This window comes from Gossypium arboreum, chromosome 10 (genome assembly GCF_025698485.1).
Source record: "Gossypium arboreum isolate Shixiya-1 chromosome 10, ASM2569848v2, whole genome shotgun sequence".
Taxonomy (NCBI): domain Eukaryota; kingdom Viridiplantae; phylum Streptophyta; class Magnoliopsida; order Malvales; family Malvaceae; genus Gossypium; species Gossypium arboreum.
The window spans coordinates 20,772,512-20,842,725 of record NC_069079.1 but is presented as its reverse complement, the minus strand read 5'-3'; the positions used below and the strand labels follow the sequence as shown (position 1 = coordinate 20,842,725).

General features: G+C 35.1%; 2 protein-coding genes and 1 non-coding gene across 4 annotated transcripts; 1 reads left to right on the top strand and 2 right to left on the bottom strand.

The window, feature by feature from the left end:
- The first annotated feature begins 10,848 nt into the window (after positions 1-10,848).
- On the top strand, positions 10,849-10,955 carry LOC128282971 (small nucleolar RNA R71). Its single transcript, XR_008273318.1, has one exon. It is a non-coding gene; the product is annotated as a small nucleolar RNA R71 (small nucleolar RNA).
- A 14,777-nt stretch (positions 10,956-25,732) lies between these two features.
- Positions 25,733-29,048, bottom strand: LOC108489553 (mitogen-activated protein kinase 7-like). Its single transcript, XM_017794193.2, has 3 exons — positions 28,312-29,048; positions 27,776-28,211; positions 25,733-26,683 (listed from the first exon to the last, which is right to left on the bottom strand). The coding sequence occupies exons 2-3, from the start codon at positions 28,196-28,198 to the stop codon at positions 26,000-26,002; spliced, it is 1,107 nt and encodes a 368-aa protein (XP_017649682.1). The 5' UTR covers positions 28,199-28,211; positions 28,312-29,048; the 3' UTR covers positions 25,733-25,999.
- A 16,439-nt stretch (positions 29,049-45,487) lies between these two features.
- On the bottom strand, positions 45,488-49,546 carry LOC108488526 (phosphatidylinositol/phosphatidylcholine transfer protein SFH12-like). 2 transcript variants are annotated; one of them, XM_017792806.2, is made up of 13 exons: positions 49,296-49,546; positions 48,838-48,937; positions 48,449-48,715; positions 48,135-48,212; positions 47,918-48,019; positions 47,777-47,826; positions 47,455-47,554; positions 47,243-47,338; positions 47,044-47,151; positions 46,757-46,871; positions 46,196-46,596; positions 45,992-46,072; positions 45,488-45,894 (listed from the first exon to the last, which is right to left on the bottom strand). In XM_017792806.2, exons 1-13 carry the CDS (start codon positions 49,520-49,522, stop codon positions 45,886-45,888), a joined length of 1,734 nt encoding a protein of 577 aa, XP_017648295.2. In that variant the 5' UTR covers positions 49,523-49,546; the 3' UTR covers positions 45,488-45,885. The 2 variants fall into 2 exon arrangements, with proteins under 2 accessions (XP_017648295.2, XP_052876545.1); XM_053020585.1 differs by having other exon boundaries at positions 46,757-46,865.
- Between the last annotated feature and the right edge of the window lie 20,668 nt (positions 49,547-70,214).

The window sequence follows — 70,214 nt, the reverse complement described above, 5'->3', positions numbered from 1 at the left end:
ACTGTACTTCCACAAACTGTTCCTCAAGGTGGCCGGCCAAGAGAGTAATTTCTCAAGGATTTTTTGGCTAAGGGAAATATGGATGTTAATGTGTGGAAAGAAAGAAAGTTAATGGGAAAATGAAATGAGAGTGAGGGATGAATGATGTTTGAGAAATAGGGAATGATTAAGGGATGATTGTTAAGGGGTGTAGAGGGTAGTATTTATAGTGGATGAATGGCTAGTATGTTTTCTAAAAATAGCTTAAAATCCCTTAAGTTTCTCACTCCCATGGCCGACCATAATTTATGGAGATAGGGGGTTATTTAGTTGCTTGATTCATGCATGAAATCATGCTTGAATCAAGAAAGGGGTGGATGGTTTCAAGAGTAAATTTTGTGTGCTTATTTCAATTGATTTGTAATTGTAGGGACCTCCATTAAATCTCCCAACAATGAATTTTGAGCTTCCCAAACGTCCTTGCTGAATTAGGCTTCATTCTCCCTTATTTAGACGGGTTGATAACCCAAATGCTTGCCAGACTTGTTCATTAATTACACCAACTTCAATTAGATCAAATTAGTTTCTTCATGACTCAATTTTTGTTGCCTTTGCTGTCTATGTAGAGTGAAATTAGCTCATGTCCATGTAACTTTATTAAATAAGTTATGCATAAGTTTTTGGTCCAACTACAACTGTAACACCCCTCGCCCGTATCCAATGCCAGGATAGGGCTTGAGGTGCTACCGAACTTAAACTCAACCAATAATTGAAAATCGGGCCATAAAATTTTGATCAATTTAAAACTTTTCATTTCATATACAAACTGTCCCTTATTTGGGCCTACAAGGCCCAAAACATACATTCGAGGTGGTTCGGGACTAAACCAGGGCTCAAGAAAAACTTAGAAAATTTTTTGCTTTAAGGTTCCACACGCCTGTGTTAGTATAGGGCACACGTCCGTGTGCTTGAGACACGCCCATGTCCTGTACCCGTGTGGCCAATTTAATTTTTACAATTTTTCATAAAACAACTGCAAACTTCACACAGCCTGGACACACGCCCGTGTCCTTTGACCGTGTCCTTTCACACGGCCACAACACGCCCGTGGCGCAGCCCGTGTACAAAAACCTAGGTATTTTATTTCTGACGTCAGCATTACACGACCATGGTACACGCCCATGTACTAGGCCGTGCCCTCCACATGGCTAAGACACACGACCATGTCTCTTCCCGTGTGACCTTTACCATGCATTCTGACTTGAAATTTCTAGGTCAGGGGACACACGGCCTTCTCACATGTCCATGGGGCTGACCGTGTGTCACACACGGCTTAGACACACCCCCATATGTCTACCCGTGTGGACAATATGAGGCTATCTACTAAGCCTCTTTGCCACCCTAGTGTACCTATTTTCATGTCAATACCAACCAATACCAAAACAAGCATAATAAACATTCATTCAACCGTGAAGATGCATCTTTTATAGACTCAAAATGAAAGTCCTCATTCAAGGCTCAATGTAAAGAGTAGAATCTATTCTAGACCAACACATTTGATCAATTCTCAAAGACACAAAATAATAAGGTCTAGCCCTATACATACCATAATAAAAAATATAAATCCAACTATACCGAGTATTACAGCTGATAGTGTTATTGATATCTCTGACTTTAAGGGATCCTTGAGCAAATAAATCGGCACTGAAAGAAAAGGGAAAAGAAAGAGAGTAAGCATAAAGCTTAGTAAGTTGCATATAAATAAATATACCACAACGATTTCACCTCTAGTCATCATACTAATAGCACAAAGATAGGCATAAGCTTGACTTGCTCATTACCATCTACTCTAGTCACATTTTCTATTTTGTGCTCAAACTCATGCATACCAAATAGGTACCTATACCACTCACAACATTATTATAATTTCCTTACTAACTCACTTCCATAACTTTTAAAGTTGATCCTTTCGGAATACTACTGGATATTCTATAAGCCTTAAACATGGGTTAAGTTGCCGATGCCATGTCCCAGACATGGTCTTACACTGGCTATCCTCATCGAAGCCGATGCCATGTCCCAGACATGGTCTTACACTAGCTCTCATACTTATGTGATGATTCCATGTCCTAGACGTGGTCTTACACTAGCTCTTGCATATCCATGTTTATGCCATGTCCCAGACATGATCTTACACTGACATGTCTCGTAGCCGATGCATGTCCCAGACATGTCTTACACTAGCTTACATCTCAAGGCCGATGCATGTCCCGGACATATCTTACACTGGCACTCGTCTCAATGCCGATGCCATGTCCCAGACATGGTCTTACACTGGCACACAAATTACCCAAATGTCATGGCATGAATATCCGGTTTGTTTCCTAGGATTTCAACGGGTCTTTCTACTATCTCAATTATTACTAAGCATTCTCAATTCACAATTTAGCAATTCATGCTATATCAATACAATGAAAATTCAAATACATGTATTAACAATGTAGTTATATTATTTACATACAACTTACCTCATATTACAAAATATAGTCGACTAGTCGGTTTAATCGATTTGCTTAGCTTTCCCCCGGTCTAGGTTCGGATTCGATGAATCTTGATCTATAATAGAAAAATGCACTCATTTAGTCATTAAACACAATTAGGCAATCTAAAATTTACATCTTAGTTAAAATGACCATTTTGCCCCTATGCTCGAAAATCAATTTTTATCAAATTTTATCTTATTCTAGGCCTAGCCAAACCCTTTTTACTCTTATAGAAACCCCAAAATTCTCACTATTTCATGCACTTACCACCTATTTTGCAACTTATGCAAAGTAGTCCCTTTAGGTGTTTTCATGCTAACACCTTTCACAAAAGTTGTTTAGAGCTTTTCTAAGATTCATTTTCTTCCATAAAATTTCAAGAAACAACATAAACTCTCTCATGGAAAATCCCTATACTTTTCACCATTTTTCAAAAAAGTCCTCTCATTTGAAAGCCCATGATACAAGCATGCCGAAAATGTAAAAATCATCAAGAAAATCATCAAGATCACTTACATTATGAGAGGAATAAGTTTTTCCCTAGGTTGATTATTTGAAATCTCTTTCTAATTAAAACCCCTTGTGTTGCATTAACTCGATCTATGGATTCCTTTATTAGGTTTTACCCTAATCTGGCAAAATTATGTCACCCTATGTCTAGGCGTCCAATCAACTCCGCTCAATTATGCTAGATCTACACTTAGACAGTGACTTTTGCTCCTCTGAATAAGCACATCAATACTTGAATCAATATCCTGGAATATTAAAACAAGAATTAAGAACGCATAATTAAGAACAAGTCAAATATTTATCATACAATTTAGAAAATAATAACAAGATCCGTCTTAGGTTTCATTCCCCTTAGGTATTTACGGGATTTAGTTCATAAGTGTAAAAGAAAACATCTCAGAAGAATAATAATAATAAAACATAAAGAAACCAAAAAATCCCAAAGGAAATTGAAGGGAGATATTCAATTTTGAAGGATAATCCGACTTCTAAGATGGATCAATCGGCTTTCTTCGAGTAATTCCTTGCCTCCTACTCCGTGAGTTCCTTCTAGGTACCTCCTAGGGTGTTTATATAGGCTTTAGAATGCTTCAAAACCCTCAAGAGTGGCCTTTTCTGAATAGAACTAGGCTTGGGCTCGACAGGGACACTCTCGTGTGCAAGTGCTTCAAGCCGTGTTCGAGTATGTTGAATAGACACGGGCGTCTGGTCTACCCGTGTAGGGAAGTCCAGGCCGTGCTGATTTCCCATGTTGGCTTATTTTCTCCATTTTTGGCCCATTTCTCGCTTACTCTCTTATGCTCACCTAAGTATAAAACATGAAATTAAAGGATTAGGAGCATCAAATTCCACAAATATGATGATAATTCATCCAAAAAATATGCTAAGCATGGGATAAAAATATGTATAAATTATGACTTATCAAATACCCTCACACTTAAGCGTTTGCTTGTCCTCAAGCAAAATCCTCAACTCACAATCAAAATAAATTCTTCTCAACTTATAATTCTCATCAATAGTATTTCAAAATAATCCATAAGTAATCATATATTGAAAATTCAACTCGAAGAACATCAAAGTTTCAAACATTCCAAGTTGAGCATTTTATCACGAAAACATAGGTGTCTCCCATCATCTAAGTAATCACCTTTGATTCAAAATATCACAGAGTTTTACATCCTTACTAAACATTCACTCAAATCACTCGAGGTGTTTAAGGAAAAGAAATTTAGCACTCAACAGTCAATATGAAAAGTTATTACCATAGGCTTGCGTGAAAATCAAATCTCCACCACTATATATTGAGATGAAACATCAATCAAAAGGTCTTTAGAGGGTTGTAACGTGGCTTTGGTTAGGGGGTGTGATTATAAGCTAAAAAAGAAGGTTAGAATTGAGATTGAATTGAAAAATTACCTAACTAGAAAAATACTACAATTGACAATTTACATTCCTAATTGAACTTTTCTTCATGGATAACATCGTTTTAATCTAAGCATAATTTTTTTTAAGAACAAATCAAATATTTTAGGACTTTGCTCAAAATAAAACATAGTTAAACAATTTATTCAAATCAAATCTCGACAAAAATAGGGGTCAAATTATTTGAGGAGATTTCAACAATAATGGGTTATGGGTTAATATTGAGGGTAAATCAATGAATGGCTGGTTAGGCTCAAGGGAGTCACTAAGGGTTAATTATGGAGGTAGGCTTTTATGGAGTGAGTGGGTTAAACCTAAGTGCCTTTATCATCTCTACATATCAATTCAAAGGGTGTGGTCTTAACATACATAATCAAGCAAGTTCTAGAATAACAATTCGATATTGACGCACCCAAAGCAACAATAAAAGTGAGCATGAAAAAAATAATATATGCTCTAAAGGCTCAAGTTCTCACAAAAATTATGGCTTTTTGATGTTTAACCTGTGAATTTCAACTCAAGATAATACTTAAACTTGGGGAAACAACCTAAAAATTTTTAATTTTCAAAAATCAACTTATCATGCTTGATTCTGTAATTCCTTAAAGTCTAACAATCATGCATAAATGCCTATGTTTTAATTCAAGATATATCAATAAAAATCATAAATTAATGATATGGGAAGATTATTTGAGAACAATACAAAATTCAGGGATTTTTCTGATAATGATATAAATAACCCCCTCACACTTAAGATGTACATTGTCCTCTATGTACAAAGATATATAATAGCGATATAATATCGAAAGAGAGGAAGATGAGTGAAACTGCCCTGAGATTGTGGATGTAATCCTTGGATTAGCTAGAGCGAGAACTGAAGATAAAGCTGAAGGAAAGGCATGATTCTGAGGGATAAATGGGAAGACACTATTGTGAAGGAGAATAAGGGAATAATTCGATGATTACCAAAAAGATATGTAGAGTTTAAAAACTATAAAACATGAGTCTTCAAAAATAAATAGAAATAAAAGTAAAGAAAATAAAAATAAAATGAGTTTAAAAAGAGGCACAGTCGTGTCGCCCAACACTGGTCTCACACGGCCATGTCACACGCCCGTGTGGCTCGGGTCTAGCCCGTGTTAATCACGAAATGAGGAATCACCACACAAGCTGATGATATGCCCGTGTGTATAGGTCGTGTGGTCACATGGTCGTATCGCACGACCGTGCGCGATGTGGTTCGCTTCTCCAATGCCCGTGTATATATGCGCACGCCCGTGTTCTTTTGACAGTTTCAACCACGGATGGTGACACGGGCATGTCACACGCTCGTGTTAATTTGGCAGTTTCGAGCACGGTTAATAGACACGGGAGTGTCCTACGCCCGTGTTGATTTGACAGAATTTCCCACGTCCACGTCGCACGGCCGTGGCAATGTATCGAATCCCATATTTTGGGTAAAATTTTCCTCTATTTTCACACAGCCATATCCACAGCCGTGTCGCAGCCCGTGGTATGAGCACAGCCTAAATCACACCCGTGGGCTAGGCTGTGTTTGCCCCTATCAAAAGTCAAAATTTCCTGCAGTTAAACTATGAATAATTAAAGAAAAATTAAACCCTATTTGGTGAGGTTAGTGCTTGGGTTGCCTCCCAAGAAGCACTTATTTAGAGTCTAAGCTCGACTCTACCTTGTGGGTATATTTAGGGAAGTTCGTGGACCTGTAGCTCCTCTCTATCGTCTTTGAAATTCTCACAGTTGTAGAGTTTGAGGCGACGTCCATTTACCTTGAAAGTGCCTTGTAATGGTGACTTACCTTTACTGTGCCATATGGAAAGACAGTTTGGACTACGAAAGGACCTAACCATCGTGATTTAAGCTTCCCAGGGAACAATTTGAGCCTCGAGTTATACAACAAGACAAGATCTCCAACTTTAAATTGCTTGCGTTGTCTTAAACGAGTGTCGTGGCGGTGCTTCGTTGCTTCCTTATATAGGCGTGAATTTTCATATGCATTGGTTCGCCACTCATCTAACTCGTTCAACTGCATCAACCTATTTTCACCTATAAGTTTGGGATCAAGGTTTAGAAATTTTATAGCCCAGAATGCCTTGTGTTCTAACTCAAATGATAGATGACAACTTTTTCCATAAACAAGTCTGTAAGGTGATGTTCCTATGGGGGGTCTTAAAAGCAGTTCTATAAGCCTATAAAGCATCATCTACTTTCACCGCCCAATTCTTCCTATTCGATTCTACTGTCTTTTCTAGGATACGTTGAAGCTTTCTGTTTGCCACTTCGACTTGGCCACTAGTTTGAGGGTGGTAAGGGGTAGCTGTTCTGTGGTGAATTCCGTATTTCTTAAGGATCTTGTCAAATTGGACATTACAAAATAAGTACCCCTATCACTGATGATTGCTCTAGGTGTTCCAAATCGAGAGAAAAGTTTCTTAAGGAAACGTACTACTATCCTAGCATCGTTAGTAGGTAAAGCATGGGCTTCAACCCATTTGGACATATAATCAACAGCTACTAAGATGTATTTATTCCCAAATGAACTAGGGAATAGACCCATGAAGTCGATACCCCAAACGTCAAATATTTCACATGAAAGTATATATGTCTGAAGCATTTCATCACGTTTGGAGATATTACCTGTCCTTTGGCATTTGTCACAAGAAGTAACATACCTGTTGGCATCTTTAAATAAAGTGGGCCAATAAAAACCTGATTTGAGTATTTTATGTGTGGTCTTATTCCCACTGTAATGTCCTCCAGTCGGTCTTGAGTGGCAATGTTCCAAGATCTTCAATGCTTTTGTCATTGTAATGCATCTCCTAATGACTTGGTCTGCGCATATACGGAAAAGGAAAGGGTCTTCCCCAAATTAGTTTTTCACATTAGTAAAGAATCACTTCTTTTGCTAATGTGTCAACCCTTTTGGGATAATGTTAGCGGCTAAAAAATTTGCAATGGATGCAAACCAAGTTACCTCGGAATCAGATATGGCAAAGAATTGTTCTTCAGGGAATGAATCATTTATTTCAACTTCATCTAGCTCTTTGGTACTTAAATTTTGAAGCCTGGAAAGATGATCAACCGCGAGATTTTCAGTTCCTTTCTTATCCTTAATCTCCAAGTCAAATTCCTACAATAATAAAATCCATTGAATGAGTCGAGGTTTTGCATCAGTCTTAGTTAAAAGGTAGCGAAGAGCAGAATGGTCAGTATAAACAACAACTCTAGACAATATTAGAAATGACCTAAATTTATCGAATGCAAAAACCACAGCCAGTAGCTCTTTCTCCATGGTGGTGTAGTTTTCTTATGCGGCTATTAAAGTTTTGCTAGCATAGTAGATATGTTGAAAATGCTTATCTCTTCGCCATCCCAAAACTGCACCTACTGCAAAATCACTCGCATCGCACATTAGTTCAAAAGGTGAATTCTAATCAGGTGAAATTATAATTGGAGCTTTAGTTAATTTATCCTTTAAAGTATTGAATGCTTCTAATTATTCTTGATCGAAATTAAAAGGCACATCTTTTTCTAGTAATTTAGTCAAAGGCTTAGCTATTTTAGAAAAATATTTAATAAATCTTCTATAAAACCCAGCATGTCCTAAAAAGCTTCTAATAGCCTTAACCGATTTAGGGGGAGGTAGTTTCTCAATGGCTTCAATTTTAGATTTATCGACCTTAATCCCTTTACTAGAAATTTTATGTTCAATTTTAGATTTATCGACCTTAATCCCTTTACTAGAAATTTTATGTCCTAACACAATACCTTTTTGAACCATAAAATGACATTTTTCCCAATTGAGCACCAGATTTGTTTCCTCGCATCTTATAAGACTCGTTTTAAATTTTTAAGGCAAAGATGGAAAGAGTTATCGAAAATCGAGAAATCATCCATAAATACCTCCATGATGTCTTCTACGAGTTCGTCGAAAATGGCCATTATGCAACGCTAAAAAGTAGTAGGAGCATTACATAATCCAAAAGACATTCTACGATAAGAAAACGTACCGTATGGACATGTGAATGTCGTCTTTTCTTGATCTTTAGGAGCTATTTGGATTTGAAAATAGCCAGAGATTCCATCTAAGAAATAATAGTACATGTGCCTTGATAATCTTTCCAACATTTGGTCAATGAATGGAAAGGGGAAGTGATCTTTTCTCATGGCATCATTCAGCTTCCTATAGTCAATGCAAACTCTCCAACCTGTGACTGTCCTTGTTGGGATTAATTCATTCTTCTCATTGGCTACAACAGTCATGCATCCTTTCTGAGGAACAACTTGCACTGGACTTACCCAAGAACTGTTAGAAGTAGGATAAATAATTCCAGCATCTAGGAGTTTAATTACCTCAGCTTTAACAACTTCCTTCATGTTGGGGTTTAGTCTTCTCTGGGCTTGCACACATGGCTTATATTCATCTTCCATTAAAATTTTGTAGGTGCAAAAAGAAGGGCTGATCCCTTTAATGTTAGAAATTTTCCAAGCTATGGCCCTTTTATGCTCTCTTAATACTTGGAGTAATTCCTCTTTCTCCTTGGGTTGCAAGTTAGATGCAATAATTACCGGTAATGTAGAATTATTTCCAAGGAATGCATATTCCAAGTGATTCGGTAATTGTTTAAGTTCCAATTTGGGAGGTTCTTCAATAGAAGGCTTTTGCTTAAGTTCATCGTTTACCTTAATACCCTCATATTCTACTGGTCTTGGGGGGTTTCATTGGAATTTAGTTCGGTTCCTATCTCAGAATCATCATCCAACCCCTCTCCTTGGGTAAGGCACAGTTCCATCGTGTCCTTATGTATGATTTCCTGAAAAGAATCTTGAGTAGCATGATCAATAGAATCAATGAAATAGCATGAGTCATCCCGTTCCTTAGAAAATCTCATGGCACCATAAATTTTAAAAATAATCTTTTCGTCACCTATTTTAAGTACCAATTTACCATCACCCACATCAATAACAGCCTTAGCAGTGGCTAAAAATAGACGACCTAAGATTAAAGGTACTTCAACATCCTCATCCATGTCAAGCACAATAAAATCAACAAGGAATATAAATTTATCTACTTTTACAAGTACGTCCTCTATAATTCCTTTAGGATATTTAACAGATCTATCAGCTAATTGAATACTCATCCTAGTGGGTTTAGGTTCCCCAAGACCAAGTTGTTTAAACATTTTATATGGCATTAAATTAATGCTAGCGCTTAAATCAGCTACTGCCTTATCGACATTCAAACTACCAATTAAGCAAGGAATAGTAAAACTTCCTGGATCTTTCAGATTGGTTGGCAGTTTATTTTGGAGTATGGCTAAGCACTCCTCATTAAGTTCCACTGTAGGTAGGTCTTCAAACTTTCTTTTGTTTGTTAGAAGCTTCTTTAAAAATTTTGCATATGAAGGCATCTGTGATATAGCTTCAACAAAAGGTAAGGTAATATACAGTTGTTTAAAAAGTTCAAGAAATTTACCGAATTGTGCATCCATGCGATCTTTCTTCAACTTTGCTGGGTATGGGATTGGTGGTTTATATTCCTTTGGCATTGGATTGTCATTGTTTTCGAGTGTTACCTCCTCTCCTTTTTTTCTGTCAACTTCTTATGGTGGCTTCTTTTCAGATTCAGCTAACACTTTCCCACTCCTTACTGTAATTGCTTTTACATGCTCTTTTGGATTGGGTTCGGTGTTACTAGGTATAATTGCTGGTGGTCTTTCTGAAATCATCTTAGCCAGCTGCCCAATTTGATTCTCGAGTCCTTGGATCGATGCTTGTTGATTTTTAAGTGCAGTTTCAGTGTTCTGAAAACGGGTTTCTGCTATTGAAATAAATTTTGACATCATCTCCTCAAGGTTTGGCTTTTTCTCTTGCTGGTAAGGTTGTTGTTGGAAGCCTGGAGGGGGTGGTGGTCTCTGATTCCCTTGGCCTCCCCATGAGAAATTTGGGTAGCTCTTCCACCATGTATTGTAAGTGTTACAATAAGGATTATTTTGAGATCGAGGATTATTACCTATATAATTTAATTGCTCGTTTTCCATGTTGTGGCCTTAAGGTTGGTCCTCCTCCATTTGTATTGCATTGCATTATTGGGTGAACCTGTGAAAAACCAAGTAAACCATTAATTTTTCTATTTAAAAGTTCTACCTGATTAGAGAGCATGGTGACCGAATCGATGTTAAAAGTGTCGGCTGCTTTTGTTGGCTTTGTCCTCATGACTTGTCACTGATAATTATTCAGTGACATCTCTTCTATAAATTCATAAGCCTCCTTAAGTGTCTTATTATTTATAGTCCCACCAGCAGCTGCATCAATCATCTGTCTATTAGAAGGATTCAGGCCATTGTGAAAAGTTTGAACCTGTAGCAAGAGTGGTAATCCATGGTGAGGGCACATTCTCAAAAGATCCTTGTATCTCTCACATGCATCATAGAGTGTTTCTAGGTCCATCTGCACAAAAGAAGAGATATCATTCCTCAATTTAGCCATTTTAGCCGGCGAAAAATATTTAAGTAAAAACTTTTCGGTCATTTGTTCCCAAGTAGTGATTGACCCTCGTGGTAACGAGTTCAACCACTATTTAGCTTTGTTCCTCAACAAAAAGGGAAACAACCGGAGGCGAATGGCATCATCAGAAACGCCATTAATCTTAAAAGTGTCGCAAAACTTTAGGAAATTCGCCAAATGAGCGTTTGGATCCTCGTCCTGCAAACCATCAAACTGAACAAACTGTTGTATCATTTGAATTGTGTTAGGTTTCAGTTCAAAATTATTTGCAGCAATAGAAGGTCTAACTATACTCAATTCGGCTCCTGTTAAAGTAGGTTTACCATAATCATACATAGTGCATAGAGTAGGATTCTGATTTACTGGATTAACAGCAATCGCAGGAGGTAGCGGATTTTCCTGATTTTTAGCCATCTCCTCAGTTGTAGTTGGAATATCGTCCTCTTGCCCTTCCTCTATGTATCTTAGGCTTCGCCTTATTTCTCTTTGGTTTCTACGAGCTATGTGTTCGATATCACTATAAAAAAGTAATGGTCCTGATGGGTTTCTTCTATTCATAAACTATAAAATCTGCCAGAAGAAAATAAAACAAATTTTAGTAATATAAACAAAAATAAAATTTAAATTGCAATAGAATAAATGGCTAAAGTAATAAAAATTAAGTGTTCCTAATATCTTATTTCCCCAGCAATGGCGCCAAAAACTTGATGTGAACAAATCGCGATAAGTTTTATAATTTATAAATATCCATTCCTGAAAACTAACTATTATCACGACAAAGGCAAGCACACCTTATCGAACAGTAGTATAGCTTATGGCAAGATCAGGATGTCGAATCCAAAGGAACTAAAAGTACTAGTATTAACTCTCTTTTTATTATCTAGACTAAAAATAAAGGGGTCTGTTTTATCTAAATTAATTAACTAAACTAAGAATGCATAGGAGGAAAATTGGGGAAATACTTTTGAGAAAAACTAATTGATTTGGACAATACCCAAGGGAAAAATCCACCTAGACTTCACTTGTTATTTAACTCTGAATCAGATGATTTATTCACTTGACTTGATCCGTAGAAACCCCTAAGTTATATTATTATCTCTCTCGAGACTATCAACATCTAACCCTAGGTTGATTAATTGAAATCTCTTTCTAATTAAAACCCCTATTATTGCATTAACTCGATCTATGGATTCCTTTATTAGGTTTCACCCTAATCCAGCAAAATTATGTCACCCTATGTCTAGGCGTGCAATCAACTCCGCTCAATTATGCTAGATCTACTCTTAGACAGGGACTTTTTCTCCTCTGAATAAGCACATCACTACTTGAATCAATATCCTGGAATATTAAAACAAGAATTAAGAACTCATAATTAAGAACAAGTTAAATATTTATCATACAATTTAGAAAATAATAACAAGATCCGTCTTAGGTTTCATTCCCCTTAGGTATTTACGGGATTTAGTTCATAAGTGTAAAAGAAAACATCTCAGAAGAATAATAATAATAAAACATAAAGAAACCCAAAAATCCCAAAGGAAATTGAAGGGAGATCTTCAGTTTTGAAGGATAATCCAGCTTCTGAGATGGACCAATCAGCTTTCTTCGAGTAATTCCTTGCCTCCTACTCCGTGTGTTCCTTCTAGGTACCTCCTAGGGTGTTAATATAGGCTTTAGAATGCTTCAAAACCCTCAAGAGTGGCCTTTTCTGAATAGAACTAGGCTTGGGCTCGACAGGGACACGCCCGTGTGCAAATGCTTCAACCCGTGTTCGAGTTTGTTGAATAGACACGGGCTTGTGGTCTACCCGTGTAGGAAAGTCCAAGCTGTGCTGATTTCCCACGTTGGCCCATTTTCTCCGTTTTTGGCCCGTTTCTCGCTCATTTTACTCTCCTATGCTCACCTAAGTATAAAACATGAAATTAAAGGATTAGGAGTACCAAATTTCACAAATCTGATGATAATTCATCCTAGACATGTTCATTTACATTACCACACTACTTCGCTTTTTACTAGAGAAGAGGCATTGAGCATAATTTTTTCATGTTTTCAAATTATTCAATTGATTTTATGCAAAAAAACAAAATATTCCTAAGTAAAAATATCCTAAAAATAATACCAAGAAAAAGAAATAAAAGAAATTCCTCCCCTTTTTATTAATTTGTTTCATCCCATTTATTTTTTTCCAAGATTGTTGCAGAGTGGGGAAGTGATGTTGTGACGAAGGGAAGGGGTAATGAGTGTTGGATATTTTTCTCCTCATCATTGTTTTAAGCATCGAGCCCAAAACTGCAAAAAATTTATTACCTGTACTGAAATAAAATTTTGACAGAAATAAACTGATTAAACCTTGGGACAACTTGACCTCTTATTAAACATAAAACTAAAAAATTAAAATAAACTTGAAATTGAAAATAAAAATAAAAAATAAAATTCCTTTTAGGCTACATAGAAAATTTTTCTCAGAAAATTAGATTAAATTAACTTCCCAGTAAAGGTTGGAAGGGTCACAAATAGTCCCACTTAAGTTTCAATCTCCTTAGACAGAATTAATTAATGTACTAATTCAAGAAAATTTTTATAATCATGCCATTTATTCAAATGAGAGAAAAAAATAAATTACCGATAGAGAGAGTGAAGAGAACTCCTTCAATGTTATTAATGATTGTCACTGACAAAGGTGATGTCAAACCGTCATTTATCATACCAATCGTATCCATCTAAAAAGAAGAGATAATGTTGCTTAGCAAATATATTCAATATTTGATCAAAGAATAGTAATGAGAGATGATCTTTCTACTTTGCTTTGCTCGACTTTCTGTCATTCATGCAAATCTGCCTACCCATGATGATCCTTAACGAAATCAACTCATTTTCTATTATAACTTCTTTCTTTGGTACAAGTCCCACCCACTGAATGTCATAGATGGGATCCATGATCCTTGTTTTTAACAATTGAGAATCGAGTTTCCCAGGATCAAATATGCCAAATTGGATCAATCTCTTCTGACCCTTGATAGACCTCTTTTTAGTATCTAATGACCTTTTCAGAATCGTTCAGTCTAACTTGAGTGACTTTTTTCTTGATAAATTGGGTTTCTTGTACTTATGTGATAATAGGTCTAATGATTCGAACTGAGCTTTTGAACTGAATCCTTCTGAGTTTACTTCCAAACATGTTTTATCCTCATCTTGATTTTGAGAGTTAGATGAAATACCTTCTAATGAATCATTGTATTCTAATTTTTTAGGAACTAGCAGATCTTCCTTGGAGACAACAGAACAATCTTCAACCTCATTAGGAGATCTTACGGCCTTAAGTATATTAAAGGTCACCTGTTCATCTTGAACTCGTATAGTGAGTTCACCTTTTTATACATCGATTATCATCCTGTCGGTTGCCAAGAAAGGCCTTCCTATGATGATTGGTACTTTTTTATTTACTTAAAAATTTAAGATAATAAAGTCGGCAGGGAATATGAATTTATCAACATGTGGAAGGAATCCACCGATGAAAGGGAACGAAATGAAAGCGAAAAAAAGACCACTAGAGTAGTGGTTGTTGAAGCTAGCAGGGCAAATAGGTGATGACCTAGTATGGATCAGTCACTGGAGTTAACGCACTAGTGGTGCCTGGTGTATAGGTGATCAAAATTTGGATTAACCGAGGATTGTTAATAAGGATCCACCATTAAGAAATGCCAAAGGATGCTCAGAGAAACCTTATATGCTATTGGTTTATAATAATTATACATGTTAGTCCATAAGGAAATGAGGGAAAAGTTAGAACCCATTTACAAAGAAGGATACACGGGAAGGCAACTATATCTATCAAGACTATTCTTATTCAAAGGGAAACCATTTAGTAAGGACCAGCCAAATAGCTAGTTCTATAGGGGACCAATATGAGAGAGAGATCGTGAACACAAATAACCAGTGATGGGTGCAACTTTTGTCAGCTTGTCTGACCAGTTCTGGGCACACAATCATCAGTATAACCGACTAGCACTGGGTGTTAACATCATTGGTTTATCCAACTAGAGCTGAGCTCACTATGGATTTTGTCGATATATTTGGCTAGCACTGGGCGCAACTTTTTTCAGCTTGTCTATCTAGTGCTGCGCACACAGTCATCGGTATAACCGACTAGCACTGGGTGCAAACATCGTTAGTTTATCCAACTTGAGTTGGGCTCACATTCAACATCGTTGGCTAATCCGACTAATGCTGGGCACAAACTTCTCTACAGTTTATCCGCTAGGCACCGGGTGTCATGTAGCTAATAGACCACACGACAAGGTTACATGATTTATAGAAAGAGTTGGTTATAGGTATCATTAAAGAATAATTGAAATTTTTATTTGGTTTAGATATAAACTCATATGATTTGGTTATTCTTGTGGTTATATATATATATATATATATATATATATATATATATATATAAATGAAACCTATTAAATGGAAATTGATTTTAATGTTTGCAGGTTAGATAAATAGTAGACTTGGACTCGACATCCTACAAGAATCCAGTACTTAACGTTGGTGATGTTTTCTTTTGTGTTATTGGCATGAACCTAAAGGGTGAATATGTCCTAGAAGTTAAATCGTTTGAAAATGTGATTATATGTTTGTTTATATTTAGACATATGTTCATGTAGCATGTTTTGGTGATGATTGGTTTTGCTTGTACATATGTTTCATGTGACAAGCTTAATGCAAATAGTTATTTTGAGAATGAGTAGTATAGATTATGCATTTACCATATTCAATTATTTGATTGCTTGAATTTTATTTAAGGTACCTATGAATGGTGTATTGGTTGTGGATGGATGATTTAAATATGGTGTCAATAAGGGCACATTGGTTAGTACTTAAGATTTTCTTTAGATATGTTTTTTAACATGTTTATTATGTATTGATATTGTTTAAGATTCCTTTTAAAGTGTACTTAGGTAGTTTGAATGGTTATACTTGTATTGGTTTGGAAATGGCTTGTTTTTAAATGATTTTTAGACCACACGGCCTAAGACACGGATGTGTGTCTCAGCCGTGTGTTACACACTGCCTGGTGATACAGTCATGTGTCTCCTGTAGGTTCCTTTGCTTGTAAGTTAGGCAGTTACACGGTCTAGCACACGGGTGTGTGAGACCATTTTGAAGGTTACACAACCTAGCACACGAACGTGTGGTTTGGCCGTGTGACTCTACTCAGAAGGTCACATGGGCAAGGACACGGCCGTGTGTCCCCAGTTCGAAGGTTACACGGCCTAGCCACACGGCCGTGTGACCCCTGTAGTTAAAATTTTACACCTTTTTCTTAAACTTTCAAAATGTTTTCAAATTGGTCCCAAATTGTTTTTAAGGTATTTTTAGGGCCACGAAGGCTCGATTTAGGGACGTTATATATGTAAATGAATGGATTATAATATGAATATGTTTATATATGAAATGTATGTTAAATGTTTCGATAGTATAATAACCCTCTATAACCTTAATCTGGCGACAGATATGGGTTAGGAGTATTACATTTAGTGGTATCAGAGCTTACAGGTTTAGCCAATTCTCAGACTAAATCGAGCTCAAAATTGAGTCTAGAGGAATATGCCAAAGTTGAATTGAGTTTGAGTCAAGATTGGATGTTGATTTATACTATTTTTATTTATAGTTTAACGATGTCAAATGATACTAATAATGTAGTTGATCAAGAAGTAAATATTGGTGATGAATTTACTAGGGAATTTGATAAATTTGAATCGGTACCATTGAATGTTCACGCTGATGGTATTCAACAACCAAATGTTAATTGTGGCCTAATTGAAGGGCAATCTAAAACTTATGCATTACGAGTCATAGTGAAAGCTCTTCAGAGGGTGGAGGGAGTCACTCCACCCTCGACGACAGCACATGTGGTTAAATGAGCTCCTATTAAGGAACTAAGAAGATATGGCGCTACTGAACTTGCTGGAATAAAAGGAGTTGACCCATCAACGGTGGAATCTTGGTTAGAGTCAATGACTAAAATTTTACAACAGTTAGAATGTACTCCCCGATAGGGCATTATTTGTGCAGTTTAACTATTACAATGGGAAACTTATACATGGTGGAAAATAGTTACAAGGCACGTTCCTACAGAAGTAGCTGCTTGGGAATTCTTTTAAGTTGAATTTCAAAAGAAGTACGTTGGTGAGCTCTATCTTGAAGACATGAAATAAGAATTTCTCATGTTAAAGTAAAAAGATACATCGATAGTAGATTATGTAACACCCCCACGCCCGAAACCATCACCGGAGTCAAGCTTGAGGTGTTACTAAACTTATCTTACCTTTTAAACAACTCTAAATCACTTATTTTAATTTTCAGAATAAACTGTTTTTCTGCGTCATGGTTACTTAAAAATTCATTTCTCGAGTTTCAAAACTCGAAATTAAGATCCGTAAATTTTTCATGAAACTAGACTCATATATATATCTACTAATTTTTTTCTAGAATTTTTGACTTAGCCAATTAGTACAGTTTATTAGTTAAAGTTTCCCCTATTTCAAAACTCGACTGCACTAACCTCTTGTTACTACGAACCATGTTTCTTCCTGTAAAAAAAATTCATATCACTAAGCCATTTGTTTCTTTTAAAACTAGACTCAACAAGGATTATAACCATATAAAGTATACCTTCTAATTAGTTTTGTACAATTTATGGTGAATTTCCAAAGTTGAAACAGGGGTTCTAGAAATCGCTCTGACCTTGTTTCACTAAAACTCAAATATATCATGAAATATAATACCTTTACCTATTTTTCTTATTCCATAAGAAAATAGACATAATAAGCTTTAATTTCATATATTATTCATCTTCAAACTATCTTTATACAATTTTTAGTGATTTTTCAAAGTTACGTCATTGCTGTTACTTGAATCTATTTTTAGGTTACTTTCACATTTTTCATAATTTTCATGTGATAATCACCATTCAATCATACATATTAATAAACATGCATATCATCGGCCATTTTTATTAGCTAATCACTAGCAAGTATTTACACATCATTCATTGTTCATATTATACCAAAAGTGGCTAAGTTTCTATACATGCCATACACAAAACAAAACGCCTAATTATACCGAGTTATTTCTTTGATAGTGTGATCGGCCTCCGACATTTCCTTCGATCCCGAGTGACTAGATAAGTACTATAAGAAGAAGAAAATAAAGAGATTAAGCACTAGGCTTAGTAAGCTTACAAGCAAATAAATCACAACATTCAACATAATGGATAATTATGCATAATATCATCTAACATCATAAATTTCTTTACTTCTCAATTTCTATCTTCTTCTTTATTCCCTTACCTTCTTTCTTACCCGACCTTTCCTTTTCATAAGTATAATCTACTTTTCCTTTGCTGTTAATTCACTGTAATTTAACTCGTATCCTGACCCGTTGAACCACTCGGAATACTAAGGATACTAGGGTCGCTCTCGTCTATCAATATCTCGCCAATGCCATGTCTTTGACATGGACTTACATGAATTATTCTGTCTCCAATGCCATATATAATATGGACTTACATGGCTCAATCCTGTCTCCAAAGCCATATTTCTAATATGGACTTACATGGCTCATTTCGTTTCGTCTGTCAACCCTAATATCCTAACATTCCTAGGGTTCAACCGGCTTTCTAACACTTTTCCTCCGCACTTCACCTTAAATTCGACTTTAAATATTTTCATAACATAAATATATAAATGCTGAAATTGACAATAATAATGTAAAATAAAAGAATATTGCATTTATTTACTGTAGACTTACCTCGATACAAAATGTGACTAAACTTTACAATTTAGTCCTTTACTTTTCTTTTCCCGATCTACTCTCGAATTTCGCTCTTCTTGATTATGAAGCTTGAAAGTTGAAGAAACCCCAGCTATGGAGAGAGGTAAGGTTCTGCTGGTAACTTGAAGAAGATGATACAATTTTATCATCTTTTTACCTTTTATTAATGTTAATAACCAAATGACCAAAATGCCCTCCTTACTAAACTTTCAAAAATTCCTTCCATGTCCTAATTTTGTCCATGAACTTAAAATTGGTCAAATTACCATTTAAGATCTCCTAATTAATATTCCAAAATAATTTCATACTAAAACTTCTAGAATGCAAGTTTTGCAAATTATTCGATTTAGTCCTTAACCTCAATTTAAGCACTTTATGCATAGAATTTTATCACGAAATTTTCACACAATCATGTAATCATACCATGAACCTCAAAATAATAATAAAATATTTTTTATTTTATTTTTTTTTACCCTGAATTTGTGGTTTCGCAACCACTGTTCCGTTTAGGCCCTATTTCGGAATGTTACAGATTATGAACAAGAATATTTGTGACTTAGCAAGTATGCAAAGGAATTGATTCCTACGGAAGAAGAAAATAACAAATGTTTTCTATGGGGCATGCGGGATGAAACTTGAACTCAACTAGTAGCATTGAGAATTAACGAGTTTGCAGACTTATCAGAACAAACAAAAATGGTCGAACAATCTCTGGGTTTATACAAGAAATTTGAACATCCTTGTGCTAGAGGTAAACGATTTGGGAACTTTAATACTTCTTCTACATAAAAAAGAAGTAAGGAATCACGAGAATTTGAGAAATTAACTACAAGATTGAATACGCCAACTAAAGTGCGAGATCGTCAACCTACGATTTCAGTGGGTAGTTTAAAGGGACCGAATTGAGTTTCAAAGATGTAGAATTACAAAAATTGTGGAAAGAAGCACTGGGGAAAATGTTGGAAATTGAAAAAAGGTTGTTTCCATTGTGGGTCATTGGAACATTACGCTAGATAATGTCTGAAGAACGAAAATGATACACCGATGATTCTCAGAGAGTCGCTTCTGTAGTGAGGGGCCGAGGGAAGAGTAGAAGTGGATCAGTTTCGAGGGGAGGATCAAGAAAAAGGAATGAAATAGTTACTCATCAGTCTGAGGCTAGAGCATCAGCACGTGCTTATGTAGTGTAGACTCGTAATGAGGGAGATGCTACCAATGTTGTAATAAGTATTTTTCTGTTATTCTCCACACTTGTTTATACTTTAATAGATCTTGGTTCCTCTCATTCATATGTCAATTATGATATGGCTGAATCTCAGAGTATGAACTATGAAATATCTAAAGTAGCTATGTCAGTATCAAGTCCCTTGGCTCAAATAGTATTAGTAGATCAAGTCAGTAAATGTTGTTCTCTAGATATTCAAAATCTAGTGTTTCCTGTAGACTTATTGATTATGCCCTTTGGTGATTTTGATATAATCATTTGTATGGATTGGTTGACCGAACACGGAGTGGTTTTGGATTGTCGTAAGAAAAAGTTCTCAGTTCAAGATTCAAAAAGGAAAGTCATAGAAGTTAGCAATGTTAAAGTAAGTGGGGAAGATTTGGATTATGTCTTCGATGCAAGTTGATAAGTTACTGAAGCAAGGCTGTGAATCTTTCTTAGCATATATTATTAACTCGAAAACTTGAATTAATGAAATTTGTAACATTCAGACTGTTTGTGGGTTTCTTGATGTATTTCTTGAAGAATTACTGGGATCACCACCGAATAGAGAAGTTGAATTTGCAATCAAAGTGTTCCCTGGTACAACTCCAGTATCTATAGCTCCATATCGGATGACGCAAACTAAGTTGAAATAATTGAAAGTTCAACTACAGGATTTGTTGGAACGTGGTTTTATTTGCCCTAGCATATCACATTGAGGAACTCTGGTGTTATTTGTTAAAAAGAAAGATGATTCGATGCGACTCTGCATTAATTATCGTAAATTAAACTAGTTGGAAATTAAGAATCGATACCCCCTCTACGTATCGATGACTTGTTTGATCAACTTAAATGAGCTTCTGTCTTTTCTAAAATTGATCTAAGGTCGAGATATTACCAGTTGAAGGTAAAAGATAGTGGTGTACCAAAACCAGCTTTCTGAACACGTTATGGTCACCATGAATTTTTGGTGATGCCCGTTGGACTGACAAATGCTCTAATAGTGTTTATGGATCTAATGAACCGTATTTTTCAATGTATCTTGATCGGTTCGTAGCTGTTTTCATTGATGATATTTTGATTTATTCAAAATCAGAAGTTGAACATGAACAACACTTATGATTTGTGTATGCGAGAGAAGCAGTTGTTTGGGAAATTCAAAAAATGTAAATTTTGGTTAATCGAAGTGGTATTCTTGGGACACGTGATATCAACTGATGGAATTTGAGTAGATCCAACAAAGATTGAAGCAATAATTCAGTAGAAAGCACCGAAGAATGTGTCAAAAATTCATAGTTTGTTTAGTCTAACTAGTTATTATCGAAGATTTGTGAATGGATTCTCGAAAATAGCTATGCTAATGACAAAAATTCTTCAGAAAGATGTACATTTTGTTTGGAATGGGAAGTGTCAAGAGATTTTTGATAAGTTAGAACAGTTGTTAACAGAAGCACCTATTTTAGCTCTACCTGAGTTAGGAAGGGAATTCGTGATTTATAGTGATGCTTCGCTAAGTGGATTGGGGTTGCGTTCTGATACAATAAGGAAAAGCGATTGTGTACGTGTCTTAACAGCTGAAAACTCACGAACGTAATTACCCGATGGATGATTTGGAGTTAGCTGCAGTAGTCTTTGCTTTGAAAATTTGGATACATTACCTACATGGTGAGAAATGTCGTTTATACATTGATCATAAAAGTCTTAAATATCTCCTAAAAAGTGTTGAATTTAAGACAACTTCATTGGATCGAGCTTTTGAAAGATTATAACTGTGTTATAGATTACCATCCTGGTAAAGCTAATGTTGTCATAGATGCGTTGAGCAAGAAAGTGGTAGCTTATTTACGAGCAATGTTCACTTAACTCATTGTTAACAATGATGGAAGTTTATTAGTTGAGTTGAAAATTAAACCTGTATTATTTGATCATAGTAGAGAAGCACAATTATTAGACGTTAAATTTTTAGAGAAGAGAAAAATGGTTCAAGATGATTCAATTGAAAATTTCAGCATCGATGACTAGGATTGTTTAAGATTTCATAATCAAATATGCGTTCCTAATGTTGTTGAATTAAAAGAATTGATTTTATGTAAAGCTCACGATAGTCTTTTTGCTCTACACCCTGGTGGAACAAAATGTATCATAACCTGTAAGAGTTGTATTGGTGGTCGGGCATGAAAAGAGAAATAATTGAATTCGTGGCTAAATGCCTAACCTGTCGACGGGTCAAAGCGGAACATCAAATCCCCAACAGATTGCTTCAATATATTTCTATTCCTTAATGGAAATAGGAATCTATAACGATGGGTTTCGTCGCGAGATTACTGTTATCTTCAAATAAGAGAAATGTTGTTTGGGTGATTGTCGATCATTTCACAAAGTCGGCTCATTTTATTGCAGTCAGAATGGGTTGGCATCTACAAAAGCTAGCTGAAGTTTATATTTGAGAAATCGTCAAATTACATGGTGTACCTATGTCAATTATTTCTGATCGAGATCCCTGATTCACTTCAAGGTTTTGGAAGCAATTGCATGAGTTACTTGGTACGATGCTAAATTTTAGCACGGCTTTTCACCCTCAGACGGACGGATAATTTGAACGTGTTATTCAGATTCTAGAAGATATATTTTGAGCCTATGTGATTGACTTTGAAACTGGTTAGGAACATTTTTTAAGAAGAGAGACAATTTATTTTTGAAGACTAATTGGTTATGGACCTATTGTACACTTATAAAATAAGATCCACTCTCAAAGTTTGCTATTAATAGATTCTGATTAGATTCAAAGTCTACTACTGAAGTTTAATTTACTTACTTCTTATCATTAAGACTCAACATAGAAAAAAAAAGGTACGTCTTTAAATATTAAATCAACTTGATATATGATTTAAATATTTCGAGATGGTCTTCTTTTTAAGTTTTGATTCCATGTGTTACATATTGTTTTAAGCATCTCATTTGTTTATGAAAATGAATATTAACTGATTTATTTATGTCTCTATAGTAGGTTTTATAATTAAATAATATATTTGATTAAAATATATCTAATATGCAAATTTATGTTAACAAACCAATGAATTTTATGGTTATTCGATTAGTTCAAAGAATTGTTAAGGTAGCAGTTCATTGCTTTATATTATTTCTTTTGTTAATTATTTAGAGAAATGATATGAACAATCGTAAATGAAAAGTTCTATGAGCGTGAATAGTTGAATTTTGAATTAAATTTCATGCATGTTTATGATGATGGTTATGAAAAAGATTACTAGTTTTTCATTATGTCATATATTTATGTTTAAGATGTGACGTTTATTGATATATTTAATATAGACTTGTTTCTACACATAACTTAGACAATTATTATTGGTAGTTAACTAATTATGCAAAACTCTTGTTAAAAAAGCTTTAAAACTATTTTGGATTGAACTCAAGACTTCTCGCATCTGAGGAGAGAATATACCACTAGATCAAATGCCCTGCATTTGAAGATTTTGACATATTCTCTGAAACGAATATTGCATATAATTATTAGGAAATTATATTTATTGACTTAGTGACATTATAGACTTCACATTGATTTAGATATTTCTAGTAGTAAATGTCACAATAGTACTTATAAGTGGATACAAAGTTAAAGGAATGATAGTAAAATAATCAATTTGTTACAATTTAGTACAATTGAAACACATGTTAAAGCAAACTAGAAGTTTACTGTTACAAATGCATTTACTACTTGGCATGACTAGTTAGACCATCCTGGATCATATATGATGCAAAATTAATTGAAAATTCATATGGACATTCATTAAAGATAATGAAAATTGATTGTTAAAAACTCACTAGCTAAAGTTGAGATTTAATGTCTTAAATTTCTGAAAATGAATGTGGGCCTATTCATCCACCATGTGGATGGTTTTGATATTATATGATTTTGGTAGATGCATTTAAAAAATAATCATGTATGTGTTATCAACTTGCAACCTATTGTTTGCAAGATTGCTTGTTTAAATAATTAATTTCAGATCATGCAATTAAGGCAATTCATCTTGCTAATACTGATGAGTTTATATCTCAGACTTTCATTGATTGAGTTTGAAAAACTTTTGTAAAAGTTTGTTATTTATGCACATAATAGTTTAGAGAAATTATTAATTAAATGCCTTTGATTAATATCTAAATCATTACTTATTAGAACTAAACTTCCTCTTTCAACATGAGATAATGTTGATTTACGTATTGTACGCATCAAGCCAATAAGTTATAAATACTCTCCATTGTAATTGGCTTTTGATTAAGAGCTAATTATTTTTCATCTTTGAATTTTAGTATGTGCGTATATATTCCAATTGCTCCACCACAACGGACAAAGATAAGTGAATCCTCAAAGAAAGTTCGAAATATATATTAATTACAAGTCTTTTTGTATTATTAGATGTTTTGAATGTATTGAAGATTCAATTATGACATGATTTATGATTACTATTTTGATTCGATAGTTTTCTCGACATTAGGGGGAGAGAAATAATAACTTGTAATGAATTAGGGGGAGAGTAATGAGTTAGATGTATTTACAAACTTAATGAGAATAACCAAGTGGTATATATCATCTAAAATTTTAATTTGAATCAAAGTCCCAGTAAGATAATCAGTTAGAATAAATAATAGATTGATTGGCTCCAAATATGAAGATTCTTCTAGATGGTCATATACTGGAGGCGGTGCTCCAAAAGAGACCCAAGACATAACTAATAAGTAAAACTTCAGAAGAGATTCAGGTGCTTGAAACTAAATATTAAAGTAAAGAAAATAAAGAAATTTCGATAAGTTATGTCAATTCAAGAAAATGTGGACCCGAATAATAAAACTGGTCAACAATGGTTTTGCATGCTATATTATTGTTGAAATAATGAAATAAAAGGAGGATCTTAATAAATCTATTGAGAAATATAGATATGGAATAGATTGATCAAAATAGAAAGACGCAACTTAAGTACAATTAAATTCATGGAGTTTTTAGACCAATAGTCTAAATATCTAAAGGTATAAAGCTAGTAAGGGTACAAATGAAGTAGTTTTGTAAAAGCAGAATAAAAAATATGAAGTTTTTCGTTAAGCCCCGACATTAATTATGAAAAGATATAATATTTTTTTTGGTGAATACAATAACCTTTAGATATATTACAAAACTTACAATTCATAAAAAAATTAATTGCGTCTAATGGTTGTTGTTATATCCTTGAATGATTTAGAATGCCCAAGCATATTAAAATTATTGAGAAATTGTTAATTTATATGAATTGAAATAATTTGAACATATATAATAAATTTGACTTAGTGAATAGTAATTAAAGGAAGAATATAAAATGATCTAAAATACCTATTTGAATTTTTATAAAAGAATCATAATTAAAGTTTGTTATGAACATCTTATTAAGTTGATGTTCATAAAGAAAGTAGATCTCTACTTTATTTATACTTCTTATGCCTGTAAATAAATACTTTGAAAAACTTTATAAATATTCCGATTAATCAATAAAATACACTCTCTCAACCGAGTTAACTCAACTAAAGATTTTATTAATAATGTAGATATTGAAAACAATAATTATAATTTCGTAAATCTTCGTCAATATGAATCAGTATAAAATTAATAAGAATGATAGCACTTCTGAATATTACAGTTATAAACTAGAAATCTAAAATAAGAGGCAAATTTGTTGTTTATTGTGTTCCCCATTGTTTTTCCATAACAAGATTATATAGAAGTCCCACGGAAAAGCATAAATATTTACAAGTTACACAACCCGAAGTTCGCTACAACCAAATCATAAACTAATAAACAAGAATGTTAAAAGTAAAACAAAATCTGGGTACCACCAGAATTCTCAACATTGTTCATCGAGTCCAATCGATAAATATCAGTTCCGAAAATACATTACAACAAAGCAGCGAAAACCAAGGATAGCTAAAACAATGTTACCTAAGCATTGGCAGATACAGCCTCTGGGTGATAGTGAAGCATTTCACTCCACATCATCTCCCTGATCATCGATTCTCCCATGTTCTCATCTATCTCGAGATCAATTGGGACTTGAGCAGGTGGATTGCACCTTGGATCATACAGCCCTAACAGGTATGGATGTAGGAGTGCTTCTGTAACGGTGATTCTCTTTGATGGGTCAAAAACAAGCATCCTTTGCAACAAATCTATGGCTAATGGATCGGCTTGTGGGTATAAAAGGGAAAAGTGGGTACCCCTAGAGTACGGAAGTGACTTGATGTACCGTCGAGCTTTGGGATTATCAATAAACTGAATGTCAGCCTCTTGTTGACTTCCAAGAACATTGATAATCAGCTTAAGCTGGTTGAGGCATTCCGTTCCAGGAAAGATTGGTTTCCGACCAAGAATCTCCGCAAAGATGCATCCTACCGACCAAACATCAATGGAGGTCCCATAATTATCACAACAGAGTAGGAGCTCAGGTGCACGGTACCAGCGGGTGACAACATACTCTGTCATGAATTGTTCGTTGCCTCTGCTGGTTCGAGCCAGCCCAAAATCACATATCTTCAGGTCACAATTTGCATTGACAAGAAGGTTCCCGGGCTTCAAATCTCGGTGAAGGATGTTTGCCGAGTGGAGGTACTTCAGCCCTCGTAGCAACTAAAATATATACTAAATGTTAAGTCACAACGAGACTAATGCTTAGCAGAAAACAGAAGTTAGAGACTCATTCACAACTTTATATGGAACTAAGCTTTCTTACGTGTAGCAATGCAATATAGATTTACTATTACTCGAGATGAGATAGTCAAGAAAGTTTCTGTATCTCGTAGGTATTGCTGATAAGCAGCAGATGTTTCAGACTTTTCTTTTATGAAGAAACATATCCCTATCCTGATATTAAGTTGTAAACCAGAACAGGAAGAAGAGAGAACCAAGGAAAGAGGACTATACTGGCACGGAGTGAACCAGGAAAGGCATTTAGAATGGCACATGAGATGGAAATAGAATTTAGCTTTTACACATGATATCCTGCAAGAGATTGTGTCGAGGTTCACCGAATTACATATGCAAACAAAGAAGCAACACAATTTTCTAACCTTACATTATCATCACCAGGTACCTACCCAACAATGTCCACGCTAACAGAAATCAGTCCATAATAATTTAGTGAAGCAATTAGGAACACAACCAGAAAAAAGCTATACGGAAGGATCAACTGTACACTATTGTTTGCCATTTTGCAAGGAAACCAGACCAAATGAACCCTTGTTAAGAGCTGAAAAGGGAAGGGAAGAGAACGAGGAGGATCCGCAAAAGAATCGATGAACACAGCATGATCTTGTATCTTAACAAATCCACTAACTACTTTCCACTAGTAAAAATTGTTGTAATAAGCCTAATAACTGGTAGCCTCCTGTTTTTTGCAACCAGACGAGAACAAAGCTCATCAGAGCCTAAACCCAAGAATTCACAGTAATTCAGTATCAATGGGAAGCTATTAACACTAACTAGACATTTTACAGTGTAAAGGTCCTGCAAAATGGGAAAATCAAGGTCTAATGAACCATTTCAAGTACCTAAAACCCAATATGCAAACTCATAGAACTCAATATGCATCGAAATCCAGAATTAACATCTAGAATTGATGAATATTTATAAGACCCAAATTACAATATATACTTGACATACAAATTTATAACAAAGCGCCCAACATTATAAAGCAGAGAAAGATTTCAACATCATATGTACCTGAAAAATAAAATACTTGCAATGATCATTAGAAAGCGGCTGAGGAGACTTGATAATCTGATGCAAATCGGTGTCCATAAGCTCATAAACCAAATAAACATCCTTAAAACCAATTCTCTGAATTGGCATCATAACATCTTTCAAAGCTATCACGTTCTCGTGTCGAATGTGTCTGAGAAGTTTCAGTTCCCTCAAAGTTCTCAAAGCATCAACACGGTTCTCGAACACGTTGTTGATCTTCTTTATAGCCACTTTCTCGTTGGTTTCCCTGTTGATTGCAGAGCAAACTATGCCGTATGCACCTCTTCCTATAGGCTTGATTGGAACATATTTGGTGTCGATCTCGAAAAGGGTTTGCCACATTGAATAGTAATGCTTTCCTTTTGGCTTCACTCCATTTGGTGGCTCCACAAGCGTCGCCATTTTTGGGAAATTCCTAGGGGGGAAAAAAAGAACATAAAAAATCAAAATTTAACCCTCCCAAAAGGGGAAAAAAAAGGAAAAGAAATAAAGGGGTTTTTAGAATCAATTCTTACTTGCTTTGATCTTTTCTAAATCAGCTTCTTCACTTTTTTTTTCTCCTTTCCCCTAGAAAGTAGATTTGAAAAACCCAAACTTTCAAATTATTCCTCTGTAAAATTCCAAACTTTGGTCTTCATTTCTTCCAAAAAAAAAAAAAAGAACCCCATTTTTTTTACCCTTTTCTTCAACCTCTAAACCAGCTTCAAATTCACAACTTTGAGATCATTCCACCACTAAAAGAAAAAAAGAAAAAAATTCCTTTCATTTGTGTTCCCTAGAAATAAAAGTTGGGTCTTTATGCAGAACTCTTATCCAAAAAAAAGAGGTAAGGTGATCTGATCTAATCTGATACAGAATTTCCGATCAGACCAAAGATGCAAGAGAGAGAAAAGAAGAGATAAATAAAAGAAAGCATGTAGAGGAAAGGGCAGGGACAACGACATGACGCCCACATGGCATTCACCTTGAGGCATAAACGACAGCTATGTGTTTTGGTTTGGGGTTTTAGGAAATATCACTATAAATCTCTCTTTCTTTCTCTCTCTTCATGCCTCTTAACAATGTTCCAACTTTTTCTTCGTTCTTTTTTCCAGATGATTTGCACTTTAGCTTGCTTAAGGATTGCCAAGCAAAGCATAAAACTTTAAACTTACTTGTTCTCTTCTCAAAATTTCCACCATTTTGAGGGAAAGTAACAGAAAAGGTTTTACCTTTAGAGAGTTTTTAGTCCGAAACCTCTTTGTGAAAAATAATTTTATTTATTTTATTTAGAATTTAAAACTTTTAAAAGTTTTAAATAATTTGATAATAAGAACAGTTCAAAAGTAGGTTCCTTTTCTATTAATAATTTTCAACATGTTTTTTTTTTTGGGGGGTTTAATTAAAAAAGTAGTCTATGCTGAGAAGCACCAGACTAAAACATTACAATTGATCTCATATTAGATCCACCCGCCAAGTCCTCTAATAATATGGTTCTAATTTCAGCAGGGGGACCATCTAAAATCTCTATATTGAAATGACCTTCTTGCGGCCTTTTAGTTAAAAAAATCTGCAGCTCTTTCCGAAAGATATGGCAGAATTGAACTTCCCACGGACGCCTGCAGAGTTCGTCAATGCTTCTAATAATGGGACGGCTACTAGTAGAAATTCCTGCACCGTTCAAAACCGTAAGAGCTGAAAGATTGTCTGATTCCACAGTCACTCTTAGACAGCCTCTTTGCCATGCCAACCGTGGTAGTATATTGCAGTTGCTCTATCGCGGTTGCGGTTGCAGATAACGCGGATGTTATGTAATGCATAACGGCTATCGTGGTGTGATTTATTTTTCAAAAATCACAATATTTTTAAAATATTATATTTACATATTTTGCAACTATATTTTAATATTCTAATATTAATTTATTCTTTTATATATTTTATTTTAAAAATAAAAATATAATTTTACAGATAAAAATTCATTGAAAATTAATATGGACTATACAAATATTATCATACTAAATAATTGATAATAACAACCATAATTTTAATGAGTAACATATAAATAGTCTCATATTAGAAAAAGCATATAAATATTCTCACATTTTAACATGAAAAAATTCATTTTACATAACTTAAAAATACATAAATGTAAATATAAAACTTCATTTCTTACAATTCATCACCAAACTGAATGGCGTGGAGGATCTAAAGCATCTCCATTTTTATCACTACTTTGGTTTTGATCCCTTCTCATTCCATGTGAAAAAGACATCATATTTTGTGCACCATAAGATGTATCATTCATAGGAAACATGTGGTATGGTTAATGGTAACCAATAAATCCATTGCTTGGATTTTGTTCAAAGTGAGGTGGATAATATGCATTTGGTTGGTAGGAATGAGAACCCTAAAATGATTCACTCATTTAATTATCATTTGTAGCTAAACTACGTGATGAGGAACCTGCAAATGAATCATGAAAGTGTTCTCTCATCCTCCCATAAGTTCTATCAACCCCATCTCTTCTATTTTGTAAACTAATTGATGCATTTGTTTCATACAAACCTAGATCAGCAACATAAGGATATCTGGTCACAAATTGGTTTCCATGAAAATTGCTAGAATAAATGTGGCCATGTGTTGTTTGGTATGCACCTTCATTATTGCCACCGGGACCATCACCATCTTCACCACTTGACGTCGATAGTTGAACACTTTCTTCATTAGATAAAGCAGGTGAAATGTCATTCATATCTTCACATTGAGTTTCTTCATCAGTTTCATTAAGTAACTCTTCATGAAACCATGAAATATTTTATTCACTATCAAGCGTAGCATCTTCTCTTTCTTCAATCCATACATTTAATATATCATCCTCTTCAAAAATATTATCAAGATTGATCGGATTAAAGCTCATTTCCAACTCTTGTGCACTTTTTCTTCCCATGTGTCTTAATTGCAACCTCATATTATAATACATATAAGCTAATTTTTGAAGCTTTCTATGCTTGAGCCTATTTCTCTTCTTTGTATGGATCAAACTAAAAGTACCCTAATTACGCTCACAATTTGATGAAATTGTTTGACTCAAAACTTTGATAGCAATGCGTTGAAGTTGAGGTGCACAACTTTCATAATTAATCCACCATCCAGCTTCGAAAAACATAAATAATAGGATACAATTCATAAAGTATTCATAAATATATCTTCATTATCTACAAAACTATAGAGGTGAAATTCTTTTTTACCAGGATTAGTCTTCAGAATTGTAGCTTGGGCTAACGGTGTTCCAAAAGAATCCATTTTATCTCGATATAGCAACAACTAAAAATAAATGAATTAGTAGTTAAAACATGATAATTTGTAAGTTTCTTTAAAAATTTAAGTATATAAATACATACCAGGTTCATTGCCAAAACTTGATTATTCATGTTAGGCTCTATCCTTTGTATCTAACCCCATTAACGATTTCATTAAGCACATCACTTGTGGAATTGCCTCCATATAGAAATTGTAGATTTAAGAAATATCCTATATAAAAAATAATATAATAAGTATCTAAACAAAATACTTCACAATCTAAAAAGTTAAAAGTTTTAGCCAGTAGGATGTAAATCACTATGAAGTTGATTACTCCATCTTCCATCAATTATTTCCCAATTTTTCTTGTAATAGAGACAATCTCTTTGAATCACCAATTTTGATCTATTTATAGCTTCATAAATGAAACCCATAGTCGGTTTTTCATCACCATCACACGTCCTTAATACTTTAACCTACGGTTCTTGGATCTTTATGACATCAACAGCCTTTTTCCAAAACTGGTTGGAGTTAATGACTTCCATCATGTCTAATCTAGCTGGTTTTATTACATATGTGGGCTTTCTCCATTCTAGAGAAGTTACCATTTCTTTTAATGTTTGTTTGCTTCTAACAATACTCTCAAAAATAATGAAATTGGTAGCAAGTCTAGTAATCCCAGGTCGCAAGAGTTCTCTTCCCTGGGTATATCTCTTCATATAATCAATCATCCATGTATGATTGTATATGAAAGAAGTTATCTTTTTTGCTTCATCTAGTATCCTTCTCACACTTTTTCTGTTACCAATTTCTTCCAAAATAAGATCCAAGCAATGAGCAAAACATGCTGACCAATACAAGTGCCTTCTCTTTCGCATCAACATTTTACCATTGGCTTTGATCGCTGCTTCATTATCTGTAACAAATTGAACAATAAATTATTCACCAATTTCATCCACCATTTTATCCATTATATTAAAATAATACTCAACAGTACGAGAGGTAATACTGCTAGAATCAATTGACTTTTTAAAAAGAATACCTTTAAGACTATAAATTAAGAAACTGATTATATGTTGATTTCTAGTCCCTTTCCATCCATCACACATAATGGTCCCACCTCTTTTTTCCTAGATAGGCTTAAAGGCATTCACCTATTCTTGTATTTCCTTATACTCTTCTTCCAAATACACTTCTGTCACCTCATAAACTAAAGGAGTGATTTTCCAACTTCAGCTGCAACTTAAAGTACATGCTGTAAAAATGGTGACTTTGCAATTCTTGTAGGTAAAGCTTCATACAATATTAACTTTGACATTGTTTTCCCCAACTATGCTTTTGCATTTTTCAATAAGCTTGTAGTGAGTTTTGGTTGCTTCGAACATTTTTATCTTTCAAGAACAGGATCCATATTTGTTAATCTAGCTCTAGGAGAGTTAAAATTAGTCCACTGATGTTCCCTAACACTTCTTTCAGAATTATGGATACTGAATGATCTACTAAATACTTGAGTTTCAGAACTACTACCTCCTCTAATTTCATAAGCTGAATCTTGACCAGTTCTTGCTCTTCGACATTGTCTTTCTTCCCATTCAATTTTGGATCTTATACTCTCACGTCTTGTAATAGTTAACACATCATCTGCATCATTATCACAATAATCTTCATGATCTCCTAATCTTATTCTTTCATCCAATTCTTCTTTCCTCCTCTTCTTCACAAATTTTTCATTATGATATTCATTAAGCTGTTGAGCAATGTTTTTTCTAACTTCTGCCGAGACATTTGGACAAGGTGCTACATTCCCTTTTTTTGCTGCCAAATGCTCTTTCAACCATGTTATTCCTCCTTTGATGACTCTTTCACAAAATTTGCATTTGACATTATTACGACCACCTTCAATAGGTTCTCTCCACCTCCAACTGTAATCATCACTAGGAGCTTCACCTTCTTTACTTCTCGAACGTGGAATTTTTTATAGCTGCACATAAATCATTCTTATTCATTACATGAGATCAAACTAGATAGTAAAATATTCAAAAAATAAAATAATAATTATAAAACTTAAAAATAATAATAAAAAATTCAAAACATGAAACATAAATCACAAAACTTATAACTAACACCACAAAATGATTCACAGAAATACCCTATAAATAGCTTTGCAACTAAATGCCTCAGATCTATTGTATCTTTTATTTAGTTCTTTCAACTTTCATGTAATAAACTAAGATAAATAATTTTTTTAAACGAAGTAATAAACCTTAAATTAGCTACCTATACTAATCACCGCAATTAATAAAATAATAATAATTTCATATCATACCTATTGTAATAACTATAGAGTTAAGAACAAGTCTTGAAATGGAAAAAAAAAAGAAAAGAAAAGAAAAAGAAGTGAACTCTTGAAATGGTGGAGAAGGATAACTGAAATTTGGAACTCAAAGTTTCTATTTGCCTCTTCCACCCATTGATGGCTTATTTAGTGGTGTAAACCTTTTTTTTTTTTGACACATTTCAATTTTTCTTTTAAGTTTGTTAACTATTTTTAAGAGAAAACTACATGAAATATTATATATATACTTATTCATTTCATACTCAAATTTTTTCCTTTATTTGTTGAATGATTGTACCAAAAGATTCTATCATAGTTTTTCAAATACTTTAATACAAAATTTACACAGTTTACTTTAGCCCTTTACATATATTTTACCCATTCCCCCCCCTTTATTTGTTGAATGATTATACCAAAAGATTCTATCACAGTTTTCCAATTTTTTCAAGCAGTTCCAAAACAAAATTTACACTATTTACTTTATTCCTTTACTTACATATTACCCTTTTTTTGTATTTTTCACATGATTGTACCAAAAGATTCCATCATAGTTTTTCAAACACTTCAAAACAAATTCTACTTGCAAATTCTTTTTTTTTTCTCAGCCAATATTCATTTTATTATTGAAAAAAGCAACTGCAGAAATAGCAGTGCAGAAAGTCCAAAATCAGGACAATAACCAAACAACATAGCGCCATTGACTGATTCTACCATTAAAATCCTTAAGTAGTCATAAATAAAGCTATAAAATTGTAAGTTGTAACACAAAACTTAAATGTAAAAGAAAAGTATGTGTATATACAAAGGCGTAGCTAGGGGCCTAAAATGAAAAATTATTATTTAGGCCTTTAAAAATTTTAAAATTTTAAATTAGTAAAGGTAAAATTATATTTTGGCCCTTAAAATTATAAAAATTCAATTTAATCCTTTAAAATTATAAATATATAGACTATAAAAAATTAAAATTTCATTCGGCCCCCCTAAAAATTTATTCTGGCTTCGCCCCTATGTATATATATCAAGTATATGTAAAATAAAAGTATGTGTATGCCATTCAAATCATAAAATAATCACAAATAAAACTTTATCCGATAATCACTACTAAGAAAAAAGTGATAATAGACATGTAATTTGTTGATTTAATGTAAGTATAATGTTGGAAATCATTAAATGTTCCAATAATCAAACAATTTTCATAATGTTCCAAGGATCAAACAATGATGTTTCATAAGTTAAATATTTTTTATTATTTAACATCATTTTTTTTCTTTTTTGCTAAGTCCAAAAATATTCGAGTGTTTCATCTATGTGATTTCATATTTCGGATAATTTGAAAGTTTGTTGCGGTGTTGTGGTGTTGCGGCACAATATATTGTATGTTAAAGAGTTACGAAACGACTTCTGGCCGCAAAGTTATGATGCGGTTCCCTCGTCGCGTTGCACCAATATTGTGCGCGGAGACCTTCAAAATCATTATGATGCGGCCATTACACTGCGTTACAGCCGCAATTTAATACCATGATGCCAACGACAACCCATCAACTATACCCCAAAGCTCTGCTAAAAAGACTGGACAGCATCCGATGTTCCTGCAAAAGCCAAATAACCATTCCCTATTGTTATCACGGAGAATACCACCTATTAAAGCTTGCCAAAAACCAAATTTACAACACCGTTCATATTTAGTTTAGTCCATTCAAGAGGTGGTAGAGGCCAACAAAAAGCATGATCTTGAACCATAGAGTTATCTTTTACACTTCTTGATTTTAATGGCTAATTTAGCCATATAGACCATTTTTCTTAATTGATGAAATATGCATTTTATTTTTTGTATTTTGGAGAAATAGGTTGATTTTGGAGAGAGAGTGTGAAAGCGCTTCTAGTTACGTGTTTTTACACTCTCTCTCCTCGACTTTCGATTTTATAAAAGTTTTTTAGGGTTAAAGTTAGGGTTAGGGTTTTTTATTTAGGAAGTAGGGTTTAGTGTTTAGGATGTTAATAGTGAAATCGTAAAAGTTTATAGGTAGATTTGAGGGGCCGAGGATGTGATAATGTGTCTCAAAACACATACGTTTCATATGTCATATCGGGACAAGACCATTACCTTAGAAATCTATCCTATGGAAGTCAAGTTTCGGGGTGGCAATGCTTGATACGTTCATAGGTCCAAGTCTAAGTGGAGGTCCTAGTCGGTGCTGTGATGCGATCACAGGTTCGAGTATAAGTGTAGCCTAGTTGATGGTCGTTATGCAGTAATGAGTTCAAGCTTTTTGGATACCCGCAAATGATGTTTTATAAATACTATACATAAGATTGAGGTCATAATCATAGGGAAAAGTTCTAGTATAATCAACGTAATTTTTTTCTCTATTTCCAGGCAGTTGATATCTTTAACTTTTCATTTTTATCCGAAGGCTAACATTGAGGTAGACACAAGAGGGTTTTAAGGCAAAGAGTGAATGTTCCGACATAGTAGAGGTTAAACTCAGGTCGACATAATAGCAGTTATAGTTATTAATGGGTTGTTTAATAATGACAACCATTGTCATATTGAAAGGAGCATCACTTTTACTGCATCGTAATGGTTGCTGCCCACCTGAGAGTCCTCCTGTGTCTGCGAGGATGTCGACCTTTGGATAAGAAGGTAGGTTAAAGATACCGACTATGTGGAAATAGAGAAAAAATTACACTGATTATAGGAGAAGCCCCATAATTTTTCTCTATGATTATGCCCTTAAACTTCTGTATGATATTTATAAGGCAACATCTCTCGGTATCCAAAAATTTTAAGCTGATGCACGTATAACGACTATTAAATGGCTCTCTCATTATACTCTGATCCATGACCTCATAATGATTGTCGACCGAGACCTCTACGTAAACTTTTACCCGTGATTATATAAAGCAAAATCAACTCAGAACCTGACTTCCACAAGATAAGTTTTTGAGGTAATGGCCCCATCTTGGTAGGATATACAAAATGTGTGCATCTCGGGGTGATATCACATCACTGACGACTCAAAAATACCTCAAAAAGGAAATTTTATTAGTGGAAAATTTTGTTAGCACTGAAGCAGGGAAGAAAACAGAGAGAGAGAGAGATTGTAAAGTGGATGGATGGTGATCGGGAGAGATGATGGGTTTAGGAATGATGTAGTATGAAGCTAGAGCCCCCCTTTTTTATAGGCGTAGAGGAGGGGTGAGATTGGAAAGAAAATAACCCTTGGTTGAAAGTGCGTCGCAGGAAAGACGCTTTCATCGAATATCTAAAAGAAGAGCCTCAAGTTTTACCCAGAATTCCTGGGATTAAGGAACTTTTGTCAGACTTTTATTTGTAATGGTAAGAAAGCTCGTCTAGTTGGTTGAGATTTCCTGCTGACATAACAAGAAATCACACCTAGCTGGATGCGCTTTCCACTAAATACAAGGAAAACACATTTAGCTAGACACGCTTTCCTGCCATGTCAATAGGAAAGCTCGCTAGTTGGAAAGCTTTCTTACCACCACAACTAAAATTTTGACAAAAGTGCCCTGATCCTGGGAATCTCGGGTAAGATTTAAGGCACATTTTGAAACCTAAACCCTTTGAAGCACGTGTCTAAAATTAGTTAATCTTTGAAACATATTTTCGAGCACAAAAGATTCTTTCATTATTATTATTTGATGAAAATACATCTTCTGAAATGCATTGTAAAGCACGCCTTCCCTCTCTCATTCTTTTTTGCTATTAAACTACCGAAGTATTCAATACTTAGACATGCAGTAAATTCGTTCTTCTTTGAAGAGTTGCACTGCGAGTGCATTTGTATTTTTTTGGATAACCATTTAAAGATTTTTTTGTTCTAAATATCTAATTTGTTTTAAATTAAAATGAGTCGACGAGTGAAATCTATAATTTATTAAGACGTCCAAATTTACAATACGAACGTCGGGGTCGTATTTGCAAGAGCCTAGTCTGTGGAATTGGCTTTCAACTGCACCATTCAATTGTGTGAGCTATAGACTAGAATCGGTAGGAAAGTTAACGGTTCGAGCTAGGGAAGAATATCGAGCTTGCAATGTAGATATCTAGCATCGATTGATCCTTTTATGTATGAGTTATTTGATTTGAAAGGCGAGCTCGAGCTGAAGACAGTCAAATCATTGCACTGTTCACTTGGAAATGCTATTATGGAGTTATATGTCTAGTTTTTAGAGGTTGATGGAGCTGGTCCATCTTCAAACACTGTTGCGACTAATGCGGGAAATGAAGCAGATGTAGAAAGTCCTACTACACGGTTGTGTAATAGGTTTACTGGTTTGTTACAAAGCTCCTATTATGATGTCTGCAAAGCGTTAATAGGTAAAAATTCTTCTATTTCAAGCATGATTTCAAATTCAGTGGCCATTATCAGTCAGGTATAAGCATAACTCGAACCTTGACAGTTGGACACGGCATTCAGTCAGTGCATTTGATTTCAACTTCAGTGATTTGATGTCATGGGTGGAAGCACTTATACCGGGGGCCATCAACCTACAACTGTTGGCAATCTAGTGTAGATGTGAATCATAACATAGGGTATAGAAGAACTGATGACTTACTCCTTATAATCAGGTTCGACGAGGGTACAATGAACCCTTTGGTTGAAGATGACAATGAAGATATAGTTGAGAAAGAAGATGCAGTCGAGAAAGAAGGGACAATAGATTTTGTTAACGGATCAGAATTAGAACTCTATCCAATTCGACAATCTGGTCCGGATGGTTCAAAAGTAACACTTTTTTTTTTAATCAGAGTAGGTTACAACTAAGCCAAAACCTTGTGGAATTGATGATGATGATTCAAAAAATGCTCTGGATCCAGATCTATAATTTAGGGCATATAAACCTTCTCCCCATAGGACCAATATCGACCTCTCTGTCGAGGGTGGTTTAGAGTTCTAACAACTCCAGCATAGAACACCTGGCCATGCAAGCTCATCGATAAATGTCTGTATATTGAAAGTTGGCATGGAGTATCCCAACAAAGATGTTTTTCTTGCTGTACTGAAATGACATAGCTTCAAGAACGACATGAACTATCATGTTACAAAATCCTATTCGGAGAAATTCAAGGGCAAGTGCGTAATGCATAACGGGAGGTACAAATGGAAAATCGTGGCATCTTTTTAGAAAAAGACATGCTTGTGGATAATCAAAAAGTATATCGATCCACATACTTGTGTTACAGTAAGTGCACGGTGCAATCACCTGATATCTTATATAATGTGTCCTGACCGAGGTCTTTGTTTTTCCCAATAACATAACTTTAACTTGTACTTTGTAGGTGTAAGTTAGGGTTATCTGAAGCTAAACTCTAACATGATATCTGACATAATTCTATCTATGGTGAAAGCGGGTCTCAAGATTCTCATCCTGGTGTTGATTGCCAACATCTGTAGCCAATACAATTACACCTCATCGTACTACAAGGCATGGGTCACAAAACAAAATGCTATGGATAAGTTGCATGACGACTGGGACAGGCCGTATAATGATATGTGGCAATGGTGTCAGGCATTAGATCAGTATTTACCAGGTTCCATGGCTGATTTGGAAATACACCCGGCGTACTTTGGCGACTGTTTAGTCTCTAGGAAAAGATTATTCCACTAATTTTTTTGGACCTTCGATCAATGCAAGGAAACTTTCCTCCACTGTAAGCCTTTGGTATAAATTGACGGCACCTAGCTGTACAGGAGGTATGAGCATTGATTTTTGATGGTCATTGCTTAGGATGGTAATAAGAGGAATTTGCTGATAGGGTTTGCAATAACTCCCTTCGAAAAAGCAGATGATTGGGATTTCGTCTTTAGTCGATTGTACTTGTAACAGTCCGTTTTTTAGTGGTATCAAAAACAGTGATTTCGGGGCCACAAATTCAACGAGTGAATTCTCAAATATTATTATTTAATATTTACGAGTCAAAATAGTATTTTAATAAATTTTTATAATGATAATTTATGTTATTTGAACGAATAATTAGGTTCAAGTGGTAAATCTTTAAAGTCAAGTGATTTTAGAAAAAGAGGTTTTGGGACCTTGTTTCTATAAACCAAGCCCGTAAATAATTAAATATTTACGGAGTGTTATTAGGGTTATATTAAAATATGGTTAATAAATTTTAATATTTAGATAGTTAATTAAAGAAAAGGACTAAATCGTAAAAGTCGCATAAGTTAATTGCTATTAAGTTATAAGGGTTAAATGTGTTTAAATAACTTGTTGGATGGTTTTATTTGGAAAATAAGTCATATTCATTTATGTTGGACGGTTTATTAATGGTTTATGTATAAAAATTATAAGTTATATTATAAGTTAATAATGTAAAAAAAAGTAATTAAAACAAAATAAGACAAATCGCCATTTCATTACATTATTTTTTATTCACTTTCTTCAACCTTTCTTCACCGAAAGCCATGGAATTCAAGAACACCAAAGCTTCGGCCATGCTTAAAATCAATTACATATTTTTATCCAGTTTTAATCATTTTTATGTTTTTAAGATTATTACAACTAGGTCCAGTTAATTCGTATCTTCGTTTTTGAATCTGTTAAAAATTTTAGAAGTTTACATTGATGAATCTTAGTTTTTTTTTTATGATAATTATGTGTTTGAAGGTTTGATTGTGGTATTTGGTTGTTATGTGAAGTAATTTTTATTAGTTTTTGATTTAAAGACTAAATTGTTAAAATGTTAAAATTTTTTATGGTGAATTAGAGGTATAATTGGGATTGTTTAAGGGCCTAGATTATTCGGGTGTAAATTTTGAACTTTAGAAGATGGTTAATTTGATGATTTTCGGGTTAAAAGACTAAATTGCAATAGTTGTAAAAGTTAGGGGTAATTATATAATTTTGAAAAATAAAAGGGTATAAAACGCAGAATTAATTGGCATATGAATATAAGCTAATAAAGGGAAAATTTTAAATTTTAAATCAAGATCCTGCTGACTTATGTGGAAAAAAATTACAGAAGAGTCTCTAAACTTCTGCAACAATTACAATTCAGTCCAGATAAGTTCGTAACTTGATTAAATCAATTAGCTGTTATTTCTATTGTTTAATATTTAATTGTTTATATATGAATTGAGTTTGTTGGCTTGAAGGAAATGATTAAGACCGTAGTTGAAAGACACTATGGCACTATACCGAAAATAAATAAGACTATAGTTGAAAGACACTATGACATCGTACCAGAAATGAGTAAGACCATAGCTGAAAAATGTTATGACATCAAAATTCTATCGAGTAAGACCATAGCTGAAAGACGTTATGACATCACGATCCTATTAAGTAAGACGATAGCTGAAAGACGTTACGGCATCATGATTCTATCAAGAAAGACCATAGCTGAAAGATGTTATGGCATCACGAATCAAAGAAACAAGATCATAGTTGAAAGACACTATAGCAACACGACAGAAAATGAATAAGACCATGGTTTAAAGACACTATGGCATCAAGATTAGAATAAATAAGACCATGGTTGAAAGACACTATGGCACTCTCCAATCATTTGCTATTCAGGTAACATGTTTCAAGTGAGGTATGTATCGTAAGTATGAATACGAGTTTAACTTTTGACTAGTATAGTTTGATAACGAATGTTAATGCCTTGGTGTGATTATATATACTTTATATGTCTATAAATATGTTAAATCGTGATGTTGTGGTGTGTATAGAGAATTAAATGGTGATATGAGTATTTTCCTAGTTTTTGATGTTATTTTATTTAATTCAATGGGTAAGTAAAGATTAATGGAAAGACATATATAAAAACTTAATGTACTAATGTTCATAAGAAATGGAAATATGGATATGCACATATGTAATGAAAATGATGCGAATTTATCATGTGACGGATGAAATAAGCATGAAATTTATTTCTTAACATAAATTATGTTTATTTATTATCTACTAACTATGTAGACTCAAATATGTAGATGGATGATATATATAAAACCTAAATGCTTATTAGGTATATGTCATGATTTACTATGATATATTATGTATGATATATGAAATTTGAGGTATGAAAGGTAATGAAAATGAAAGTACATAGTATATGATGAAAGTAATAGATGATTTGAAAAGCTTGAGAGGTTATATGCCTTATTTGGTTAAATTTATATATGCATTGCTTCACCTACTAATCTTGTAAGGTGTTGTGTATAGGAAAAGGAAATTTGGACTATGGCTAAATGGAATCATTTATAGCTATTTAATTATTACACTTGGTAAGTTTAAGTTCTGTTATACGAACTTACTAAGCATTAGTTTCTTACCTAGCTGATTTCTCTATTTCTGTAGGTCATCGAAAAGTTTGATCGGTTGGAATCTTCGTTAGAGCACAATCACACTATCCATTGACTATTTTGGTAGCTTTTGAATAAGTTGGGCTAATAGTTATAAATGGCATGTATAGGGTTGAATGTTAATTTGATATGTTTCGGGCCTATGCTTAACTTACTTGCATATATGTATGTTTTGAAATTAGTTGGTATATGTTTGTGTTGATAGACAAATTTGGTCTTTTATGTGTGTCTTGTGAAGAAGTATGACTAGGTGGTATTAATTGAGAATAAGATAACTAAATGGAGTGTGTATGTAATATGTGTTTCGGTTATTAGTGAATGTTTTGTGATTAGGTAACTTTTTGGTATATTGAAGTGTGAATGAAACGGTTGAATGGTAGTTATGTGATGTATGTATGGAATATGAAACCATGACATTGAGGTTGAATTGTTTAGATGTTTAAAATTGTGGTACCAATGAGGGTACATTGGATAAGCTTTTGAATTGTATAATTTAAGTGTGATTTTGACATGTTTTGTTCTTGTTTAGGTGTGTTTTGAGTAAGTAAATTAGTTGGTTAATGGTAGGTTTGTCTCTTAAGTAAGCATATTTGGTAAACTTGAGTTTTAAGGTACATATAGGTGTACAAGCCCTGAGACACGGTCTGTTACATGGCTGTGTGACACACATAGGCAACCACACGGGCATGTGCCCTGAGCGTGTTGTAAAATTATACAAGTAGTTCCCACATGGGCTAAGACACAGACTGGGACATGGCCGTATGTCTCAAGTCAGTGAGTTACATAGGCAGAAACACGTGCAGGAACACAGCCATGTGTTCCAATTTTGAAAGTTACACGGTCTAGGGTGTTTCACATAGCCATATGTCCCCTTTTTTTAGGTATTTATAAAATTTTCTCTAAACTTTCTGAATTATTTCAAATTAGTTTCATTTTGATCCCGAGCTATTTTTAGGGCCTCAAAAGTTCAAATTAATTCCCAAATGTGTATATTTGTTGGATTTGTATAAGATTTAAATAATTAATATTAAATAACATTATTAATCTAATTTTAAGTTTTATTCTGATTTGTATGGTAATGCTTTGTAACCCTAGTCCGATGATAGAAACGTGTTAGGGGTGTTACATTTAATGGTATCAGAGCATAATTTAATTGATTCTCAGACTGAACGTAACATGTGTGGAGTCTAGAAATACATGCCATTTTATAACCTGTGATAGTGTGATGTCTCCTGACTTAAAGGGATTTCGTTTCTTTTATAGATAAAGGATGTCTTCCAATCGAGCTAATTCCGAGGAAGTTGTGAGCAATTCTCAAGTTTCCTATCTAATGACTATTTTTTATGTGACGAAATTCAAAAGTCTAAAGAAGAGGTTCACAATACTTCTCTTATTATTGAATTATATGTTTTACGCGAATTTTAGATTAATCTAGTGGCTCAATGACCTCCACAGCCTCGTCTTCAAAGCTTTATACGATAAATATTCATAGGTTTCTTATTTATTAAATTCGAAAATGCGGGGCCGAATAGTTTAGAGGTAAAGTGAGTGGTGATTTACTAGAGCTGAGTACTGGTTAGCAAACACAGAGAGTTTTAGAAGAAATCTTATGTATTTCTAAAGATTTTCTAAAATGTGTTGTGTCACAATGAAAAAGAGGAGGCTTCTTACTGGTAGTTGACTTTAACTACTATAGTATCGAAAGAATGGATGAACTGGGACTCTTTTTGAATTAATTTCCTAAAAGTTATGTTAGCAAAGAATATTTAGATAAGAAGAAAAAGAAGTTCTTGAATTGAAGTTGGGAAACAGATTAAGTGCGATAATTAATCTACTATTGCAACTGCAAAAAATCTAGTGTTCCAGGGAAGAACAAAACACTTCAACATCAATTATCATTTTGTGAGAGAAGTGGAACAAGCTAAGGAACTAACTTTGGTTCACTATAGTTTGCAAGAACAGTTGGCTGACATTTTAACAAAATCACTTGGGAAGACGAAGTTTGAAAAGTTGCGTCATGATATTGAGGTTTGCAACATGGAGGCCAAGGAGGAGTGTTGCGAAGTGACCATCCGTGCATTAATGAACCTTGATCGCAAGATTGCGAACTCACCAAATGTGCGAGCTCACCCAAAACTGCGAGCTCATCAAGACTGCGAGCTCTCCAATAGTGCGAGCTCACCAAAGCTGCGTAGTCTGGGACGGCAAGCTATGCTAGGCGAGCTTATAGATGCGAACTCTTACTTTGCAAGTTTCCAAACTTGCACTAAAACGATGATAATTTTTATAAGACGTTTTGGTTGCTGAATAAACTGAAATCAGTCAACTAAAGAAGCAAGTTGTATGAATCAAGTTGCAAAATTAAACTAAGTTATAATTATTTTATTATTTTTTTGCCTATTTAAGCATAATAGTTCATGTAAGCTAATATGTAGTTCCTGAAATGAAACAGTTGTCATAATTTGATTTCTCCATTTTTGTCTTGTTTTTGCTTCAATTTCACTTCTTTCTTCATCTTATATCCAAAAGTATTTTCATCAATTTTAATGACCTGACCAGCCATATTGCTAATGGCCTTAAGAAGACTTTGTAAAAAAAAAAAAATCCTGAAAGATCAGACAATCGAATCCGTGCCATGACTTTTGTGGGATATGGCTGGGCCGTAGAGAAAGCGGGGACCCAGGTTGAATCGTTAGAATTTTTCCAAATAGAATCCATGGACCCTCTGCAAGAACTTTGATATAATACTCATCAGATTTAAACTTAATCATCCTCCAAATCCATAAGTTGGAATGATGAAGAAGGTTTCCACAGCACACAAACCTTATTCCAAAGGACATTAAAACTAATTTACCATCCTAAAAGCTTCATAATCACAGTTCTCTTTATACTCTGACTCAGAATTCCATGGACTCTGTCAAAGAATCTAACAGAAGGGATTCCTCCTATAATTTTCGTGATAACATCCTCCTCCTTAAGGTTAATATCATTTGAGTCCGTATCCTTTAATACCTCATTATTCTTATTCTCATTCATCAACATATCTTTGAACGATAGGCTGCCATTTGCTGTCGAATCTATATCCATTCCCCCTCCATCGAGAGGATCCTCCTCCTCAATCGGACTTTTTTAGTTGCCCTATTGCCTGTTTGAGCAGCCAATGCTAGAGTACCAGAGAGAGTACTAGAGAGATTACTCATGTCGAAAAAATTAACGATCAAATGCTTTATTAGTAAACATGTTACTTTGATGGAACACAAAATAACAGCAAATATATAGTAAGCACGTGTTCCATTTTTTCTAACACTTTCAATGTGAATTTGATAAGAAATGTTGACATTGTGGAGTTGAAAACCATCTCAATGCCTAAAAAGGGGTTGGCTTTGCTTTGCATTGATAAAAGCGTAGAAAAAAAAATAGCTTCTTTGATTACATTTTTACCGATAGCCACTGCCTTTGACTTTGCTTTTCCTTAAATCATCAAAGTGAAAAATTTTCAACGACACCTTCCATTTCCAAGTAAACACGGCCCCTTTGGACCGCCTCCTTCCTTTCGCTTGTAGAAATGATGCGACATTTACACATGAGCATCTCATTTTGGTAATATTAGGGAGGGTTATTGTTTTATAATAAAGGGTACATCAAATTTATTATAGAAGTGTGGATTATCTGTCTATATTACTAGTTAAGCACATGCATTGAGTCACATGTAATGTAAAAAATGTTGAAATAGATGGCTGATTATATAACTTCCCATAATGTTTTATAACAGATACTAGGAATAAAAGAATGCAGATTAACACTGACTACATAATTAAATTCCGCTGCATGTTTCCAGGAAAGTTTCATTTCCTTGCTTTGTAACCACTGGTTTTCTAAACAGGGCAGATAAAAATGAAAATAAACAGTTGAGTGTCGAGCTCATGCCAGGCGATAGGTATATATATATATATATATATGTATATTTGTACAATACAATTGATCCTTGCGGGGCAATTAATAATGATCAAAACTTGAGATTAGCATCTTATGAGACCAGAGTGCATTTGCAGGGTGTGGGGTGGCTTGGTCTTGAAAGAAACAAATTATTCCACCACCTCTTTCCTGAGCACCTGTGTCAGCTTACAGCATCTCATTCATCACCAAAACTGGAACACGAGCAAATGGAGATTTAGGAATGAGACAGGTTTATAAGCAAAAGACAAAATTGGGCAAATATTAATTAATATGATCTTGATATCTTACTATTAAAGTCCTCCTCTTCTTTTTCTTTTTCTCAATATAAGCCACGAGCTCCTGCTGTTGTGCAAATGAGTCTTCTAGAGCCTGAAAAAAGCAAGGCAATGGAAATGGCAATCAGTTTTACGTCCATGCAATACAATTTATATATATATATATATATATATATATGCAATTATAGCTCGTTTCATCAAAAATAGAAACGGTTACCTTCTTGGTTGCCATAAGCTCTTGTTCTAAGGCATCAGCCCGGGTTAGTGCAGAATTCAACATTTCTTCCTTCTCAGGGGGCATTGTTGTACTTTGCCTGTTGACAACAGATAGTTTGTGCTCCAACTCAGCCATACGTTTCATGACTGACGCCAACTCATCTTGGGAGATGGCTGGTGATGGTGGTGGTGTTAACTTGGCCGGACCTTCCGTGCTCTTAACCTTTGTGCCAATGCCTTCAGCCGGACTAGAGTCGGTCTTGTCATCGCCGGCCTTTCTTGGCATGTTGCGTGTCACTTTCACCATGGTGGCTATTCCCATAACAAAGGTCATCACACCATTGAAAACATGAGAGCTAGCCCCATCAGGGTGCTTGCGACTTGCCTGCTTACTAAAAGAATCTGCGATTTCCACAGTAGAGAACCTTATAACTGTTAGAATCTAGACACGTAATGTAATACCTTAAACACGATATTATGATACGGAAATAATAACAAACACAATATGAATACATGATTGAGGAACACGAAGAGCAAATTAGAGTCTGAGTAGGCCATGCACCTCTCTGTAGAGGAGCAAAATTTCCATTTTGCTCTGGTTTCGTCAATGCCAAATCCATCACGGGTTCATTAACCACTGCGACAACATTTTCATTTGGGCTCTTTTGGACCTGTGACTTTCGGAAGAAAATGAAGGGATTGAGGGAAAGCAAATAAATTCGATCAGGTTAAGATATTTAGGAACTCAAGTTCTATGCCAATAGGCCTTGCATAGCATCCTTTAAGGCTTATATATTAACTTGATTCACCTTTTAGGTCCTGAAATCTCTTAAAGGCTGCTAAACTTACTATTTCCTGTACGGGAGGGGGTTCTGAATGCTCAACAGGATTGTCTGATTGTTTAATTGGTGCATCTGGAACTGGCTCAGCAGCCACGGCTTCACTAGCCGGCATAGACTGTGAAACAAACTACTTGGTCAATCAAAGAAAAATGAAGAATCGCAATAGAAGAGGACGTCAATATAGAGGGAAAAAGAGCAAGTAGAACCTTTGGGGACTCAGTTTTATCCTCTGATGTCGTTTTCTCTTCAGTGCTTTCATCCTGTGATTTCTTTGAGCCTTTATGTGCACCACCTTGAACCATCTGCGAAGTCAAAAGGACTGATTAGAAGTGCCTTGAATCCAGATCACAAGCGATACAAGGTCATCAATATGACTGCAACTGAGGGAGAAAAAAGAAATAAAAAATGAATGGTTCACCTTAATGATCTCTGGGTCCTTCCATGGACCCTTATCAGACAGCATACAACCTCCTTTATCAGCACAAGTGCAAGTGCCTCCCAGAAAATCTGGCAACTCACTGATATAGAGCCCCAACATGAATATATATCATCTACATATACATACATACATACATACATACGTACGTACGTACATACGTATGTACATAAACGTATATGTACGTACGTACGTATGTACGTATGTATGTATGTATATAGGAAAAGGAAAAGAAGCAACACCAGGAAAATGTTGCCACATCATGAAAAAGAAGAAAATTTTAAATAATCTAGTGGGAACATACCTTTCATCAATTATTTCAAGCAACTTGCTCTGATATTTGTTGCCAAGAACCTGGTATGTAATTGATTTTACCAATTATTTGCTTATTGGTTAAAACTAGCAAATTCATGTGTGAGGAAGCATATGCAATCTGTATGCTTACATTAATCTTGGCTGTGGTTTTAGGATCTAGGAAAGACTTGACAGAGTTCCACAACATTCTAAATCCAGAACCTGCATTGATGATGAACATGCGATTCAATGTCTGCCAAAATGGAAACAACGTTACGCATCAGACTTCTATCATTTACAATTTAAAAAGTCAAAACTAAATCAAAAACTTAGATATCATGCATCACTAATTTTAAGGAAATCAGTACCTCAGGATAATTATCACCATCAATCTTCTGAAGGCTACCTACAAGGTCCCTTGCAGCTTTCGTGAAGCTCTTAAGACCCTGTGTTGTTAACTCGAAATTAAACCCCAAAAACATTCTTATACATTAATAAAAGTTTCCTTTCTTCTTTGTAAAAATACTTGGGTTGGAAGGTTAGAGGACGAAACTAGCATTTCTCTTTTATTCAATGGCCAAAAAGGATGGCTAGAAGAAACAGCTGGATTAAGTCCGGATTTGTTAAACTGAGCATTGAAATTGTTGTATCATAGACATAGTAATTATTGAATCTCACTTACCACTCCTTGTACATCTAAGATTGTTGTGCTTTGATCAATGTGCTTCTTGGCTGCAATCGAGCAAGCAGGAAACTTAACACTAAAGGTCTTCTCAAACTCCCTTACATGGTATTTGAGATAGCGGTCCATGGTGGTGACTTGCATGAGCTTGGAAGCATCTACAAGGCCTAGTCTTTCTATATACACTGGTCGTCCGTCCTTATCTACTCCATGATACCCCTGAGGATAATATTTCAACACTTCCGCCTTCTCCTTGAACTCGAAGTCCTTAGGAAAAGAAGAAAACAGTAGCAAAAATGAGAGTCATCTTCTAGGCCAGTTTTAAAAAGGCAATGTTGGATAGGAACCTTAAACAAATAGCAAAGTTGTATGTTCTGTAAGAAGAATACCTCATTAATTGTGTCGGTACCAAATTCCTTCCTCCATTGGAGCATATTAGTCCACATTTCCTTTGATTTCTCAATGTCAAATCTTCTGGCCTTCAAGAACCTGCATTATAGAGAGGTACATTTACAGGTGAGTAATGTTGAAACTTAATTATAATATTTTGTTACCCATCGGACTGTGCATAGCTGCTCAAATCCTTCTTGAACTTTGCATATTTTGTTCTATACTCTGGATTCACATGCAAACCCATTTTTAATCATTCATTCAGCTTACACATGAATAGACATGTCGAAACCTAAAATATACAAGATAGAAGAAACCTATGTTATACAGACATTATGCTCAATTTTTTAGAAGTTCATTTTCATATATTTAGAAAGATTATAACTCCTCCCTCCTATCCAAATATGTCAGATACGAGTACTTTAAAGAAAAATAAAGAGTCGGGAAAGAAAGTTACCTTAGCAACGTATGATAATCATCATGTCTTGCAGGTAACTTTTCCTCCAATATAAGTGCCTGACGCAAGGCATCAACAGACTGCATCTCCTCTGCATCAATATCATCATCTATTTCAATAGACATTACTTTACTGCTCCTCCTACCTCTCTTTGAAAGTGAATTCCTGAATTTATTGGATGCACTCCTTGCTGCCTTCTTAACAGACCCTGATTGCTTCAGCTCCATATCTGATCAATGCCGATATGATGAACAAATTATTAACATTATAAATGGATATATACTAAAAGCCCGAAAACGTTCCAAGCTTTTTCATCTACCAACATTACATTTTGGTTTCTGATCATCCATCATTAACAAAAAAGGACTAAATAGCATAGCACTGGAATAGCATTACAGTTATGCCACAAAAAAAGGCCATGCAAATCAACATTCAAAGGTACAATAAATAAAAGCATTCTCCACCAAGATGTTCCTTGCTTGCGCTTATATTTAAGGTATTATCCTTTTTGAGAACCAATGATCCCTTAAAAGGATTTATCACTCGAAAGTGCGCCTCCATTGATTCAAACTAAGGACATCTCGAGACCTTTTTACAATACAAGTATCTCAATCACTACTTGTCTTGAGAAAAGATCTCTCTTAAATGAGTTCTTGGTTCGAATCAACATAAGCACACATTCGGTTGACAAATTCTTAAATGATCTGTGGATGTTCAAAACAGACAATACCATAGATTTAACGATGGAATCCTATCGGGCAACACAGAAGACATAAATCAAAACATAAAAAAAAAATAATAATAATAAAAGGGGGGGGGGACTAATTATACCTATAAACATGTTAATGGAAAATCTAAAGATGCATGAAGATCTAACAAAAGAATGTTAAAAACAAAAAAACATAGAGGACCTTGGGTCTCGGCTTGAACAGCAGACATTATCGGAAGGTAGTGAGAGAATTTTCCAGATAGGTGAGCAACAGTAAAGGGCAGAAGGATCACACAGTCGTCTTATCGTATATCTTATCGACCCCCTTGGACCCAAATTCCTGCAAATACAATGTTAAATATTACTAATCAACATTCAAAGATGATTAAGAAACACCAAAACCCAGAATTCAAATATTAAAAAACAAAAAAAGATGTACCTCTGCAAAGTAGGAAGGAGGATAGTGGGGATATTAATATAACAAAAACCTCATTAATTTTATTTTACATGGGATTTTTTTAGCTTGGTATTCGAAAATGGTGGGGAGACAAAGAGGCAAAAACGACATAAGAAGAAAATGGGTGGGTTTTTTCTTCTTTATTTGGCAATTACCCATTGGTGATCTTTGACTAGATCTCAACTCTCGTCTCGACAACAACTTTGGCAGTTTAATTTCATTTCTTTTTCCTTTTGAAGCATAGTATAGTAATAATAATGGGGGGTTTTTCATTACAGTTTAGAAAATTGAGCGAAATACAAGGCCTACCCGTTCAAAAATATCTCATCTTAAACCAAACGGTCTTCGCGGCAAATTCATACTCGATTTGACTTAGAATTCGTTGGATGGGCTTCCTCCAATTTTTTAAATTACTTGTCTAAAGGGCTGGACTTCACTATTTAAAACATAATATAATATTAAAATAATTTAACATTTTTTTATCATTAAAGATTAAAGCTTTACTGGTAGAGTGAAAAGAAAAATTAAAATGATGGAAAATATAATTATTCTTTTCATAGGTGTGCTTTGTAGAAAATATGAAAAATTGGAAAGAACATTTTCTTTCTATTCATTGCTTGGTAGAGTAGAAAAATGAAATTAAAAAAAAATAAAACAATTAGAAAATGCATCATTTTGAACTAACATATACATCTCCCTCATATTCTCTCTTCTCATCATTCCAATTTGAAAAGATTAATTTTTATGCATTAAGATGGAAAATAATCATCTCTCATATTTCCTTTCTTCTCACTTTTCTTCCAACTAAGCACACTCAAAATTTATTTTCTTTCCACCTTTCTATTGATTTTTTTTTATATTTTCCATCTTCCTATTTTTCCACTTCTTCAATATTCCATCTTTCTAATTTTCTTTCCACACTACCATGTAAAGCCTAAAAATGTTCATGTGTAGTCAAATCGAATTTAGGTTCGACCTTTATATAGTATCAACACCACACGTATTTGTTCAAATGTGATTTGACTCGAAATATGCCTTAATTGTCTTGACTTATCAATATTTATAAATGGCTAGCTCAAGTTTATTTAAACTCACTTAACATGTTAAAAATGTTGGAACATTTTCAAATAGTGTCCTAATAACTATAAATGATTGGGTGTAATTAATCAAAAGATTATATTGCTTGATTTTTTGAAAAAGAATTATAACTTTTTAAATAATTTTATTTGAATAGCTATAATTAAATGAATAATTATGTGTTTATTTTAAATACATTATTATTCAAAAAAGCCACCAATTGATGAAAGATGTCTCTATAAAGACACATGAAAATTCCTATAAATAGGAATGAGATTTCATTTGGAAATCATACCAACAAATTCTAATATTTATTCTTTCTTTCCTTCCTTCATTTTCTAATATTATTAGATTATTCTATAAAGTATTATTGCAGAAATCCTTTATAGAAATTTAGTTCTTTGTCATACATTGCTGAGTGTGTAGTGAGCTATTCTCGTCAGTGCAAAATGCAAATAGCCATTGGCTTCATTGTATCCTCGAGGTTAATTTGCTTGAAACTCGTTTTCACACCGAAGATAGGTGGGGGCGAATAAACCTTAAAGATAGTGGCTTGATACACGCCTTGGAGCCTTGTCCTATTTCTTCTTCTGTTCGAGTTCCGTTCGTGTGTTCAAGATTTTCCTCACCGGAGATTTGTACTAACAAAAAATGTATTAAACTTCATATGATCTAAATTATATAATATATAAAAATAAATTAAAATATTGTTTTGTATTATAAAATTGTAAAACAAACCAAATCGAACTTAGTTTAAGCTTTGAACATTGGAGCCTAAGCTTGTTACATATATTAAACATGCATAACTTTTGTTTTTACTCAATCTCATATTCGAGTTTATTATTTTTATTCAAATTTCGTCAAATGTTGAGTAAGACTTCAAATTTAAATAAATAACTCGACCTTTAGACATGTTTAGATTAAACCAATCCAACCTGAATTAATAAATACTATGTCCAAAACTTTGGGAAAATGAATAACCCAACCTTTAAACATATCTTTAGGCCCTTAAATTTTTACTAGAAAGTTAATTTGGTTAGGTCGATTAAATCTATGTTGTTAAAGGATGTTTTTTAATAGTGTAATACATTAAAAAGGAAAATTAATTTTTTTGTGGTTAAAGGATAATTAATATTTGTTATTGGCTACAAGAAAATGAATCAATTCTAGCACCTCAAATACTAGAATGCACCTTTTTAAGGTCTTGGTTGGTACAGTCTTGATGGTTAATTGGAGGAGTATAGTTTGGCTCTAACTTGCCATTTGTTGATCCGGATTCAAATAACTAATCCTTGTTGAAGTAGGAAACTTTATTTTTGTGCAAAACATAAACGTAATCATTTTAGTCATGTGCATGATCAGACAACCAAAAATAGCATTGTATGTTGAAAGATGATCTACTACAAAAAAAAAAAAAAAACTTCCATTTCATAGTTTTGCAATCACCATATTTGATTATGACTTAAAGCATAATTAATCCTTTAACTTGGATAAGTTGGTTAGCAAAACCAAATGTGTTGCTTTCTTCAAGGTTGTCTCTTTCAACTGCATTTGTATGAAAGCATCTTAATATAAGACTTCTACTGTACAACCACAATCTACTAGGATTCTTTTAACTTAATATCCTATAATGGGTGCTATTACTACCAAAGGGTCATTTCATTTGTCATCGAAGACCATTTCCTCGTCCTTGTCATTAAACTCAACTCACCATGCTTTTTTTCTGATAGGGTAATTTTAAAGAAGTTTTAATTGACACGGTGCTTCTTGAATGTCTTTCTCTCAAATTTAGAAAGTGCCCATTCCTTATCACTATCAATAATCATATTGATTATAACACCCAAAATACGGCCTAGACGTAATGGCTGAATCCAGGAGTGTTATGAAGAAGAGTTTTGAAATTGACAATTCTTCGATAAACCATGTTTAGCTATTTGATAAAACATCCAAGTAATAGAAAACATATTAATTACTGAAACTGTTATAAGTTGTCGTTAAAATTAACCGTTTATTTCGTAGCAGAAGTTTGGAAAAAAAAAAAATCAAGCTCGTACTTTCGAAAACCCATTTTGTAACACCCTAAAAATTTAGGGGTCGTTATTTTGCCGTTTTTGACACAAATTGCATGTTGGTGTGTTAACTAAGTGATTTGGGCATGTTTAGGGTTGTCTGGGCAGTACTGGGTTCAAGCTCTGGCTTTTGCAGAATTTGTGTTTTTGCTTAAAAGAAACCTGGACACTGGTGCGTAGGCTTTATAAATAAATGTGGTTGAGTGAAGAAATAAAAGAGTCTTGTGGCTTAGTGGTAGTTGGCGTGTGGAGCATCTGAAGAGGGCATGAGTTCGAATCCCATGTCAAGTAAAGGAGTATTTATTTTTGCTAGAAGGGGACGACAAGAGTTAGTGTTGGAGTTGAACACTGAGGATGAAGGGTTTGAATTGGTCTTAAGGGTTGTTACAGAGGATTTCAAGGAGGGATAAGGGGAGAAAATCTTGGAGATTATCATGGAATTTGAAATGGGAAAGAGTTTGTAGCCGTATAGGAGTGTGTGAGGGTGCAAATTTGGCTAAAGGGGTTTGGGGAATGTATTTTCGGCATTTGGGTAGGGAGTAGGGGCCGAACTCTTCTTTGGCTATTGTTCTTTTTGCTCTTTTTGGTCACTTTGAGTATTATTCTCCTCTACCGATTTCTTTGTATGCCTTTCGGGAAAAGCCAAAATCTTGGTTTCATTTTGTGTCGATTGGTAAAACCTTTTCTTTTGTTTTTTTTTCTTTTCTAAGTCCCTAACTGAACACTACCCTAGTTTACACTTAGCAATGTGCCGAAATTCTCTTCTCCTTCTACTTCTCTCAAACCCTTTTTCCATCGCATCTCTATTGTACTTCTACATTTAAGAACTTTGGCCGAATACCATTTGATCATCTGGGTTATCTCGTTTGGATTGTCTCTGTGTTAGCCGAATATCCTTCTCTCTGTCGAATCCTTTCCCTATTCTTTTAAATCTCTCTGTTACCTGGTTAGTTTGATTAACCGAATTCGGTGCCTCTCTACTAGTGGTAAGTATGTCGTATGGTGACTGTTAACCTTGTTTCTTTTATTATTTTCTCTAAGTCGAATATTCTTTTCTCTTAGTTCTCTGTATTTATCGAGTAGTGACTACTTTTTCTATGATGTATGTTCGCGGGGTTCAGTTATCACGGAGGAACGAAGGGCGCAGAACGTTCTTGAGCCATCAGAACCCTGTCTTTCAACACTTGGGTAAGCCGATTATTCCTTGTTTTAAGAGTGTTATCTTAGAGGCTCTAGGTTATTCTTTTTAATTAGTTTTATCTGTTAAACTGCCGTGTGTGGAGTTGAGGGCCAAGATTCGCGAGATCAACTCTAGCTAATCTAGATACAGTTGGCCACCTTCTCTTTTATCAAGGTAAGTAGAGGAGTTAGGTTAAATGTAGTTGTTGCGATTGAATGTGGTGGAGACTAACTGAATGTTGAGTTGATTGTGGGCCTTGGACTCGTAGGGGATTCTATCACTTTCGCAAATCAAGGTGTGCAGCTGTACACCCAATCTTACTCTGTGTTCAATGATGAACATGGGTGTGTAACCACACCAAGGCTGTTGTAGATCGGCAAAAGCCGAAAAGCCAGAGTTTCGGCTATTGAGGCCTTACGAGTGTGCGATCGCTCGTGGGGTAAATCGAGCCCACATATTATGGGCGGTAGACTATAAGACCGTTGCGTGCGTTTCATGGATTAGGGCTGTTATAGGCCGTGTTGGGTCGAGATATGCCGAGCGGGCCCAATAGACCTGTGGGACCCACATGGATAGGACATGCGGTAAGTGAAAAAATATGGAATGGGACATGAAAATCGCGTTGGCAGGACTGAATTTGAGCTAAATGGGACACATGGGCATATGGGCCCACTTAGGCCGAGTTGTGGGCCTTGGGCCTATTTACAATGTTTTGGCCATATGGGTTATCTGAGTCGTTCGAGTTGACTGTAGGCCTTTTGATGGGTTGTTATCTGTACCGAAACCCTAAAATCGATTAAATGACCGAAATACCCCTGAAGGGTAAAAATTACTGTTTTACCCCTAACTGACGAAATGACCTTTATAACGCTAGTGGTACGTTAATTGATGTGTGTATGACTTTTAAATGACTGGTTTTGAGTATGACATACTGTATGCACATAATATTTATGACACGACATCTGCATAGGATTGGGTTTATGATATGGAGGAAGTACTGTACTGGTGACTATATCACGTTTACTATGACTGGTGGCTTGCCACACTTATCACTCTTGGCGGCTACTGTTGCGTTATTATTCTTGGCGGTGTGCTACGATATTGGTGTGCTGGTTGGGTGGGTTGATTGATATCCCCACATGGTGTGTTGGTTGGTACGGGTGGTGTGCTGGATGGTTTTGGGATGGGTTGCATTTCGCACTATACTGAAACTGTATTGGGCTTAGGCCCACACCGCTACTATTTAGGGGCTAAGGCCTAGACTGTACTGATATTGAATAGGGCTCAGGCCTAGACTATTACTGCATGCACTGTTTTCTATGGTCTGATAAGGGATTACACACTGAGATTTCGTAAACTCACCTATTTCTTTTAATTGCGTAGGTAATCCTCAGCCTTAGACTGTTTGGAGCTACGAGGGACTCGGTGGCCACAACGTTCACGAATGACTTTATTATTTACTGATTTTATATTTGGGTTTTGTTTTGTAATAAGGCCATTTGAGGATTTAATTTTTAATTGGGCTATGGTTTGGTATTCATCAACTGCTAGAGTAAGAACATCGGGTTTTCAAAATAATAACGTTTTCGGTAAGCGAACCTGCAACTTTAATTCTGATAAACACAAATGTTTTGAAAGCTATACACGTTTTAAACAGCATGAAACACTAGACATACGCAAGTTTTAAAACTATAAAGGCTTTACGACAACCGGATTAACGTCTAAGGCTTGACGGGTTTTCAGGTATCTGATGTGGCACGTTAGATCCGGTCATAACGTCTAGGCCGGGCTTGGGGTGTTACAAATTTATTGTGTAAAGTGTTTTTGTTGACGTTGCAGAAAAATAGCAAAACAAAATCCAAATCCAAAAGTTAAAACCAAATAGTCCAAAGAGTCTTAAAAATTACAAACTCTCAAGAAAAATCAGACTTCAAAATTAAACCATTAATTACTAAATAAAAACAGTTCTTGGTCAAGTGGTCACCACTGAGCCTCCGTCGCACTGACCGGTCTAAGTTTGGGGATTACCTGAATAAAACAGACAAACAAAAGTGAGTTTTTGTAAACTCAGTGTGTAACCCAACAGAAATAGCTATGTAACATACACAATGTTTCATATACAGTCAGATACAGATTAAGACCTAAGTCCATAACAGATACAGATATGCAGAATCCTACCCCCATCCTCTACACACCGTCTCTGACCATCCCATCACACCATATGGGGTTAAAAACAACCACCCATCCCTATTCACCATATAGTGTCGTTGCGACACATAACAGATAATATGCAGTCAAGTTGCCAGAATATAGGCGAAGAGTCGCCATACAGATCACTTCCTCCACATATGCAATTTTCACCCCAATCACAGATACAGAGTACAGATGCAGAAATATCAGATTAAACATGCTTAACATGCTTGTATATAGATAGATACATACTTAAACAGTACAGTACGGTTATACATACATATCAATATCATATTCAGATCAGTCTATCATAATATCAAATCACATGAAATATGGTTTGGTTAGCCCTTACCGACCCTACGGTAGGCCTACAGTCAACTGGAACGGTCCATGCGACCCTAGGGAAAATTTTAAAATTTTTGGCCCACATGCCCAGATTGGCCTTGCTCGTGTGGTGCAGATAGCCTAGCCCAAAACCTACACACCTTATCTGGCCTAGCCTGTGTGGCCCACACGGGCACACTCGCACCGTCACACGACCGTGTCTTGCATACGGCCATGCCTTCATCAATCACATGTCCGTTTCTAGCACACGGCCAACCACATGCCCGTGTGGCATCGACAGATTCTATTTTCGACTTTCGCTGAAACTCAATTGTTCGTGTTAAGAGAACACACCTGGTTCATTTTTGAAGCAAATGCACCCCCCGAAGTGAACAGAACCTAAAATTATCACAAAACGCCCACAATCAAAGTGAGTTCACAAATCCAAATGAATCCTCATTCAAATTCACATAACCAAATGCACACCTTCAAAATAAAAACAACACTAAAACGTTTGGAAAACCTACATTCGACAACGACGACCTCTAAACTTAACTACGCAATCGAAGAGGCTCGGATTTCTTGAAGGACACCTAGCAAAATAGTATGAAGAATTAACCTTGTACACCAACAGAGACTAAAGTATAAATCAAAACTACCCCAAAACACAACAACCCGTTACCTACGCAGCAACACGAAGGAATCAAAACATTAAAGTATCGTGGATTGAAAGATAAATTTCGACAGAAATCGAAAGAAGGAAACAAAAATTGAAAGTGGGAAAATAAAAAGAAAAAAAATGTTAGAGAAATAGAATTTTGGGAAAAAAGGAAAACTATAATTAAAATTTAGAAAATCTGATAATCTATCTCTACTTTTCTTCCCATTCCCCATTAACCCACTAACTCTCAACCAGCTCAGAATTTTGGTTCCTCCAAACCTTTATCAGACACCCGAAGCAAAAATTAACACTCACACTCGCACAGGGATTCAAACACAAGACCTCCAACACACTAACTCCTTACCACTCGAACCAGCAGGCTCATTTTGATATAAGTTGTAACAGTTCAATTTTTCAGTGGTTTCAGAAATAGTGGTTCTAGGCCACCAAATCCGGCAAGTAAGCTCGTAAATTTTATTATTTAATATTTACGAGTCAAATATGTTTTTAAAAAGATTTTTGAATGGGTAATTTATGTTCTATAATGAATTATTAGGTTCGAGTGGTAAAATCCTAGTTCGAATGGTTTTAGAAAGTGAGGTATCGGGACCTCGTTTCTATAAACCAAGCCGTAAATATTTTTAAAAATACTTACGAAGTGGCATTAAGGTGGTATTAAAGTTTTGTTGAAAATTTTTAACGTTTCGATAGTTAATTAATTAAAAAGGACTAAATTGTAAAAGATGTAAAATTTAATCACTATTTGATTAAATGGGTAATTGATAAAAGAAAAGGGACTTAAATGGTAATTAAACCATGGTCAAAGTTTCCAAGCGATGGTGTTATGATTGATTCCACTAGCTTTTGGATTAATTGTTCTTTTAGCCCTAATAAGTTTAGGATTAAATTATAACTAAGTTTATTTAGTGAGAATTTAATTAAATTGAAGGACCAATTGTGAAATTAAACCTTCCTTTGATGGTAATTGTGCCATATATCTATGTGATGGTCAAATATGGGCATAGATTTGGTGTTTTAAATTAATTATTAACTAAGGGTAATATGGTAATTTGATGGATTAAATTAAAATAAAATAAAAACATAGGAAAAAAAAAGGTGTGGTTATGATCTTCTTCCCCAATTACAATCGAAAGCTTTCATGAAAATAGAGATAGGGTTTGGCCAAGCTTTAAAATCCAACCGGTAAGTGATTTTCGTCCTAATTTTAATAATTTTTATGTTTTTAAGATCGTTGCAACTAGATCCAGCTAGCTTGTACCTTCGATTTTGAAACTGTTAAAGATTTTGAATGTTACCATTGATGAATCTTGTGATTTTTTATATTAAATGACGAATTTAAGATATTAATTGTTATTTAAAAGTATTTTATTAAGTGATTTTTGATGAATTTTTTGATTAGGGGCTAAATTGTTGATATAGTTTAAATACAAGTGTTTGTTGTGAAATTATTGCAAAAAAGGGCTGTATTGAATGCCATGAATATTTAGCTATCTTGGATTTGTATTAAAAATGGTTAATTTTCATATTTTGGGTTCAGAGACTAAATTGAATAAAAGTAAAACTTTAAAGGTAATTTTGTAAAAATGTCAAAAATGACCAAATTACATGAAATGAAATTTTTTATTGTCTAAATTAATCTATTGAATGAAATTATTAATTTAGATCAAGATCGGGTGGAAAATTGAGAAAAATGAAAAATTACCAAAATGCCCATGAATCTTGGTATTTCTGCAATTTATCCAGGTAAGTTCGTACAGTTAAAAATTAATATTTGTATTAATTTGATGAATGGTATTATGCAGTTATTTTATTGTTGAAAATGAATTATTGTTGGAATTATAATATTGAATTGAATATTCTGGTTGAATAGAATGAAGGATTTGAGTACATTCGTTATTTGGTGTATGATGCTATTGAAGGAAGATATTGAGAAATTATCCATGTAAATCGGGGTTTAGCATTTTTTACGAACTCTAGTGTTTTACTTTCTGTTTAGCTTTTTCGAGCTTTTGTTCAGCTCTTACGAGCTTCTGTTCAACTCTTACAAGCATCTATTCAACTCTTATGAGATTCTGTTAAGCTCTTACGAGCTTCTGTTCAACTCTTATGAGATTCTGTTAAGCTCTTACGAGCTTCTGTTCAACTCTTATAAGTTTCTGTTCAGCTCTTATGAGTTTCTGTTCAGCTTTCGAGCTTCTTTTGGCATATCTGGAAGGCCCAGCTCTTATGAGCTTTTGCTAACGATGTATTCTTATCTATAAGTCATTCTTCGATTTGGGAAAGTCTTGGTAAAGTGATTTATTTAATGAATTTAAAAGTTATCCAACGATATTCTAAATGGTTCAACGGGAAATGTTTTGTTATGAGACGATATGAGTTTGATACGAACTAATACATGTATATACATGAATTACATGGAAATGATGGCACATGATATATTGATATATTGAAATGGATGATATATGTATATAAAGAAATGGTAGGAGAATAATATGTATCATGACATGAACATATAAGAATATCTTTGATATGTTGATACATGGAAATTATGTAAGTTGAGACGAGTAATAAACTCAAGTGTGACATGTTGAGATAATAAGGTTATCGATGTTGAATTTATATGAAATATGTTCAAGTATGCTAACAAGTGTTGTTGTTTGATGCTTAGGCAAATGCCAAGCTGTTGGTTGAATGGTAATATGTTTAATTATAAGTTGTACTGAAATGTTAAGTATTCAAATGAAAATATGCTTGAGCTCATGAAAGAGTGGTAAGGTTTAAAGTCATTTAAAATCCTAATATGCTAGGAATGGCATGTATAAGTAATGTTGTGGATTTATTCACCTTGTGAGTTGTTGAATATAGCTTCATGAATCTTGCAGTATCGATATTGCATTATTCTTAATATGTATAAATTTCATATTTGAAATAAATTGATATGATTAAAGTTTATACGAGCTTACTAAGCATTCATTGCTTACGTATCTGTTTTTCTTTATTTTTTAGATTATAGGAAGCTCGATTGGGTTGGAAGCTTGTCAGAGTTATATCACACTATCCATCGATTTTATCAGTACTTTTGGATGTTTTGATTTTGGTTATAATGGCATGTATAGGTTATTTTGGCTAAATCTTGGCCTATATGTATTTTGTGGAGATTAGCCACTTATTTGGCTTGTGTTTTGGCACATTTTGGTTTGTGCATATTTGCCTTATGTGGTTGATGTGTGGTTTAGTTTATGGTTGTATAGTGAAAGGTAAAGTGTTAGGTAAAAGTGCATTTATATACATGTGTTTTAGTATGCGATAAGTTGATCATGAATCGGTACCTTGATATGTAAGGTATATATAACTAAATATGCTAGTATTTGAATACATTTTGGCATCAAATGGTATGTTTTGGTAGGTAAGTGACTTGGTTTGAAATAATGCATATTAGTTTGGTAAACCTCGAGTACAAATATGCATATAAGTTAGTTATACATATGAATATATTGAATACATGAGTACACATGTTATAATCTATCATCCGAGGTGCCTAAATGCATATTGGTTGTATATGAAGATATTATATGTGAAAAACTTGATTTTGGTTTGTTTTAGTGCCTATATTTGGCTTGTTGATATTCATAATGTTGATTGTAGGCTAACACCAAATTGAGTGATAAATATGGCTTGTAAAATGGCATGTTTTTGTCCATACGGGCAGAGACACGGGTGTGTGTCTCAGCTGTGTGTGACATATAGCTAGGTGACACGGCCGTGCATCCCTTGTATCTTTTTAAGAATGCAAGTCAGTATACTCACATAGCCTAGCACACGGGCTGGTGGCTTGGCAATATGACCCAAGTCAGAGAGCTCACAAGTTTAGATATGGATTGGGACACGGCTGTGTGCCCTTATTTCGAATACCCATATGGCCTGAGATACGGGCGTGTCTCTTGACCATGTGAACCACATGGCTTGGCCACACAAGCATGTGTCCCTTACACCTTTGAAAAATTTTAATATTTTTTGAAAAATTCTTTAAGTACCCAGTTCAGTCCCGACTTGTTTCTAATGTGTATTTTAGGCCTGGAGGGCTCATATAAGGGACATTATGCTTGATTTCAATTGGTTTCTGATATGAATGCTATATGATGTGAAATATCAATTTGTTTGTTCTGTAAATTCTAATAATGCTCCGTAAACTTGTTCCGGTGACGGATACGAGTTAAGGGTGTTACATAAGTTAACAAGCAATTTTATATGAGCCCACCCAACAGGGATGAGGCTTGGATCAAAAATAACAAAATTTTCCAAAATGGATACTAGAACCCAAGACCACATACACATACTCAGAACACTTAACCATTGAAGCAGATACACATTTGTCAGATTTCACAAAAACAAATTTATTTTTATTCAGGGTGTTATAACTCTACCCCTTAAAGGAAATTTCAACCTCGAAATTTACCTGATCCGAACAGATGAGGATATTGTTGACGCATCGAGTCCTCAAGTTCCACATGGCTTCCTCACTGTCATGATTCTGCCACAGAACCTTAACTGATGGAATGGACTTCCTTCTCAAAACCTTAATATCTCGATCCAAAATCTGAATCGTCTCTTTCTTAAAAGTCAAGTCTGGTCTAACCTTCATCTCCTTAATAGAGACAATGTGAGATGGATCAGACCGATACCGCCTCAACATCGAGACGTGAAACACATCATGGATACAGTCTAACTCTGGAGGTAGCTCTAATTGATAAGTGATCGGTCCCACACACTTCAGAATTCGATACGGCCCAATGAACCTAGGGCTCAACTTGCCCTTACAACTGAACCTTAGAACCTTCTTCCATGGGGATACCTTAAGGAACACGAAGTCACCCACTAAGTACTTGATATCTCTCCTTTTTAGATCCGTATAGGACTTTTGTCAATTAGAAGCCACCTTCAGACGATCCTGAATCAGTTTAACATTATCTTTAGTATCGAAAACTAGCTCAGGACTCAAAACCCGTCGTTCACCCAACTCAGTCCAACTTAGCGGAGTATGACGCTTATGACCATACAAAGCCTCGTAAGGTGCGATATGGATGCTAGACTGGAAACTGTTATTGTAGGCGAACTCAACTAATGTAGAAAATCCTCCCAACTACCTCAAAAATCAATTACACAATTCCGACGCATATCCTCTAGTATCTGAATCACCCTATCAGATTCACCATCAATTTGAGAATGGAACGCAGTACTGAAGTCCAATCTCAAAACTAGAGCCTCATGCAGTTTCTTCCAAAAGCGAGAAACCCCATGCAGTCTAACAATTTCATTAATATTGAGCTTCGCTAACTTTTACAAAGAGTAGTACGTTCGAACTGAAATAAAATGGGCAGACTTGGTCAATCGATCCATGATGACCCAAACAAAATCCTTCTTAGTGGGTGTCAAGGGCAACTCGCTAACGAAGCCCATCGTCACTCGTTCTCATTTCCATAAAGGAATCTTAAAAAGTTGAAGCAAACCCGAAGGCAACTAGTGTTCAGCTTTAACTTGCTGGCATATCAGACATTGAGTAACAAAATCTGTTACCTCTCATTTCAAACCTAGCCACCAATACAGTTTACAAAAATCCAAGTATATTTTATTGCCACCAGGATGTATAGAATAAGGGCTACTATGTGCCTCTCTCAGAATCAACTGCCTCAGATCAGAATCATTCGGTACATAAACCCGACCCCAGAAACACAAAACCTCATCTTTATTCAGTCCAAAATAAGATGTACTGCCACTCTCAACCTGACGAAACCACAGAACCAAAGACTCATCCCCTAACTGCTTTTCTTGAATCTGCCCAATCCAAGTCGGTTTAACTTGCAATTCAGCTAACAGACCCCCATCATTGAACAGACTAAGACGAGTGAATATGTCCCTCAAATCAGTCATTGCTCTACGACTGAGAGCATCGGCCACCACATTAGCCTTACTAAGATGATACTCTATCGTGCAGCCATAATATTTGAGCAGCTCAATCAATCGACGCTGTCTAGAATTCAACTCCTTCTGAGTAAGGAGGTACTTGAGGCTCTTTTGATCGGTGTAGATGATACACCTCTCACAATACAGATACTGCCTGCAAATCTTTAATGCAAACACCATAGTAGCTAACTCGAGATCATGCATCGGATAATTCCCCTCGTGTGACTTAGGTTGAAGGGATACATAAGCCACAACCTTACCATCTTGCATCAGTACACATCCCAAACTGACGTACGACACATCACTATACACCACAAACTCCCTACTAGATTCAGGCTGTATTAGAATAGGAGCCTGAGTTAAAAAAATTTTGAGCTTCTTGAAGCCCGACTGCTGCACATTGGCCCAGACGAAAGGAACATTCTTGCGTAGAAGTTTAGTCAGAGGAGCTACAATTATTGAAAACCCCTCAACAAATCATCGATAATAACCCGCAAGACCCAGAAAGCTATAAATCTCAGATATGATCTTAGGTTGTTTCCAATCAAGTATAACCTCAATCTTTCTAGGATCAACTCGAATCCCCTTAGCAGAAACCACATGCCCTAAAAAACATTACTTCTTGCAACCAAAACTCACACTTGCCCAACTTAGCATAGAGCTGTTTCTCTCAAAGTATCTAAAGTACTACTCTAAGATGCTCATTATGCTCATCCTTAGTTTTAGAGTACACTAGAATATCGTCGATGAAGACTACGACGAACTAATCTAGATATGGCTTAAATACTCGATCCATCAGATCCATGAATGCAGCCAGAGCATTCATCAAATCAAAAGGCATAACTAAGAACTCATAATGCCCATAACGAGTCCTAAATGTTGTCTTATGAATATCAACTTCCTTAACCGTAAGTTGATGATACCTAGAGCGAAGATCTATTTTCGAGAATACCATAGCCCTACGAAACTGATCAAACATATCGTCGATCCTCAGAAATGGGTACTTATTCTTCACAGTCAGTTTATTCAACTGTCAGTAGTCAATGCATATCCTCATGGTACCATCTTTTTTCTTTACAAACAGAACTGGTGCCCCCTGTGGAGACACACTAGGATGGATGAAACCATGATTCGGAAGTGCTTAAAGTTTAGCCTTAAGTTCTGTAAACTCTTTCGGTGCCATATGGTAAGGAGCGATAGACACTAGAGCTGTACCCTGTAAAAGCTCAATGTCGAACTCAACATCCCGATTGGAAGGTAAACCCTATAAGTCCTCAGGAAAAAATCCAAAAATTCCCTTGCTGTTTTGATATCCCCAACAAAAGAGTCCATAAAAACTGAAACACTGGCGTAAGCCAAATACGCCTCACACCCTTTTCAAACTAATTTTTCAACCACTAGAGCGGTGATTACATTAAACAGGTAATCTTACCGCTCGCCAATCATAACCAACTCCTTATCATCCTCGGTCCTTAGAACGACCCTCGTAGTCGCACAATCTAAGCTAACTCGATGTTCAACTAACCAATCAATACCCAAAATTAAGTAAAACTCCCCAAACGGTAGTTCCATCAGATTTGTCGGAAACACAATCCCTTGTACTTCTAACAGAACATTTTTATAAAGTCTATTTACCTGAATAGACTGTCCCAATGGACTCATTACTGTAATCTCACCAGAAGTACACTCAACAAAAATCCCCAAATTCTTGGAAGCAGAGTTAGCTACATAAGAGTGTGTGCAACCTATATCTATCAAAGCAGTAAATGAAGCATCAAAAATTAAAAATGTAAATGTGACCACATCAGGGGCGTCTCTATCCTCTCGGCATTGAGCAGTATAAACCAATGCAGGCTGCCTCACCTCATTCTGACTAGCACCTTTACCCAGTGCTCTCTTTCCTCGGCCCATACCATTACCACCCCTAGCCAGTCCACGGCCTTTAGATCGCTGCTTTATTACTTTTTGAGGCTGAGCAGAACCCGGTCTCGAAGTTTTCATCTAATCTGCACAATATGGACACTCTCTAATCCGGTGCTCTAATGACCCACATTGTAGACAAGCCCCTAATATTCTCCAACACTCGCTTGGATGGTGCCTACCGCGATCACCACAAGGTTGAATCCTAGTAGGAGCAACAGGAACCCCTACACTAACAGGCCCATTAGGTCTGGCCCGTTTCTTAGGCCTCTGAATAGAACTAAAGGGCTCTGAATCCCTCTTATTCTTGTATCTCTCTAGGTCTTCTATTCTAGCACTCCATGCACTTAACCTCTTCGGCGGTCTTCACCTTATCTACCAAAACAACAAACTCACTCTCCCTCTGCGGAGTAATCAAAATCCTTAGGCTATCCCTCAAACCATCCTCAAAACAAATACATTTCTCATACTCAGATGCCATCATGCCTCGAGCGTAGTGGCTTAGTCTCAGAAATTCAGTCTCATACTTGGCCACAGACTTTTCACCTTGCGTGAGATTCATGAACTCACGCCTACGAGCATCAACATAACTCACGTCCACATATTTTCCCTAGAAGGCAGTCTTAAAGTAGTCCCAGTTCAGATGATCCAGTTGATTACCCTCCTCAACTGACAACCATTACTGATATATCTCATCTTGAAGCAAAGAAACTGCACCCTTCAATTTCTGCTCATGAGTACAGTCGATGTCGTTCATAATCCTCTCAATGGCCTCTAACCAATACTTGGCCACTGTAGGGGCGACTCCAGCGACACCCCTAAACAACTCAGCTCTTTTAGACCGGAGTCATTCAGTTACCGACCCATGTCCCTCATATCTAGAATGGGGTCTAGCGACCCTCTCCAAAACTCTTAACATTGCTTAGGACAATGCGTCGTCCTCAGCCGGGCAGCTTTGAGACCCAATCTCAGTAGCAGGTGAAACTGGTGTCTTATATATGTCTAAATTCAGCATACTGCCCAGAGAGGAAGACTCAGCTCTAGCCCCACTACGGCTCCCGCCGCGCCCACGAATACCATGATTGTGAGTTCCACAAGGGCTCGTAATTTCAAATTTATCTACATTATAAAATTTTATGCATTAGTTCCAGTATTTATTATCAGGTATTTTATGCTTAAATTATCAGAAGTTCAAAAGTATTTCAGAGGTTTTAGTCTCTAACTAACTCAGTACAGTTTTAGAAATTACTAACTACAATGTTTTATAAATTCAAAGATACTTACAAGACCTACGCTAGAGACTCGGTGTACCACATACTTACTCAAAATGATCCAAATTATTCGAAAACCAGTTCTTTTTTTCAAAGAACAAATTTGGAACCCAAAATTTACATCCCGAGTTTTGTAACCTGTCTCTGATACCACTAAATGTAACACCTCAAAAAATTCGGGAGTTTTGAAATCGACGATTCTTCTATAAACCATGTTTAGCTATTTGATAAAATGTCCAAGTATTATAAAACATATTTATTATTGAAACTGTTATAAGTTGTTTTTTAAAATTAACCATTTATTTTGCAATAGAAGTTTGGAAATCGTTAAAACAAAAGCCAAGCTTGTGTTTTCGAAAACTCATTTGTTGCATAAAGTGTTTTTGTTGACGTTGAGGAAGAATAGCAAAACAAAATCTAAATCGAAAAGTTAAAACCAAATAGTCCAGAAAGTCTCAAAAATAACAAACTCTCAACAAAAATCAAACTTTAAAATTAAACCATTAATTACTAAATAAAACAAGTTCTTCAACGAGTGGTCACTGCTGAGCCTCCGTCACACTGACTCGCCTAAGTCTAGGGATTACCTGAACAGAACAAACAAATAGAAGTGAGTTTTCGTAAACTCAGTATGTAACCCAACAGAAATAGACATGTAACATACACAATGTTTCGTATATAGTTAGATACAGATTCGGACCTAAGTCTAGAACAGATACAGGTATGCAGAATCCTATCCCCATCCTCTACACACCGTCTCTGACCATCCCATCATACCATGTGGGGTTAAAAACACCCACCTATCCCTACACACCATATAGTACCTATGCGACACAAAACAAATAATATGTAGTCAAACTATCAGAATATAGGCAAATAGTCACTATAAAGATCACTTCCTCCACATATGCAATTCTCACCCCAATCGTAGATACAGAGTACAGATGTAGAAATACCAGATTAAACATGCTTAACATGCTCGTATACAGATAGATACATACTTAAACAGTACAGTACATTCAGACATACATATCAATATCCTATTCAGATCAGTCTATTAGATATCAAATCACATGAAATAGGGTTTGGTTAGCCCTTACCAACCCTACGGTAGGCCTATAGTCGATCGGAATGACCCGTACGACCCTAGAAAAAGTTTTAAAATCCTGGGTCCACACACTTGTATGGCCTACACGCCCAGATTGACCTTGTCCGTGTGGCCCACATGGCTTGGCCTAAAACCCACACGTCCGTGTGGTATGCCCGTGTAGGCCCACACGCTCATGTGGCCCACAAGTCCCATCTAGCCTTGCCCTTGTGGCCCACACGGCCACACTCGCACCGTCACATGACCACGCCTTTGTTAGTCACGCAGTCATGTCTTACACAGGGCCAACCACACGGCCGGCCACATGCCTGCGTGGCATCGGCAGATTTTATTTTCAACTTTTTCTGAAACTCAATTTTTCCTATTGGAAGAACACACCTTGTTCGTTTTTGAAGCAAACGCACCCCCCGGAGTGAACAAAACCTAAAATTATCACAAAACACCCACAACCAAAGTGAGTTCACAAATTCAAACAAGTCCTTATTCAAATTTATGAAACCAAACACACACTTTTAAAAGAAAAACATCACTAATATATTTGAAAAATGTACTCGACGACAACAACCACTAAACTTAACTACGCAATTGAGGAGTCTCAATTTTCCTAAAGAACACCTAGCAAAACGGTATGATGAATTAGCCTCATACACCAACAGAAACTAAAGTATAAATCAAAACTACCCCAAAACAATGAACCCCTTACCTACGCAAAAACACGAAGGAATCAAAATGTTAGTGTATCACAAATTGAAAGATAAATTTTGACAGAAATCAGAAGAAGGAAATGAAAATTGAAATGTGGAAAATAGAATAAGAAAAAGAGTCAGAGAAAGAAAATTTTGGGAAAAGAGAAAAACTAAAATTAAAATTCAGAAACTCTGATAATCTATCCCTACTTTCCTCCCACTCCCCACTAACCCAGTAACTCTTAACTAGCTCAGAATTTTGGTTCCTCCAAACCTCTATCATACATCCGAAACAAAGTTAACATTCATGCTTGTACAGGGATTCGAACACAGGACCTCTAACATACTAACTCATTGCCCCTCGAACCAGCAGACTCTTTTTGATATAAGTTAAAAGACAATTTTATATAAGCCTACCCAACAAGGATGAGGCTGGATAAAAAATAACAAAATTTGCCAAAAGGGAGACTTGAACTTAAGACCTCATACACACACCCAAAACATTTAACCATTGAAGCAAATACACATTTTTTAAATTTCAAAAAAACAAATTTAAATTATTCATGGTGTTACATTGATAACCCTCATAAGGTATCTTTTTCCTTGCGTCTTGAACTGTCTAGCTTGGTAATAAGACCTTACATCTTCATTTTATTTGATAGAGAGCTTGGGTGATATATTGTTTCAATTGTCAGCATCTAATTGCCACTTCAATATCATCCTTCTAGTTAACACAATCTTTAGTCTTGTGACCCAATTCATTATGAAACTAACAATTATTTGAAGACTACCTTTTAGATTGGTTGGATCTCATAAAATGTCGTAGTCAAACTTTTTGTATGGTGGTTTATTTACTTGTTTCTTTCTTTAAATAAATTATTATTAATTGTAGGGGTCATTATTCCTAATTAAGGAAGATTGTGGAGGGTGTTCCTCCCACGTGGGCTCCTAAATTTGGGTTTTTTGGGTGTGATCCCCACTATAAAGGTGGCCTCGTTGAGGTTGATTAAATTTAATTTGCGTTAATACATAATGAGGACAATGTGTGCTAGTAAAAGAATGAGTCATTTTTTAATTTAAAAAAATCAAATAAATTTTTCATATAGATGATAAAAGAAATCTAGCTTTTCATTAATAAGGGCATACTTGAAGTGGTCATGGTTTACCCCTACAATGAAAGTCTGAATCGCCATTCTTCACTCAAATCCCTATTCTTCATGGTAGCTGCATTAAATTAATGAATGTTATCTCAAAGTGGTTCCCCTATTTTTCCTTATGAAAAGTA

Bases quoted from the DNA above. Each gene is read 5' to 3' on its own strand.
- LOC108489553 (XM_017794193.2), bottom strand. From the start codon at position 28,198: ATGGCGACGCTTGTGGAGCCACCAAATGGAGTGAAGCCAAAAGGAAAG. The intron at 26,684-27,775 runs GTACATATGATG...TATATATTTTAG, and splicing joins GCAAGTATTTTATTTTTCAG to TTGCTACGAGGGCTGAAGTA.
- LOC108488526 (XM_017792806.2), bottom strand. From the start codon at position 49,522: ATGGAGCTGAAGCAATCAGGGTCTGTTAAGAAGGCAGCAAGGAGTGCA. The intron at 48,938-49,295 runs GTAACTTTCTTT...TCTATAATGCAG, and splicing joins GATTATCATACGTTGCTAAG to GTTCTTGAAGGCCAGAAGAT. The intron at 47,339-47,454 runs GTGAACCATTCA...TTGACTTCGCAG, and splicing joins AGGACCCAGAGATCATTAAG to ATGGTTCAAGGTGGTGCACA.